Below are 72,089 nucleotides of genomic sequence, written 5' to 3' on the forward strand. Positions count from 1 at the left end.
ACTTGTCATTTAGAAAAACGGTCTGTGGCATCGATATGAGTCAACTTTTATTCTACTGTCACAATGTACCACGAAGTGTGTAAAGGATAACTTGTCGAAGCCGATCTCATCCAAAATAGTTTTGAGACTTGTGGTCGTGACTGCATCACAAGGTAAATGAATGTTGGATTTGTTTCAATCCTGCCCACTGCTGGCAGCACACAATTAATCATCAATTCAGAGGGCAGCTGCATGCAACGCTATTGTAATGACAGTGGTAAATGTGGGTTTACTTTGGATATTTCTATTGGGCTCGTTGGGCACTATCGGTAAATTACACCATGTACACGGGACAATATGTTTAACATTTCCAATACCTCTAAATTACAATTATTTAAACCGCAAACCATCTATAAATTGTAGAATTTCATATACAAATATTGAAAGCATTTAATGAGAACTAAAAGATGTGAAAATATTGTCTCAATTACGTCAGGGAATTTGAAAGGGCCCTAACCAGCCCCGGAGATGGGCTATCCAAAGTCAAACCAATTTTGCCACGGTCGCACATCCGCCGGTTCAAGCTAATTGGCTAAATAACTCTTCCCACCTGCGAACACACGACAACCAGGTCAAACCATACTGTCACCAACTCGTGTTTGAACTCAGTCATGGGCCGCTAGCATTTCTTAATGAACCAAATCCAAAACGAGACCAAATCAGGAAGTGCAGTCCTCCTTTTTAAGTTTCAGTCCTGGGAGTTTTTTGTTGTTGCTTAAACTCCTGTGTAAGGTGTGTGTGTGTGCTGCACAAGTTTTGCGATTTAAAAAAAAAATATATATATATATATATATATATATATATATATATGTTTTGTTTTTTTTAACCTTTATTTTACTAGGCAAGTCAGTTAAGAACAAATTCTTATTTTCAATGACGGCCTGGGAACAGTGGGTTAACTGCCTGTTCAGGGGCAGAACGACAGATTTGTACCTTGTCAGCTCGGGGATTTGAACTTGCAACCTCTCGGTTACTAGTCCAACACTCTTAACCACTAGGCTACACTGCCGGTCAGACCCATATGGATCAGACCGCACCAAACAGGAGAAAACATACCTCACAGGCTCAGTTTCTGAGGAAACTTTTCATTCTGTACAAACAGTCACGCAAATGTTGAACCCAACTGAACGCATCCCAGGAGTCTCTAGGGAGGAGGGATGTATTGGAACAGGGCTGTAGTATTGGCTCAAACTACATACTCATCTCATATGTATATACTGTACTCGATACCATCTACTGTATATGCCTATGCTGCTCTGCACCATCACTCATTCATATCTGTATGTACATATTCTTTATCCCCTTACACTTGTGTGTTTAAGACAGTAGTTTAGGAATTGTTAGTTAGATTACTTGTTGGTTATGACTGCATTGTCGGAACTAGAAGCACAAGCATTTCGCTACACTCGCATTAACATCTGCTAACCATGTGTATGTGACAAATAAAATTTGATTTGAACTACTCAATGCATTTACATTTATTTTGTATTTTATTTTTACCTATTGTTATTTTTTGTCTTCTCCAGAGCTTGCCCTTCTACATATTCTCAGAGTCCTATGGAGGGAAGATGGCTGCCGCGATCTCACTGGAACTCACTAAGGTAGGTACAAATTACATCCCCAATGGCATCCTATTCCCTGTACAGTGTATATGGGCTCTGGTCGAAGGCAGTGCACTGCAAAGGGAGTAGGGGAGCCATTTGGGATGAGAACCTACTGTCTCTGCTGTGGGGAAACCTTTTCCAGTTCTAACACTTGATTATGTAAGTGAATAGGAACCACGCATGGAGAAACTGGTAGCTCAGTTGTACCTGACTCGATAATGGAACAGGGTTTTCAAACTAAAGGCTGATTATTCACTGTCATGTGTTGAGCCATGCATGACACAGAGAGGAACTAATGACTGGTGCTAAGTTGGGGCCTACTTCCTCAAACCTCCACCCACACTGGTCAGCACAGTACCTTGGGTTCCTGTCTGTCTCGGTCTTTCTGGCTGTCTCGGTCTCTCTCAATTCAATATACTTTAATGACATGGGAGGAGTTGTGCCTCTTGGCTAATGATATTCAAGATAATAATTGACTGATTAATTCCTGGAATAATTCATTGATATTATTTCTTTCTACTGTATTATTGACTGTATGTTTGTTTATTCCATGTGTAACTCTGTTGTTGTATGTGTCGAACTGTTTTGCTTTATTTTGGCCAGGTCGCAATTGTAAATGAGAACTTGTTCTCAACTTGCCTACCTGGTTAAAAAAAAGGTGAAATAAATAAAATAAAATTTGGTTATCCTATCCAAATGAATCTGAGGGTCACCATTTAAGGGTTGGATTGAAGACCTTTTGAATAAACTTTATTGGTAGTTATCACTAGCTGGTATACCATTTAATCCTATATCAACAATAGTCTTAATGAACAGTCAATTACTATATTATCATTCTGAAGTCGTCAAGCTCTGAAAACGTCAAGAACCCAATCGCTCACAAATGAACACAATGCCAAAAAGAGTTCAGTTTGAAGGTTTTATTTTCTAGACTAAATGAGGTAGTTAATGGAATAACATAAGCAGGGTAAAACTGAATACAACTCGGTCATTGCGGTGAGAATCTCCACAGGTCAATATAAATGAATTCTGTAGTCAATAGTACATTCACCAGACTGGTAATCAGCAGCTGCTGCCACACTCTGGTTTCCCTTCTGAACTGGCTACGCTGACTTTCTCAGTCCAGGAAATGTAAAGTCTATTAGAGTTGTCTTGGTTATTTCTCTGATTTCCCCCCGGCATGTATTGTGACCTCAGTATATTGGTCTTGAACGAGCAACAGTGGTTTCCACAGGGTCCTCTGGGGGGGTTGATTTGCTTCTCTCTGCATAGGAAAAATCCTCGTCGATCGGTTTTTGGTTTCCAAGGAGATGGGCTCATTCGTTCAAAGGGTGTGGCCTTGCCTCGACGAAACTTGATCTGATGTCTGTTAGCAGATCCTGTAATTTATAGGGATACTCAAGAGGACGGGCTCTAGTAGCCTTGACAACGTGGCACGGGAACGCCCCCGTTGCTTCGGAGAAACCCCGCACATTTTCAAAGTTCATATGAGGATAAGTGTCCAACATATTTTTTTTGTACATAAGTTTCACAATCTCTGCCCTGAAATGCAGAGCTGGTCGGTACCCAGCACTCGTTGTGTAAATGTGTGTACATTCATGCATAATACCCGTTACGTCGCTGTTCTGACGTTGGCGGATCAGAAGAGAAATATCACAATGCTCTGAGTTACATCAACGTGTCCTGAGTCTGTCCGTTTAAAGAATTTGTTCTTAACTGACTTGCCTAGTTAAATAAAGGTTCAAATATAATAATAGTGTTTTAAGAAAACGTGTTTACGTTGTCATTTTGCGCTATTGGCACCATTTTCACTTTGTCACAAAAAAATGGGACAAAAGTCTCTCTCTCTCTTGGTACACCTCTCTTGGCTCTCTCGCCTGGCTGGTGGTTTCCCCAGTAACGCAGGCCGATCACAAGGTGTCCTGCTGACAGACTGTCCTCTGACCTCCTCAGGCCATTCAGTCGTAAAGGTAGAGCAGTTTATTCGTCTTGTGATCGCTTGAAAGGTGCGCCGTCAAATCCAGACCTGTAAATCTTGGGATGTAAGCACTCTGTTCTCCATCAACCCCAACTGAGGGGAGTTCACTTCATAGGCTCTCGGCAAAAGTAAAACCTTTTCTATTGTCAAAGTCAACGTGTAACGATGGTCAAATAAGACCGGAATATACTCGGCTGTTAGTGATGAAGCAATAATAATTATGTTTGGTGGTAATAATATTAACAGCAATTATAATACATAACAAGAATTTTTTGGTACCCGTTGTAAAATGACTGTTAGTAATGACTAGTAATTGTGTTTTTGTCACTCTCACTCACCAAGTGTCTGCTATTCTCACACCTCTCACTCTCTCTCTGTCTCTGTCTCTGTCTCTCTCTCTAGGCCGTAGAAAAAGGAACCCTGAAGTGTAACTTTGCCGGAGTGGCTCTGGGAGACTCTTGGATCTCTCCACTGGGTCAGTATTTACCTCAGAGCACGGAACATCAGAACACCCACTTAGAGCTTCAGAACACCCACTTAGAGCTTCAGAACACCCACTTAGAGCTTCAGAACACCCACTTAGAGCTTCAGAACACCCACTTAGAGCTTCAGAACACCCACTTAGAGCTTCAGAACACCCACTTAGAGCTTCAGAACACTCAATTAGAAGAATGTCAGAACATGACTTTCCCCTTGTGAATATCAGATAATAAAGTCAGACCAGTCTTTACAACACTGTATTGGCCAGAACGGTCTACTCTAACCCTGAAACGCCTGAGATTTACCACTAGTGTCCAGTTCAGGCTCACTAACCACACGTGAATACGCTGCGTTACCAAATACCACACTATTCCCTATATAGTGTACTACTTACGGCAAGAGCCCTACGGGCCCTGGTCAACTGTAGTGGCCTAACAGGAAATGAGGTGTGATTTGGTACTCCGCTGTAGTTCCCTGTGTGGTCATGTGACTGACTGAACAAACGGTTAATCTACTGCTGCAGGTTTCTCCTCTTGTAGAAAACCTTGTCTGGATGGCCCAGTACAGCTTCATGCATGAGGGGGGCGGGTTGTACTGTTCAGGTCAGGGGTCACCAGGCGTGTGTTCATAAGTGCACACCCTTAGCAAACTGTTTTTGCAACGTGAACAAGCATTTCTTATTGGAGAAGTTCAGGTAGGTCCCCTTTCGGTTACAGCCCTGGTTGCGTCTGCGTTGTCCCCCCCGGGCTAGCTAACCAGTGTGTTCCCTACTGACGGTATAATCTGGGGTAGTGTTCAGTATGGCACCACTGTATTGGACGAGTCCAGGTAGTCCCCCCCCCCGTTTCCCATTTTGTTTTTGTCACCTATTCGGTGCCTAATGAACTACACAGCAAAGCAAACTTTCTTCTCCTCTTCATCTGCAGACTCTGTTATGACCTGGGGTCCTTATCTGTACACCACGGTGAGACACACACACACACACACACACATACACACACGCAGCCTAGTAAAATGTGTTTTCCATGTTTTTTTATTTTACAGGCACATTTAGCTTTTGCTGTGTTTTGCATTCTATGCAGTTCTTTCTGCAGACTGGGTTGTTTAAAGTCTGGAGAATACAAAATGCAGCTTGTTTTGGTACCTAGGTATTGTAGTTTCTCTCTTCTTCGACTGTCTCCCCATTGTCCTCCAGTCCCTGCTAGATGACTACGGCCTGCGGGAGGTGAGCAGTGCCGCGGAGGCGGTGAAGCAGGCGGTGGATCAGGGGCAGTACCTGAAGGCCACAGAGCTCTGGTCTGTCACTGAGAGTGTCGTGGAACAGGTCAGTGGTGTGAATCACAGAGTGGTGTGGAACGGGTCAGTGGTGTGTGTTGGTGTGAATCAGTGTGAGTGGAACGGGTCAACGGGTCGGTGGTGGTGTGGTGTGGAACTGACAGGGTCGGTGGTGGTGAGTGTCGTGGAACAGGTCAGTGGTGTGAATCACAGAGTGGTGTGGAACGGGTCAGTGGTGTGTGTTGGTGTGAATCAGTGTCGTGGAACAGGTCAGTGGTGTGAATCACAGTGTTGTGGAACGGGTCAGTGGTGTGTGTTGGTGTGGAACGGGTCGGTGGTGTGGAACGGGTGGTGGTGTGGAACTCCATGGTCATTCAGCTCCGCTCTGATTCCAGAACACAAACGGAGTCAACTTCTACAACATCCTCACCCAGGAACCTGATGAGGAGATGTCCTCCGTGCCTGGAGGAGGATACCTCTGTAAGATGCCTTTTCAGATCCGTCTTAAACGAGAGAATAACAAACAAACAAAAAGGTTTATTTGAACATCCTGGTACATATATGCAGAAACATACATAAAATATGTCATACAATATTTTAAAACACAAGTAAAAACAAGTTTTGATACAAATTATACAGTCTGAAGAGAGTGCAATACATTCCTAAGATTACACCGTCACTTGCTGTTTTTTTAAGTTGGTTTACTTTCTGTGGTCCCGCCCACAGCCCTGCTGATGCGGCACCACATTAGCCCCCTCCACCGCCAATCACTGAGCCAGTTGATGAACGGGCCAATCAGGAAGAAGCTGGAAATCATCCCTCAGAACGTCACCTGGGGAGGTAAGACACTGCTACTGGGTCAAAAAATGGATTCATTTAAAAAAAAAGTGCTTTGTTTTTACTGCAATATTTCACTTTTTTGGCAACTGACCAAATTCACATAGATATCTGTTTTATAAATCTGTCATTCTACTTGAAAGGAAGTCTAAGAAGCGGTAGAGCTATTCTAGGTGTGCTATTTCTATGGGTCACATTCTTAAGTTACATTTTGTGCGTCTTGTACACCAGCTTCAAACAGCTCAAATACAGTATTTTGGGTTATGGAAAGCTATTGCACCGCGCTTTAGATGGTACAATGATTCTCTACACAATGACTGTTTTGTCACAAACTGAAATTAGGCAAAATATTTAAAAAATATATATATTTAAAAAAATAAATGGTTGCATATTGCACTTTTCTTCAGAAATAAATGTGCCCTCCTCTGACATCTCTCATATCTCCCGCTCCACTTCTCAATCTCTCACCCTTCTCGCTCACCTCCTTCTTCCCCCCTCTAGGTCAGGCTGAGGCAGTGTTCAGCAGCATGTCAGGTGACTTCATGAAGCCAGTGGTGGACGTGGTGGATCAGCTGTTGGATGCTGGGGTCAACGTCACCGTCTACAACGGACAGCTGGACCTCATAGTGGACACCATGGGTCAGTGATTCCCCGAGCTAGAGTTGTTTACAGGTCGGAGGCGCACAATCATCATGCAACACTTACATTTTGTAGGGAAATCCGTTGAAGCATAAACAGTGGAGACCGGGGAGATATATTCAGGGCTGGGGAGGTTACTTCCTGAATGTCATCAGTTAGTAGCAGCTGGACGGGGGGCGATGTGGATCGATGTGGATCTGGACGGGGGGGGGCGATGTGGATCTGGACGGGGGGGGGGGGGGGGCGATGTGGATCTGGACGGACGGACCGATGTGGATCTGGACGGACGGACCGATTTGGATCTGGACGGACGGACCGATGTGGATCTGGACGGGGGGGATATTATTTTTCATCAGCAGAAATCAGATTGTGGTCTTCTTAATTAAAGTGGTATTGACAGGATGGACTGGAGCACATTAACACGGAGGAGTTTAGAACGGAGGAGGAGTTTAGAACGGAGGAGGAGTTTAGAACGGAGGAGGAGTTTAGAACGGAGGAGGAGTTTAGAACGGAGGAGGAGTTTAGAACGGAGGAGGAGTTTAGAACGGAGGAGGAGTTTAGAACGGAGGAGGAGTTTAGAACGGAGGAGGAGTTTAGAACTGGAGAGGAGTTTAGAACGGAGGAGGAGTTTAGAACGGAGGAGGAGTTTAGAACGGAGGCTGGGATCACATTTTGTTTACTGGCTGTCCACTGGTCTCCAAAAACAATGATTTGATGTGCAGTTTAGACATCTTCAATTCAACCATTATTGGGTTACAATACACATTTGTGAACAGCCATCCAACAACCACAATCCTTATGGCGCAAATAGCTAAATGAGAGCAGCAGTGTGATTCATCAATGCGCTATGAAGATCTCATAAGTGATATCCGATTGGGGGTCATCATTAGGTTAGTCACCAGTGGTTTCTGATTGTCATCCTTAGGTTAGTCATCATGCAGTGGTTTCTGATTCCAAGCGTTTATTCAAGTTGAATAATCTTTGGGGGTCCGACAGCAGTGGTCGCACCATTGGAAGACATAGTTTGGACTGTAGTTTACAAAAACCCATTCCTGCTCTTTTCTGATTGGGGGCAAATCCATCAAACACATTTGGTCATCACAGTGGTTTCTGATTGGTGGTCATCATTAGGTGAGTCATCATAGTGGTTTCTGATTGGTGGGTCATCATTAGGTTAGTCATCATAGTGGTTTCTGATTGGGGGGTCATCATTAGGTTAGTCATCATTAGGTTAGTCATAGTGGTTTCTGATTGGGGGGGTCATCATTAGGTTAGTCATCATAGTGGTTTCTGATTGGTGGGCATCATTAGGTGTGTCATTGTGGTTTCTGATTGGTGGTCATCATAGTGGTTTCTGATTGGGGGGGTCATCATTAGGTTAGTCATCATAGTGGTTTCTGATTGGTGGTCAGACTGTCTCAGGTGGAACAAACTTGCACCTTCTTTCAATGTTGAAGATTTTTATGCAAACATTATTTCTGAATGTTAAAGTAATCTGAGTGATCTAGTTTTTCAAAAGTATCTGTAGTCATCTGATTATATTTTAGCTGGTAACGGATTAGTTTATTTTTTTATAATCCGTTACTCCCCAACCCTGGCTAAAGTGAGATCAACCATCAATCAATATTACCATTAATTCATTGACTATTGGTCCCTGATAGACTTTAATACATGAGGATTGTTGATTGGATACAGATGATCACTGATTTTGGTCCAATCACAGGTCAGGAGCAATGGGTGAAGCAGCTGAAGTGGATGGGGCTCCAGAGCTTCAGCCAAATGAAATGGACTGCCCTTAATGACCCCGCCTTCCCGGGTGTGACCGGCGCCTTCTACAAGACCTACAAGAACTTCTCCTTCTACTGGATCCTCAAGGCCGGTCACATGGTGAGGACAGAAACATGGGTCCTAATCTCTTCTCTTTTCCACATTATATTTATTAGCTTTTCAATCATCATAGTACAGTAATATTGATCTGTCCTTTTCTTCCAAAGTGCAACCTGGTTTTCCTTTCCTTCATGGATTTGAGACAAAATGACCGGTATATTGTTAAGGGAAACATCCTCTATAGCCCATGCCTACATAAATCCATTGTTTTTACAATGGTGGAGAGTAGTGAATGAGTGTACACTTCAGGAGGGAGAGATTATTGGGACGTGACCCTAGTGTCAGAGTAGGAAGGGGATGCAGAAGATTGATGAACCCCAGTATTCAGTCATTATAGTCTTTCATTGGGAATATCTCAATTGCGTCCTCTCTCCTTCTCAAAGCCTGTTGGAGGGGAGGGGCCTCTGGCTTTCTCATCCAATGGGTTTTGAGAAGGAGACGAGGAGAAAGGTTATGCAATTGAGATCCTCCCTAGTATCCTTTTTTTCTTGCACTCCCATGATTCATTGCTCTCTCTCTCTGTTACCAGATTCCCTCGGACCAGGGACCCATGGCACTACAGATGTTGAAGATGATCACACAGCAGGACTGACACACACACTCTCACTTAATAACACACACACACCGCACACACTAGAGCTGGACGATATGGAGACAAACAAATCCAGATTGTGATATATTTCCATTTTTTTGTTTTATTTGTTCCATTTATTGTTAAATCAGTTATTTTGGGGGGAGGTGTGTTAAAGCCGGACCACATGGACTAAAAGTCCTATCGTGATGAATGTAACTAGTGTTTAATGGTTAGTTACTTTACATTAGCGAAGAGCTAGCTATCGTGATGAATGGAACTACTGTGTTTAATGGTTAGTTACTTTACATTAGCGAAGAGCTTATAAGAGCATCTTCTGTAAGATGAGGGAATAAGAGCGTCTGCTAAATGACACATTATTAAATGTAAATTAGCGGCAGGGCTCTAGACGTGCGTTTCCAGGGCCAGGTAAGACAACTGAGATGGTAGACGACGGTTCAAAAAGTAAGATATTCCCATGCCACATATCCAAGGGAAGGAGTGGTTGATGTGCAACCTGTCAAAAGGATCCACAATGATCACATTTATTTTGGCCTCTTCAGAGAATTGGCTGACATCTCAGTGCATATTGGCCTGTAGGCTACATGATTCACCACCTGAGGAAGGGCGACCTCAAAACACTAAGTTTACTAACCGTAGACATGATATTGTTGCTAGGTAACCATGTAGGCTGATGTCCTACAGGAACTTCCCAGCTCTAGGCCTAGGCTACTTGATGTAGGTCTTATTCACTGCAAATGGCGCGCTCCACGAGAAGGGTGTAATTGCGGCTCGCAATTCTGGGCGTTACTGCATGTGGTCATTCCTTCATCTGCAGGAACCCCTCTTTTTATAGTTCTATTGGTCCATTATTAAGTTAGGATTGTGTTCGGGAGGCGGGGGTGTGCCAGTTCACTAGGGGGGGTGGTAATGAACCATAACCATGCCAACTGCCGATTTAAACCCCACCTTCACCCTGTCGGACATTGCTTTCCCGCAGTTCTGTTAACGACGTCGATTGCAGGTGTTTGGTAGGCGGGAGAGAAGGACACTGTGCTAGCTAGGACTCCGTTACACAAGGTGGGAGGCAGCGGTAACTGGTTGGTTGGTAGTTAGCTAGGACTCCGGTACACAAGGTGGGAGGCAGCGGTAACTGGTTGGTTGGTAGCTAGCTAGGACTCCGTTACATAAGGTGGGAGGCAGCGGTAACACTGGTTGCTAGCTAGCTAGGACTCCGTTACACAAGGCGGGAGGCAGCGGTAACTGGTTGGTTGGTAGCTAGCTAGGACTCCGTTACACAAGGCGGGAGGCAGCGGTAACTGGTTGGTTGGTAGCTAGCTAGGACTCCGGTACACAAGGCGGGAGGCAGCAGTAACTGGTTGGTTGGTAGCTAGCTAGGACTCCTGTACACAAGGCTGGTAACTGGTTGGTTGGTAGCTAGCTAGGACTCCTGTACACAAGGCGGGGGAGGCAGCGGTAACTGGTTGGTTGGTAGCTAGCTAGGACTCCTTACACAAGGGGGAGGAGGCAGCGGTTACACAAGGCGGGACAGCAGTAACTGGTTGGTTGGTAGCTAGCTAGGACTCCTGTTACACAAGGCGGGAGGCAGCGGTAACTGGTTGGTTGGTAGCTAGTTAGGACTCCATTACACAAGGTGGGAGGCAGCGGTAACACTGGTTGCTAGCTAGCTAGGACTCCGTTACACAAGGCGGGAGGCAGCGGTAACTGGTTGGTTGGTAGCTAGGCTAGGACTCCGTTACACAAGGCGGGAGGCAGCAGTAACTGGTTGGTTGCTAGCTAGGACTCCTGTACACAAGGCGGGAGGCAGCGGTAACTGGTTGGTTGGTAGCTAGTTAGGACTCCATTACACAAGGTGGGAGGCAGCGGTAACACTGGTTGCTAGCTAGCTAGGACTCCGTTACACAAGGCGGGAGGCAGCGGTAACTGGTTGGTTGGTAGCTAGCTAGGACTTCGTTACACAAGGCGGGAGGCAGCGGTAACTGGTTGGTAGCTTAGCTAGGACTCCTGTACACAAGGCGGGAGGCAGCGGTAACTGGTTGGTTGGTAGCTAGCTAGGACTCCTGTACACAAGGTGGGAGGCAGCGGTAACACTGGTTGCTAGCTAGCTAGGACAGTTTCGTTCGCCCCAAATCATAATTTTTATTTCCCTTTTGACCAACATTTAAATCTCCTAGAATATCATGTGGTCCTGAAGCATGAAGATCAAGACTAACCTACTTCATGGTGATTTGTTTGACAATCAGATGAAAACCAGTCATGATGTTGTGTTCATGCCACATTAAAAGGTCATACATTTTCACAGTTAAATGACATGTCTTCACACAGAGGTCCCGTGAAGAAAACATAAGTGCCTCCATATGGAAATCAAATGCCAGTTCAACTGATTCATCCTGGTGCCAGCCCTGAGGGACAGGCTGAGTTTCATAGCAGCAAACAACAACAATGCATAGGCTATTACTGTTGACCAGATAATGGTTCTAGAACAATCCACAGGAACATTGTGTAGCAAAATTCCCCCAAAGAATGGTTCTAGAACAATCCACAGGAACGTTGTGTAGCAAAATTCCCCCAAAGAATGGTTCTAGAACAATCCACAGGAACGTTGTGTTGCAAAATTCCCCCAAAGAATGGTTCTAGAACAATCCACAGGAACGTTGTGTAGCAAAATCACCCCAAATGTATGCAAAATGATTTGGTATGAGGAAGGCGGTGTCTGTAATTTTTGGTTTATCGTCCCAGCTCTAGTACTTGCTCACACACACACTCTCTCTCTCTCTCTCTCTCTCTGATGCCAGCTGGAATGGCTCTCCGTCGGATTTAAGGCAATCAGGAAGAATCACCAAATATAACTGACTGCTCAGTCCAGCATCGTAGATAGATTGATCTCCATCTCCTACCATTACTAAAGATCAACTGCTCAGTCCCACATCATCCATACTGTACCATTATCCACCAAAATCTGCTTCCAGACTGGTGCACTATATATAGGGTGCCATTTCAGATTGTGCACTATATATATATATAGGGTGCCATTTCAGATTGTGCACTATATATATATATAGGGTGCCATTTCAGATTGTGCACTATATATATATATATAGGGTGCCATTTCAGATTGTGCACTATATATATATATATAGGGTGTCATTTCAGATTGTGCACTATATATATATATATAGGGTGCCATTTCAGATTGTGCACTATATATATATATATATAGGGTGCCATTTCAGATTGTGCACTATATATATATATATATATAGGGTGCCATTTCAGATTGTGCACTATATATATATATATAGGGTGCCATTTCAGATTGTGCACTATATATATATATAGGGTGCCATTTCAGATTGTGCACTATATATATATAGGGTGCCATTTCAGATTGTGCACTATATATAGGGTGCCATTTCAGCTCGTCTCTTGCAGCAGTAGCTCTGGTCCAGGGTGTTTTTTTTCCCCCCGGCTTCGCTCTTCACTATTGGAAGACAATGGTGAGAGAGCAGCCGAAAGACACCCTGCACCAGAGCTACTACAGGGGATACGGACTGGTACTCAAGATCTGTTGATTTTAACTGATTGATTTTCTTTGTAAATTTGAGCTTAAGAACAATAATAAATAAAAGCTTTTTTTTCTAAATAGTAAGACCTGTTTGAATGCTTTGGTGGAGATTTGTTGACTAAAATATGAAACTAAGTCTTTAATTCTTTCATCCATTTCTAAAATGTCCTCCGTGTTGTTTTGTCAAACAGAACTCTGTCAGACATTCAGTAACCAACATGGAACGCTGTAGTGGAAATGTTATGACTCAAAACAGAATTCAGAATGTTTTTTTAAGAGTGTCTTTATTGATGCTTCAATTCATTTAGCATGTGGTGAATAATCTTCTAGATAAAAGGATGTGTAGCGTGTCGTTTAAACGCTTTACTCCTTAAAAATAAAGGGGTGTGTGTCACTTCCTGTCACGAGGAGACTCTGGTGCATCCTCTGTGGAAATCTGTAATGGGAGGAGCCACCGCCTCCTTCGTTCTCCAATTAACGTATTGACACGCTCCTTGACCACTTGGTTTCTGGGTCACGGAGGAGTTGCAGAGGGGAAGGTCTTTTGCCCAATTGGGGAGTCTCTATGTTTTGCTTGAAGTATCCTTCCCTTGCTCTGCACCCAGAAGACAATGGACTGCGTTCTGGCTTACTCTCACCTGTCCAGTCCTGCTTGCTCTCCGAGGATTCAATCTGGGGCACGTTGTCGAGAGCTCTCAACAATGCACCTTTTTAAAGGCAATGTCCCTGCATCTGCTCAGATTGCATTCACAGTAAAGGGCTGCAGATGTCGGCTCAATCAGGAATTACCTACAGCTTCATGATGAGTTCTGCCCTTAATTGAGTTCCCCTAATTGTTCTGGGAAGATAATTATATATATTATTTTAATGCTTTCTTGACTAGAAAAAAATGGTTAACTCTTATAGGTGACGAGGAGGATCACATCACTACAAACTAGCTTATTGAATCAGGTTATCACTGACTGGCCAGGAGACAGGAAGTGGAGGAGCAAGTCCAGTAGTACATCCCAAATGGCACCCTATTCCCTATATAGTGCACAACATGTTGTCCATGTTGTGCACTATATAGGGAATAGGGTTCCATTTGGGACAGCCACTACGTTGCTACCCTTTCAGTGTCTTATGATTGATCCGTCCTCTCCTCAGTATAACTGAGACTCCTCCTCCCCCATTGGGACTCAGGAACACGGAACCCCTCCCGGGACACAGGTTCCACCACCAGTTCTAGAAGACCTGGGGGTTCTGGAACCGTCAGCTCAGTCACCCGGAATAAGGGGCAGTAGGCTCGGCCAATCAGGACCAGCTTGCCAGATGGGATCCGGGGGTCTGGACCCCTCAGCCGGCGCCAATACACCAGGAAGTGGCGTACGAGTTGGGCAGGGTAGCGCCAGCGCAGGGTGGCGTTGAGATTAAGTTTATTGGCGCTCCTCAGCCACACCACGTCATAGAGACACACACTCTGGACTGGGAGGGGAGGAACAGAGAGGGACTCGGCATCCAGGATCTGGGAGGAGGGAGACAGACAGACATCTGATAAGAAACACACAAATCAATCACTTTTAGAAAAGACTGAACTGTACAAACAGTTACAACATTACTTATACTGAACAAAAATATAAATGCAACAATTAAAGATTATACTGAGTTGAAATAAATCAATTCATTAGGCCCTAATCTATGGATTTCACATGACTGGGAATACAGATATGCATTTGTTGGTCACATACAGTGCCTTGCGAAAGTATTCTGCCCTCTTGAACTTTGCGACCTTTTGCCACATTTCAGGCTTCAAACAAAGATATAAAACTGTAATTTTTTTGTGAAGAATCAACAACAAGTGGGACACAATCATGAAGTGGAACGACATTTATTGGATATTTCAAAAAAAAATTAACAAATCAAAAACTGAAAAATTGGGCGTGCTAAATTATTCAGCCCCCTTAGGTTAATACTTTGTAGCGCCACCTTTTGCTGCGATTACAGCTGTAAGTCGCTTGGGGTATGTCTCTATCAGTTTTGCACATCGAGAGACTGACATTTTTTTCCCATTCCTCCTTGCAAAACAGCTCGAGCTCAGTGAGGTTGGATGGAGAGCATTTGTGAACGGCAGTTTTCAGTTCTTCCCACAGATTCTCGATTGGATTCAGGTCTGGACTTTGACTTGGCCATTCTAACACCTGGATATGTTTATTTTTGAACCATTCCATTGTAGATTTTGCTTTATGTTTTGGATCATTGTCTTGTTGCAAGACAAATCTCCATCCCAGTCTCAGGTCTTTTGCAGACTCCATCAGGTTTTCTTCCAGAATTGTCCTGTATTTGGCTCCATCCATCTTCCCATCAATTTTAACCATCTTCCCTGTCCCTGCTGAATAAAAGCAGTCCCAGACCATGATGCTGCCACCACCATGTTTGACAGTGGGTATGGTATGTTCAGGGTGATGAGCTGTGTTGCTTTTACGCCAAACATAACGTTTTGCATTGTTGCCAAAAAGTTCAATTTTGGTTTCATCTGACCAGAGCACCTTCTTCCACATGTTTGGTGTGTCTCCCAGGTGGCTTGTGGCAAAATTTAAACTACACTTTTTATGGATATCTTTAAGAAATGGCTTTCTTCTTGCCACTCTTCCATAAAGGCCAGATTTGTGCAATATACGACTAATTGTTGTCCTATGGACAGAGTCTCCCACCTCAGCTGTAGATCTCTGCAGTTCATCCAGAGTGATCATGGGCCTCTTGGCTGCATCTCTGATCAGTCTTCTCCTTGTATGAGCTGAAAGTTTAGAGGGACGGCCAGGTCTTGGTAGATTTGCAGTGGTCTGATACTCCTTCCATTTCAATAATATCGCTTGCACAGTGCTCCTTGGGATGTTTAAAGCTTGGGAAATCTTTTTGTATCCAAATCCTGCTTTAAACTTCTTCACAACAGTATTTCGGACCTGCCTGGTGTGTTCCTTGTTCTTCATGATGCTCTCTGCGCTTTTAACGGACCTCTGAGACCATCACAGTGCAGGTGCATTTATACGGAGACTTGATTACACACAGGTGGATTGTATTTATCATCATTAGTCATTTAGGTCAACATTGGATCATTCAGAGATCCTCACTGAACATCTGGAGAGAGTTTGCTGCACTGAAAGTAAAGGGGCTGAATAATTTTGCACGTCTAATTTTTCAGTTTTTGATTTGTTAAAAAAGTTTGAAATATCCAATAAATGTCGTTCCACTTCATGATTGTGTCCCACTTGTTGTTAATTCTTCACAAAAAAATACAGTTTTATATCTTTATGTTTGAAGCCTGAAATGTGGCAAAAGGTCGCAAAGTTCAAGGGGGCCGAATACTTTCGCAAGGCACTGTATATACACTATATATACAAAAATATGTGGATACCCCTTAAAATTAGTGGATTCAGCTATTTCAGCCACACCCGTTGCTGACAGGTGTATAAAATGTAGCACACAGCCAAGCAATCTCCATAGACAAACATTGGCAGTAGAATGGCCCGTACTGAAGAGCTCAGTGACTTTCAACGTGGCACCGTCATAGGATGCCACCTTTCCAACAAGGCAGTCTGCCCTGCTAGAGCTGCCCTGGTCAACTGTGAGTGCTGTTATTGTGAAGTGGAAACCTCTAGGAGCAACAACGGCTCAGCCGCAAAGTGGTAGACCACACAAGCTCACAGAACGGGACCGCCAAGTGCCAAAGCACTTAAAAATCTTATCCTCGGTTGCAACACTCACTACCGAGTTCCAAACTGCCTCTGGAAGCAACGTCAGCACAATAACTTTGTCGGGAGCTTCTTGCAATGGGTTTCCATGGCCGAGCAGCCGCACACAAGCGTCACCTGGAGTGGTGTAAAGCTCGCCGCCATTGGACTCTGGAGCAGTAGACGCGTTTCTTTGGAGTGATGAATTGCGCTTCACCATGGGGCGGCAGGTAGCCTAGTGGTTAGAGGGGCGGCAGGTAGCCTAGTGGTTAGAGGGGCGGCAGGTAGTCTAGTGGTTTAGAGGGGCGGCAGGTAGCCTAGTGGTTAGAGGGGCGGCAGGTAGCCTAGTGGTTAGAGCGTTGGACTTGGACCAAAAGGTTGCAAGATCGAATCCCCGAGCTGACAAGGTAAAAATCTGTCATTCTGCCCCTGAACGAGGCAGTTAACCCGCTGTTCCCTGGTAGGCCGTCATTGAAAATAAGAATGTGTTCTTAACTGACTTGCCTGGTTAAATAAAGATAAAAAAAAGGTTTTAAAAAAATGACCTGGAAGTCTGACGGATGAATCTAGGTTTGGCGGATGCCAGGAGAACGCTACCTGCCCCAATGCATAGTGCCAACTGTAAAGTTTGGTGGAGGAGGAATAATGGTCTGGGGCTGTTTTTCATGGTTCGGGCCCCTTAGTTCCAGTGAAGGGAAATCTTAACAATACAGCATACAATGACGTTCTAGATGATTCTGTGCTTTCAACTTTGTGGCGCCAGTTTTGGGAAGGCCCTTTCCTGTTTCGGCATGACAATGCCGAACTTGACTGGCCTGCACAGATCTCTGACCTCAACCCCATCAAACACCTTTGGGATGAATTGAAACGCTGACTGCGAGCCAGGCCTAATTGCCCAACATCAGAGCCCGGCCTCACTAATGCTCTTGTGGCTGAATGAAAGCAAGTCCCCGCAGCAATGTTCCAACATCTACTGGAAAGCCTTCCCAGAAGAGTGGAGGCTGTTATAGCAGCAATGTTCCAACATCTAATGGAAAGCCTTCCCAGAAGAGTGGAGGCTGTTATAGCAGCAATGTTCCAACATCTAGTGGAAAGCCTTCCCAGAAGAGTGGAGGCTGTTATAACAGCAATGTTCCAACATCTAGTGGAAAGCCTTCCCAGAAGACTGGAGGCTGTTAAAGCAGCAATGTTCCAACATCTAGTGGAAAGCCTTCCCAGAAGAGTGGAGGCTGTTAAAGCAGCAATGTTCCAACATCTAGTGGAAAGCCTTCCCAGAAGAGTGGAGGCTGTTATTGCAGCAAAGGGACCAACTCCATATTAATACCCATGATTTGTTTATGAGGTGTTGGACTAGCAGGTGTCCACATACTGTTGGTCATGTAGAGTATCTCAACAGGCTGTATCATATAATTAGACCACATCAGTGCATTTGTTATGATAATAATCTATATAAAGTCCAGTCATTTGTTACGATAATAATCTATATAAAGTCCAGTCATTTGTTACGATAATAATCTATATAAAGTCCAGTCATTTGTTACGATAATAATCTATATAAAGTCCAGTCATTTGTTAGGATAATAATCTATATAAAGTCCAGTCATTTGTTAGGATAATAATCTATATAAAGTCCAGTCATTTGTTACGATAATAATCTATATAAAGTCCAGTCACTTGTTACGATAATAATCTATATAAAGTCCAGTCATTTGTTACGATAATAATCTATATAAAGTCCAGTCATTTGTTACGATAATAATCTATATAAAGTCCAGTCATTTGTTATGATAATAATCTATATAAAGTCCAGTCATTTGTTACGATAATAATCTATATAAAGTCCAGTCATTTGTTACGATAATAATCTATATAAAGTCCAGTCATTTGTTACGATAATAATCTATATAAAGTCCAGTCATTTGTTACGATAATAATCTATATAAAGTCCAGTCATTTGTTAGGATAATAATCTATATAAAGTCCAGTCATTTGTTAGGATAATAATCTATATAAAGTCCAGTCATTTGTTACGATAATAATCTATATAAAGTCCAGTCACTTGTTACGATAATAATCTATATAAAGTCCAGTCATTTGTTACGATAATAATCTATATAAAGTCCAGTCATTTGTTACGATAATAATCTATATAAAGTCCAGTCATTTGTTATGATAATAATCTATATAAAGTCCAGTCATTTGTTACGATAATAATCTATATAAAGTCCAGTCATTTGTTACGATAATAATCTATATAAAGTCCAGTCATTTGTTACGATAATAATCTATATAAAGTCCAGTCATTTGTTACGATAATAATCTATATAAGGTCCAGTCATTTGTTATGATAATAATGTCCAGTCATTTGTTAGGATAATAATCTATATAAAGTCCAGTCATTTGTTACGATAATAATCTATATAAAGTCCAGTCATTTGTTACGATAATAATCTATATAAGGTCCAGTCATTTGTTATGATAATAATCTATATAAAGTCCAGTCATTTGTTACGATAATAATCTATATAAAGTCCAGTCATTTGTTATGACAATAATGTCCAGTCATTTGTTAGGATAATAATCTATATAAAGTTCAGTCATTTGTTATAATAATAATCTATATAAAGTCCAGTCATTTGTTATGACAATAATGTCCAGTCATTTGTTAGGATAATAATCTATATAAAGTCCAGTCATTTGTTAGGATAATAATCTATATAAGGTCCAGTCATTTGTTACGATAATAATCTATATAAGGTCCAGTCATTTGTTAAATTAGATGCATGTGTGAAAGTGAAACATTAGTTAAAACACTATAAAAGACAGAGATAACGGGAAATCCAATGAGAGGTGGCTGATGTTGCCCTGTTTGAGGATTTACACACGATACAGCAGACTGCTTTTTAGAGGCCGGTGGGACCTCCCCCCCCAGAAAGTACAGACTGGCTCATCAGATATCGTTTCCCAAAACCAACCTTATAGGATTATTGAGGATTGAAGAGCTACTTTAGAAAAGGCAAACACATGCTGTTCCGGTGCACATCCAGGTGCTGTCCACCCTTGGGGGTTTGGCAACGAGCACTTTCACCGGGAACTTGCCGAGCGGCATCTCAAAGCCCTCGATGAGCCGACGTTTCAGATGCAGTCATCAGCTAAACAAACAGGTTGAAGTCAAGAGGGGTTTCTTTTCCATCAGGGTTCCCAAATAATGAACAGAGAACTGGACGGCCCCCACGTCGCCGTTAAAAGCACCACATCCCGAAACGAGTACATCGACTGTATGTGAACAGGAAGTGCTTCCTCTCTTAATGTGCAGGTGAAAAGGTTATGTGAGGATCGAAAGACGCTGCCGAATGTGGTGGCCAGGTGGGAATACGACTCGTTCATTCTGCTCTATGTGGAGGCCAGGTGGGAAAACGACTCGTCCATTCTGCTCTATGTGGAGGCCAGGTGGGAATACGACTCGTTCATTCTGCTCTATGTGGAGGCCAGGTGGGAATACGACTCGTTCATTCTGCTGTATGTGGAGGCCAGGTGAGAATACGACTCGTTCATTCTGCTCTATGTGGAGGCCAGGTGAGAATACGACTCGTTCATTCTGCTGTATGTGGAGGCCAGGTGGGAATACGACTCGTTCATTCTGCTCTATGTGGAGGCCAGGTGGGAATACGACTCGTTCATTCTGCTCTATGTGGTGGCCAGGTGGGAATACGACTCGTTCATTCTGCTGTATGTGGAGGCCAGGTGGGAATACGACTCGTTCATTCTGCTCTATGTGGAGGCCAGGTGGGAATACGACTCGTTCATTCTGCTCTATGTGGAGGCCAGGTGGGAATACGACTCGTTCATTCTGCTCTATGTGGAGGCCAGGTGGGAATACGACTCGTTCATTCTGCTCTATGTGGAGGCCAGGTGGGAATACGACTCGTTCATTCTGCTCTATGTGGAGGCCAGGTGGGAATACGACTCGTTCATTCTGCTCTATGTGGAGGCCAGGTGGGAATACGACTCGTTCATTCTGCTGTATGTGGAGGCCAGGTGGGAATACGACTCGTTCATTCTGCTCTATGTGGAGGCCAGGTGGGAATACGACTCGTTCATTCTGCTCTATGTGGAGGCCAGGTGGGAATACGACTCGTTCATTCTGCAGAACAACAGGTGTCGGCCTACTACGTCTACAGGACAGAGCTGTTGAGGAGATTGTTGCCTAGCTACTCATTTGAATTATATTTGCCATTTGCTAAAGCAACTTGAATTGTCCTAATGGTCCTGTCTTTGTAGCTATCTTGTCATTTGTACAGGTCAAACCACAACTGAGCGAGTCCTATCAAACATTGTGGTTGTACTCAACCTCTGACACGAGGCACCTCTGTTTCAGTCTCTGGCTGTGTCGTTGTATTTCCTGGCACGGCGTTGTGTTATTCCCCACAGGCTTTAAAAGGGATGATTTTGACCATACGGGTGTTTTGAAATGCAAATAGCCAAGGTCATGCATGAGCACTGAGGCAGAGAACAATCGGTATTTATCAACGGTTATATCCTACCGGGGTGCCTATAATGCTCTTCGGATTGTTCTAGAAATCTCACTTTTTTTTCTTTGCGTACGAACATTCTAAATTCCGTATTCTAGAACCGTTTCTACACAACAGTGATAAGTGAGGCCCCAGGCCTAAGAGTCGGGGACAGATAAGAGTCTGGTGACGGGTAATTCTGTGGTGAGGTCTCTCTCTCTCACCATAATCTCTCCGACCCGGCATTTGAAGGGTGTGTCCTTATCTCCTCCATCACGCTGCACGCTGACACACACGTCCCTCAGAGCACAGCCCTGCAGCTCCAACTGGGAACACCTGGCACACACACACACACACACGTTATTACAAACAGTATTACTAGCCTATATCACACACACACACACACACGTCCCTCAGAGCACAGCCCTGCAGCTCCAACTGGGAACACCTGGCACACACACACACACACACACACACATTATTACAAACAGTATTACTAGCCTATATCACACACACACACATCCCTTCGAGCACAGCCCTGCAGCTCCAACTGGGAACACCTGGCACACACACACACACACGTTATTACAAACAGTATTACTAGCCTATATCACACACACACATATCCCTTCGAGCACAGCCCTGCAACACACACACACAGTAGTCTTCTTACCTGACAGTCCATCCATCTGGGTTCCACTGTCCACAGCTCTGAGAAAACTGTCTCATCAACTGGTGGTCCTCTGTTAAAGCAACAGGCTCAATACTGCTGGCTACACACACACACACACACACACACACACACACATCAATAATAATACAACACTTTACAACTCCTGTTGTGAGTGTGATATGACTCACTAGGTACAGTGGGGCAAAAAAGTATTTAGTCAGCCACCAATTGTGCAAGTTCTCCTACTTAAAAAGATGAGAGAGGCCTGTAATTTTCATCATAGGTTCACTTCAACTATAACAGACAAAATGTGGAAAAAAAATCCAGAAAATCACATTGTAGGATTTTTTATTTTTTTTATTTATTTGCTAATTATGGTGGAAAATAAGTATTTGGTCACCTACAAACAAGCAAGATTTCTGGCTCTCACAGACCTGTAACTTCTTCTTTAAGAGGCTCCTCTGTCCTCCACTCGTTACCTGTATTAATGGCACCTGTTTGAACTTGTTATCAGTATAAAAGACACCTGTCCACAACCTCAAACAGTCACACTCCAAACTCCACTACGGCCAAGAACAAAGAGCTGTCAAAGGACACCAGGCTGGGAAGACTGCATCTGCAATAGGTAAGCATCTTGGTTTGAAGAAATCAACTGTGGGAGCAATTATTAGGAAATGGAAGACATACAAGACCACTGATAATCTCCCTCGATCTGGGTCTCCACGCAAGATCTCACCCGGGGGGACCTAGTGAATGACCTGCAGAGAGCTGTGACCAAAGTAACAAAGCCTACCATCAGTAACACACACCACCAGGGACTCAAATCCTACAGTGCCAGACGTGTCCCCCTGCTTAAGCCAGTACATGTCCAGGCCCGTCTGAAGTTTGTCATATGGTCGGATGAAACTAAAATATAACTTTTTGGTAAAAACTCGTTGTGTTTGGAGGACAAAGAATGCTGAGTTGCATCCAAAGAACACCATACCTACTGTGAAGCATGGGGGTGGAAACATCATGCTTTGGGGCTGTTTTTCTGCAAAGGGACCAGGATGACTGATCCGTGTAAAGGAAAGAATGAATGGGGCCATGTATCGTGAGATTGAGTGAAAACCTCCTTCCATCAACAAGGGCATTGAAGATGAAACGTGGCTGGGTCAATGATCATGACAATGATCCCAAACACACCGCCCGGGCAACGAAGGAGTGGCTTCGTAAGAAGCATTTCAAGGTCCTGGAGTGGCCTAGCCAGTCTCCAGATCTCAACCCCATAGAAAATCTTTGGAGGGAGTTGAAAGTCCGTGTTGCCCAGCAACAGCCCCCAAACATCACTGCTCTAGAGGAGATCTGCATGGAGGAATGGGCCAAAATACCAGCAACAGTGTGTGAAAACCTTGTGAAGACTTATAGAAAACGTTTGACCTCTGTCATTGCCAACAAAGGGTATATAACAAAGTATTGAGATAAACTTTTGTTATTGACCAAATACTTATTTTCCACCATAATTTGCAAATAAATTCATTAAAAATCCTACAATGTCATTTTCTGGATTTTTTTTTCTCATTTTATCTGTCATAGTTGAAGTGTACCTGCGATGAAAATTACAGGCCTCTCTCATCTTTTTAAGTGGGAGAACTTGCACAATTGGTGGCTGACTAAATACTTTTTGCCCCACTGTATATCCTGAACTGTGTGTGATATGACTCACTGGGTATATCCTGAACACCTCTGTGTGATATGACTCACTGGGTATATCCTAAACTGTGTGTGATATGACTCACTAGGTATATCCTGAACTGTGTGTGATATGACTCACTAGGTATATCCTGAACACCTCTGTGTGTGATATGACTCACTGGGTATATCCTGAACTGTGTGTGATATGACTCACTAGGTATATCCTGAACACCTCTGTGTGATATGACTCACTAGGTATATCCTGAACACCTCTGTGTGATATGACTCACTAGGTATATCCTAAACTGTGTGTGATATGACTCACTGGGTATATCCTAAACTGTGTGTGATATGACTCACTAGGTATATCCTGAACACCTCTGTGTGATATGACTCACTAGGTATATCCTGAACACCTCTGTGTGATATGACTCACTAGGTATATCCTGAACACCTCTGTGTGATATGACTCACTAGGTATATCCTGAACAGTGTGTGATATGACTCACTAGGTATATCCTGAACTGTGTGTGATATGACTCACTAGGTATATCCTGAACACCTCTGTGTGATATGACTCACTAGGTATATCCTGAACACCTCTGTGTGATATGATTCACTAGGTATATCCTGAACACCTCTGTGTGATATGACTCACTAGGTATATCCTGAACACCTCTGTGTGATATGGCTCACTGGGTATATCCTGAACACCTCTGTGTGATATGACTCACTAGGTATATCCTGAACACCTCTGTGTGATATGACTCACTGGGTATATCCTGAACACCTCTGTGTGATATGACTCACTGGGTATATCCTGAACACCTCTGTGTGATACGACTCACTAGGTATATCCTGAACACCTCTGTGTGATATGGCTCACTGGGTATATCCTGAACTGTGTGTGATATGACTCACTGGGTATATCCTGAACACCTCTGTGTGATATGACTCACTAGGTATATCCTGAACAGTGTGTGATATGACTCACTAGTTATATCCTGAACTGTGTGTGATATGACTCACTAGGTATATCCTGAACACCTCTGTGTGATATGACTCACTAGGTATATCCTGAACTGTGTGTGATATGACTCACTAGGTATATCCTGAACAGTGTGTGATATGACTCACTAGTTATATCCTGAACTCTGTGTGATATGACTCACTGGGTATATCCTGAACACCTCTGTGTGATATGACTCACTAGTTATATCCTGAACTCTGTGTGATATGACTCACTAGGTATATCCTGAACAGTGTGTGATATGACTCACTAGGTATATCCTGAACAGTGTGTGATATGACTCACTAGGTATATCCTGAACACCTCTGTGTGATATGACTCACTGGGTATATCCTGAACACCTCTGTGTGATATGACTCACTGGGTATATCCTGAACACCTCTGTGTGATATGACTCACTGGGTATATCCTGAACACCTCTGTGTGATATGACTCACTAGGTATATACTGAACTGTGTGAGACATGACTCACTAGGTATATCCTAAACTGTGTGTGATATGACTCACTGGGTATATCCTGAACTGTGTGTGATATGACTCACTAGGTATATCCTGAACTGTGTGTGATATGACTCACTAGGTATATCCTGAACACCTCTGTGTGATAGGACTCACTGGGTATATCCTGAACTCTGTGTGATATGACTCACTAGGTATATCCTGAACAGTGTGTGATATGACTCACTAGGTATATCCTGAACTGTGTGTGATATGACTCACTAGGTATATCCTGAACACCTCTGTGTGATAGGACTCACTGGGTATATCCTGAACTCTGTGTGATATGACTCACTAGGTATATCATGAACACCTCTGTGTGATAGGACTCACTAGGTATATCCTGAACTGTGTGTGATATGACTCACTGGGTATATCCTGAACACCTCTGTGTGATATGACTCACTAGGTATATCCTGAACACCTCTGTGTGATATGACTCACTAGGTATATCCTGAACACCTCTGTGTGATATGACTCACTAGGTATATCCTGAACTGTGTGTGATATGACTCACTGGGTATATCCTGAACACCTCTGTGTGTGCAGAGTGCAGCATCAGCAGTCTTTAACTCCAGAGAGACAGTGACCCCAGGAGACGGCTTATAGATCAGAGACACAAAGACCCTGGAGGATAGAGGCACCTGGAGAGAAAAGATCCTGGGAGGGGAGAGAGGGAGAAGAGAGGGAGAAGAGAGGGAGAAGACAGGGAGAAGACAGGGAGAAGAGAGGGAGCGAAGGGAAGGGGAAGAGAGAGGGAGAAGAGAGGGAGCGAAGGGAAGGGGAAGAGAGGGAGAAGAGAGGGAGAAGAGAGGGAGCGATGGGAAGCGGAAGAGAGGGAGAAGAGAAGGAGTGAAGGGAAGGGGAAGAGAGGGAGAAGAGAAGGAGTGAAGGGAAGGGGAAGAGAGGGAGAAGAGAGGGAGCGAAGGGAAGGGGAAGAGAGGGAGAAGAGAGGGAGCGAAGGGAAGGGGAAGAGAGGGAGAAGAGAGGGAGCGAAGGGAAGGGGAAGAGAGGGAGAAGAGAAGGAGTGAAGGGAAGGGGAAGAGAGGGAGAAGAGAAGGAGTGAAGGGAAGGGGAAGAGAGGGAGAAGAGAGGGAGCGAAGGGAAGGGGAAGAGAGGGAGAAGAGAGGGAGCGAAGGGAAGGGGAAGAGAGGGAGAAGAGAGGGAGCGAAGGGAAGGGGAAGAGAGGGAGAAGAGAAGGAGTGAAGGGAAGGGGAAGAGAGGGAGAAGAGAGGGAGTGAAGGGAAGGGGAAGAGAGGGAGAAGAGAGGGAGCGAAGGGAAGGGGAAGAGAGGGAGAAGAGAGGGAGCGAAGGGAAGGGGAAGAGAGGGAGAAGAGAGGGAGCGAAGGGAAGGGGAAGAGAGGGAGAAGAGAGGGAGCGAAGGGAAGGGGAAGAGAGGGAGAAGAGAGGGAGCGAAGGGAAGGGGAAGAGAGGGAGAAGAGAGGGAGCGAAGGGAAGGGGAAGAGAGGGAGGAGAGAGGGAGAAGAGAGGGAGAAGAGAGGGAGAAGAGAGGGAGCGAAGGGAAGGTGAAGAGAGGGAGAAGAGAGGGAGCGAAGGGAAGGGGAAGAGAGGGAGAAGAGAAGGAGTGAAGGGAAGGGGAAGAGAGGGAGAAGAGAGGGAGCGAAGGGAAGGGGAAGAGAGGGAGAAGAGAGGGAGCGAAGGGAAGGGGAAGAGAGGGAGAAGAGAGGGAGCGAAGGGAAGGGGAAGAGAGGGAGAAGAGAGGGAGCGAAGGGAAGGGGAAGAGAGGGAGGAGAGAGGGAGAAGAGAGGGAGAAGAGAGGGAGAAGAGAGGGAGCGAAGGGAAGGTGAAGAGAGAGGGAGAAGAGAGGGAGCGAAGGGAGGGAGAAGAGAGGGAGCGATGGGAAGAGAGAGGGAGCGAGGAGAAGAGAGAGGGAGCGAGGGGAAGAGAGAGGGAGCGAGGGGAAGAGAGAGGGAGCGAGGGGAAGAGAGACGGAGCGAGGGGAAGAGAGACGGAGCGAGGGGAAGAGAGACGGAGCGAGGGGAAGAGAGACGGAGCGAGGGGAAGAGAGACGGAGCGAGGGGAAGAGAGACGGAGCGAGGGGAAGAGAGGGAGCGAGGGGAAGAGAGAGGGAGCGAGGGGAAGAGAGAGGGAGCGAGGGGAAGAGAGAGGGAGCGAGGGGAAGAGAGAGGGAGCGAGGGGAAGAGAGAGGGAGCGAGGGGAAGAGAGAGGGAGCGAGAGGAAGAGAGAGGGAGAAGAGAGGGAGTGAAGGGAAGGGGAAGAGAGGGAGAAGAGAGGGAGCGAAGGGAAGGTGAAGAGAGAGGGAGAAGAGAGGGAGCGAAGGGAAGGGGAAGAGAGGGAGAAGAGAGGGAGAAGAGAGGGAGCGATGGGAAGAGAGAGGGAGCGAGGAGAAGAGAGAGGGAGCGAGGGGAAGAGAGAGGGAGCGAGGGGAAGAGAGAGGGAGCGAGGGGAAGAGAGACGGAGCGAGGGGAAGAGAGACGGAGCGAGGGGAAGAGAGACGGAGCGAGGGGAAGAGAGACGGAGCGAGGGGAAGAGAGGGAGCGAGGGGAAGAGAGAGGGAGCGAGGGGAAGAGAGAGGGAGCGAGGGGAAGAGAGAGGGAGCGAGGGGAAGAGAGAGGGAGCGAGAGGAAGAGAGAGGGAGCGAAGGGAAGAGAGAGGGAGCGAGGGGAAGAGAGGGAGCGAGGGGAAGAGAGAGGGAGCGAGGGGAAGAGAGAGGGAGCGAGAGGAAGAGAGAGGGAGCGAGAGGAAGAGAGACGGAGCGAGGGGAAGAGAGACGGAGCGAGCGGAAGAGAGACGGAGCGAGGGGAAGAGAGAGAGGCCATAGCATTTGAATCGTTAAAGCTGTAAGAGGAATATACAAGCCCTCATGAACACACACTCCCCTACACACTCCCCTACACACTCCCCTACACACTCCCCCACACACTCCCCCACACACTCCCCCACACACTCCCCCACACACTCCCCCACACACTCCCCCACACACTCCCCCACACACTCCCCCACACACTCCCCCACCTGGCGCAGACTTTAGACAGCATGGAGGGTAGGACGCCCTCTACGAGCAGAGAGCTGCCCCCGCTCCAGGCATCTTCAGGGCAGCCCTGGGTCCTCAGCCAGCCCTCCCCCTCGAGGGTCTCTTTGTAGTATAGGGGTTGCAGCTCCTGGGCATCCAGGTTGAACCAGCTACGATCCACCTCACGCTACACAGCCCAGCAGACACACACAGGACAGGTCAGAGGGTACCTCCAGGACACGAATAGGACAGAATCCCATCCAATGATACATATTCCAAAGAAGACCCAGATCCTTGTTGTTACTCGTCGTGTGACAGTCATGGAATTTTTGGACACCGATAATTGGGCAGCCAAACGACCGCATTCTCCGTCATAACCACTGAGCACATTTTCTCCCTTCCTCCTCTCCTAACTGCATGTGCTGCCATAGAAATACAATGAATAGAACAGGCGTCCCCATTCAAGTCAATTATGGCACAATGGGTGGACTGGCAGCCATTGCGAGTGTACCCCACAAGAGCAAAGCAGGAAGTGTACCCATCAATATGTGCTGTGATTTGTTGATACAACTCAACTGACAAATACATTGTACTGCATGAGCCACATCAGTTAACATCATTTGAATGAAAATTCTACATTATCATGGAAAGTATTGCACCACAATACCCAGGCAGCCATGGTGGGGGCAATTTTATGAATATTCTAGACATAGAACCCGTCCTCTGATTGGTTGACTCACTCACCTGTCCCCTCCAGTAGAGGCTGGTCCCAGCACCCTGGCAGAAGGAGGAGACGAAAGGGAGGGGCGACGAGGGCCGGTGGACATACAGGAAGTCAGACAGAAGAGACCAGAACCTGCACACAGGAAACAGGATGTGACATTGTAGGATATGACATAGGAGGGTCAATTTCGACTGTGGCTATGCTATGTGTGGTATGAGTGAGCGCTTTTATAAGAGAAAATATAGTCTATTTTATTTGTTTATTCAACAGGGTCTAGGGACCATGTATAACAAACATGGCATCAGATGTTAGCGTCAGATGTTAGCGTCAGATGTTAGCGTCAGATGTTAGCATCAGATGTTAGCGCCAGATGTTAGCGCCAAATGTTAGCGCCAAATGTTAGCGCCAAATGTTAGCGCCAAATGTTAGCGCCAAATGTTAGCGCCACATGCCTTGTACTCATCTACAGTCCTTAGATAGACAGCATCACTTCATATTTCCCAGAGGCATTTAAGGTGTGGCGTTCGATAAAACAACCCACTACACTAGAGAAAATCCCAAAAACAACCACAGCGCTACACTAGACAAAATCCCCAAAACAACCACAGCGCTACACTAGACAAAATCCCCAAAACAACCACAGCGCTACACTAGACAAAATCCCCAAAACAACCACAGCGCTACACTAGACAAAAACCCCAAAACAACCACAACGCTACACTAGACAAAATCCCCCAAACAACCACAGCGCTCCATTAGACAAAATCCCCCAAAACAACCACAGCGCTACACTAGACAAAATCCCCAAAACAACCACAGCGCTACACTAGACAAAATCCCCCAAAACAACCACAGCGCTACACTAGACAAAATCCCCAAAACAACCACAGCGCTACACTAGACAAAATCCCCAAAACAACCACAGCGCTACACTAGACAAAATCCCCAAAACAACCACAGCGCTCCACTAGACAAAATCCCCAAAACAACCACAGCGCTACACTCGACAAAATCCCCAAAACAACCACAGCGCTACACTAGACAAAATCCCCAAAACATCCAGAAACAACCACAGCGCTACACTAGACAAAATCCCCAAAACAACCACAGCGCTACACTAGACAAAATCCCCAAAACAACCACAGCGCTACACTAGACAAAATCCCCAAAACAACCACAGCGCTACACTAGACAAAATCCCCAAAACAACCACAGCGCTACACTAGACAAAATCCCCCAAACAACCACAGCGCTACACTAGACAAAATCCCCAAAACAACCACAGCGCTACACTAGACAAAATCCCCAAAACAACCACAGTGCTACACTAGACAAAATCCCCAAAACAACCACAGTGCTACACTAGACAAAATCCCCAAAACAACCAAAAACAACCACAGCGCTACACTAGACAAAATCCCCCAAAACAACCAAAAACAACCACAGCGCTACACTAGACAAAATCCCCAAAACAACCACAGCGCTACACTAGACAAAATCCCCAAAACAACCACAGCGCTACACTAGACAAAATCCCCCAAAACAACCACAACGCTACACTAGACAAAATCCCCCAAACAACCACAGCGCTCCATTAGACAAAATCCCCCAAAACAACCACAGCGCTACACTAGACAAAATCCCCAAAACAACCACAGCGCTACACTAGACAAAATCCCCCAAAACAACCACAGCGCTACACTAGACAAAATCCCCAAAACAACCACAGCGCTACACTAGACAAAATCCCCAAAACAACCACAGCGCTACACTAGACAAAATCCCCAAAACAACCACAGCGCTACACTAGACAAAATCCCCAAAACAACCACAGCGCTCCACTAGACAAAATCCCCAAAACAACCACAGCGCTACACTAGACAAAATCCCCAAAACAACCACAGCGCTACACTAGACAAAATCCCCAAAACATCCAGAAACAACCACAGCGCTACACTAGACAAAATCCCCAAAACAACCACAGCGCTACACTAGACAAAATCCCCAAAACAACCACAGCGCTCCACTAGACAAAATCCCCAAAACAACCACAGCGCTACACTCGACAAAATCCCCAAAACAACCACAGCGCTACACTAGACAAAATCCCCAAAACATCCAGAAACAACCACAGCGCTACACTAGACAAAATCCCCAAAACAACCACAGCGCTACACTAGACAAAATCCCCAAAACAACCACAGCGCTACACTCGACAAAATCCCCAAAACAACCACAGCGCTACACTAGACAAAATCCCCAAAACAACCACAGCGCTACACTAGACAAAATCCCCCAAACAACCACAGCGCTACACTAGACAAAATCCCCAAAACATCCACAGCGCTACACTAGACAAAATCCCCAAAACAACCACAGTGCTACACTAGACAAAATCCCCAAAACAACCACAGTGCTACACTAGACAAAATCCCCAAAACAACCAAAAACAACCACAGCGCTACACTAGACAAAATCCCCCAAAACAACCAAAAACAACCACAGCGCTACACTAGACAAAATCCCCAAAACAACCACAGCGCTACACTAGACAAAATCCCCAAAACAACCACAGCGCTACACTAGACAAAATCCCCCAAAACAACCACAACGCTACACTAGACAAAATCCCCCAAACAACCACAGCGCTCCATTAGACAAAATCCCAAAAACAACCACAGCGCTACACTAGACAAAATCCCCAAAACAACCACAGCGCTACACTAGACAAAATCCCCCAAAACAACCACAGCGCTACACTAGACAAAATCCCCAAAACAACCACAGCGCTACACTAGACAAAATCCCCAAAACAACCACAGCGCTACACTAGACAAAATCCCCAAAACAACCACAGCGCTACACTAGACAAAATCCCCAAAACAACCACAGCGCTACACTAGACAAAATCCCCAAAACAACCACAGCGCTACACTAGACAAAATCCCCAAAACAACCACAGCGCTCCACTAGACAAAATCCCCAAAACAACCACAGCGCTACACTCGACAAAATCCCCAAAACAACCACAGCGCTACACTAGACAAAATCCCCAAAACAAGCACAGCGCTACACTAGACAAAATCCCCAAAACAACCACAGCGCTACACTAGACAAAATCCCCAAAACAACCACAGCGCTACACTAGACAAAATCCCCAAAACAACCAAAAACAACCACAGCGCTACACTAGACAAAATCCCCAAAACAACCACAGTGCTACACTAGACAAAATCCCCAAAACAACCAAAAACAACCACAGCGCTACACTAGACAAAATCCCCCAAAACAACCAAAAACAACCACAGCGCTACACTAGACAAAATCCCACAAAACAACCACAGCGCTACACTAGACAAAATCCCCAAAACAACCACAGCGCTACACTAGACAAAATCCCCAAAACAACCACAGCGCTACACTAGACAAAATCCCCCAAACAACCACAGCGCTACACTAGACAAAATCCCCAAAACAACCACAGCGCTACACTAGACAAAATCCCCAAAACTACCAAAAACAACCACAGCGCTACACTAGACAAAATCCCCAAAACAACCAAAAACAACCACAGCGCTACACTAGACAAAATCCCCAAAACAACCACAGCGCTACACTAGACAAAATCCCCCAAAACAACCACAGCGCTACATTAGACAAAATCCCCAAAACAACCACAGCGCTACACTAGACAAAATCCCCAAAACAACCCACTACATTAGACAAAATCCCCAAAACAACCCACTACATTAGACAAAATCCCCAAAACAACCACAGCGCTACACTAGACAAAATCCCCCAAAACAACCACAGCGCTACACTAGACAAAATCCCCAAAACAACCACAGCGCTACACTAGACAAAATCCCCAAAACAACCACAGCGCTACACTCGACAAAATCCCCAAAAACAACCACAGCGCTACACTAGACAAAATCCCCCAAAACAACCACAGCGCTCCACTAGACAAAATCCCCAAAACAACCACAGCGCTACACTAGACAAAATCCCCAAAACAACCACAGCGCTACACTAGACAAAATCCCCCAAAACAACCACAGCGCTCCACTAGACAAAATCCCCCAAAACAACCACAGCGCTACACTAGACAAAATCCCCCAAAACAACCACAGCGCTACACTAGACAAAATCCCCCAAACAACCACAGCGCTACACTAGACAAAATCCCCCAAAACAACCAAAAACAACCACAGCGCTACACTAGACAAATCCCCCAAAACAACCACAGCGCTACACTAGACAAAATCCCCAAAACAACCACAGCGCTACACTAGACAAAATCCCCAAAACAACCACAGCGCTACACTAGACAAAATCCCCCAAAACAACCACAGCGCTCCACTAGACAAAATCCCCCAAAACAACCACAGCGCTACACTAGACAAAATCCCCAAAACAACCACAGCGCTACACTAGACAAAATCCCCCAAACAACCACAGCGCTACACTAGACAAAATCCCCCAAAACAACCACAGCGCTCCACTAGACAAAATCCCCAAAACAACCACAGCGCTACACTAGACAAAATCCCCCAAAACAACCACAGCGCTACACTAGACAAAATCCCCCAAACAACCACACCGCTACACTAGACAAAATCCCCAAAACATTAGACAGTAAAAGGAGCAGAAGTTCATCTCACTTGTCCTGCTCCTTCCTGAAGTCGGTCTTGTCTGGGATGGACTCGTACACCCAGCCTGGAGCAAAGATGGCCGTAGAGAAGTCATGTTTACGAATCATCTCCAGAGCCTGGGGAGGGAGGGAGGGACTGATGTTTATATCTTGTTACGAGCACACGCCACTTTATGATCACACACACACACACTACCATAATAAACTCCACTTCTTTAAGAAGACACACACATACACGTACCTGTCACTAAAGCACTGACACACACACCCCCCCACCCTTCTCCCACCATCTCCCTACCCCCTTCCCCCTCCTACCCACACACCCCACCCTTCTCCCACCATCTCCCTACCCCCTCTCCCTCCTACCCACACACCCCACCCTTCTCCCACCATCTCCCTACCCCCCCCCCTCCTACCCACACACCCCACCCTTCCCCTCCTACCCTCCTACCCACACACCCCACCCTTCTCCCACCATCTCCCTCCTACCCTCCCCCTCCGACCCGACCCGACCCCAATTCCCCAAACTAACCTTATTAGTCTCCAGCTTCCCCCCCACCACCTCTCCCCTGGCGAACACGTCCACCCCAACAAAGATGTCCGCCAGCCGGCCCTGAGCAGCTGAGTAGGCCTTCATTCCCTCCAGGTTCTGCTCTGTCCAGTTATAGTTGGTGAAGATACCATCACACGCTGAGAAAAACACTCTGAGAGAAGGGGGGAGTGGGGAGAGAGAGGTGAAGGGGGAGTGGGGGAGAGAGAGAGGTGAAGTGGGGAGAGACAGGTGAAGGGGGGAGTGGAGAGAGAGAGGTGAAGGGGGTGGAGAGAGAGAGGTGAAGGGGGAGTGGAGAGAGAGAGGTGAAGGGGGGGAGTGGAGAGAGATAGGTGAAGGGGGGAGTGGAGAGAGAGAGAGGTGAAGGGGGAGTGGGAGAGAGAGAGGTGAAGGGGGGGAGTGGAGAGAGAGAGAGGTGAAGGGGGGGAGTGGAGAGAGAGAGAGAGGTGAAGTGGGGGAGTGGAGAGAGAGAGAGAGGTGAAGTGGGGAGTGGAGAGAGAGAGAGAGGTGAAGTGGGGAGTGGAGAGAGAGAGAGGTGAAGTGGGGAGTGGAGAGAGAGAGAGAGAGGTGAAGTGGGGAGTGGAGAGAGAGAGAGAGGTGAAGTGGGGAGTGGAGAGAGAGAGAGGTGAAGTGGGGAGTGGAGAGAGGGAGAGAGGTGAAGTGGGGAGTGGAGAGAGAGAGAGAGGTGAAGTGGGGAGTGGAGAGAGAGAGAGGTGAAGTGGGGAGTGGAGAGAGAGAGAGAGGTGAAGTGGGGAGTGGGGAGTGGAGAGGTGAAGTGGGGAGAGTGGAGAGAGAGAGAGAGGCGAAGGGGGAGAGTGGAGAGAGAGAGGTGAAGGGGGGAGAGTGGGAGAGAGAGAGGCGAAGGGGGGAGAGTGGAGAGAGAGAGAGAGGCGAAGGGGGAGAGTGGAGAGAGAGAGAGGTGAAGGGGGGAGAGTGGAGAGAGAGAGAGAGGCGAAGGGGGAGAGTGGAGAGAGAGAGGTGAAGGGGGAGAGAAAGGTGAAGGGGGAGTGGAGAGAGATAGGTGAAGGGGGAGTGGAGAGAGAGAGAGAGAGAGGTGAAGTGGGGAGTGGAGAGAGAGAGGTGAAGGGGGGGGAGTGGAGAGAGAGAGGTGAAGGGGGAGTGGGAGAGAGAGGTGAAGGGGGAGTGGAGAGAGAGGTGAAGGGGGAGTGGAGAGAGAGGTGAAGGGGGGAGTGGAGAGAGAGGTGAAGGGGGAGTGGAGAGAGAGAGGTGAAGGGGGAGTGGAGAGAGAGAGGTGAAGGGGGAGTGGAGAGAGAGAGGTGAAGGGGGGGAGTGGAGAGAGAGAGAGAGGTGAAGTGGGGAGTGGAGAGAGATAGGTGAATGGGGGGAGTGGAGAGAGAGGTGAAGGGGGAGAGAAGGTGAAGGGGGAGTGGAGAGAGAGAGATGTGAAGGGGGAGTGGGAGAGAGAGGTGAAGGGGAGTGGAGAGAGAGAGGTGAAGGGGGAGTGAGAGAGAGGTGAAGGGGGGGAGTGGAGAGAGAGAGGTGAAGGGGGGAGTGGAGTGAGAGAGAGAGGTGAAGGGGGAGTGGAGAGAGAGGTGAAGGGGGAGGGGGAGAGAGAGAGAGGTGAAGGGGGAGTGGGAGAGAGAGGTGAAGGGGGGAGTGGAGAGAGAGAGGTGAAGGGGAGTGGAGAGAGATAGGTGAAGGGGGAGTGGAGAGAGAGAGAGGTGAAGGGGGAGTGGAGAGAGAGAGGTGAAGGGGGGGAGTGGAGAGAGAGAGGTGAAGGGGGAGTGGAGAGAGAGAGGTGAAGGGGGGGAGTGGAGAGAGATAGGTGAGGGGGGAGTGGAGAGAGAGAGGTGAAGGGGGAGTGGAGAGAGAGAGAGGTGAAGGGGGAGTGGAGAGAGAGAGGTGAAGGGGGAGTGGAGAGAGAGAGGTGAAGGGGGAGTGGAGAGAGAGAGGTGAAGTGGGGAGTGGAGAGAGAGAGAGAGGTGAAGTGGGGAGTGGAGAGAGAGAGAGAGGTGAAGGGGGGGAGTGGAGAGAGAGAGGTGAGAGGGGTGAAGGGGGAGTGGAGAGAGAGAGGTGAAGGGGGAGTGGAGAGAGAGAGAGAGGTGAAGGGGGAGTGGAGAGAGAGGTGAAGGGGGAGGGAGAGAGAGAGAGGTGAAGGGGGGAGTGGAGAGAGAGAGAGGTGAAGGGGGGAGTGGAGAGAGAGAGGTGAAGGGGGGAGTGGAGAGAGAGAGAGGTGAAGGGGGGAGTGGAGAGAGAGAGAGAGAGAGAGAGAGGTGAAGGGGGGAGTGGAGAGAGATAGGTGAAGGGGGGAGTGGAGAGAGAGAGGTGAAGGGGGGAGTGGAGAGAGAGAGGTGAAGGGGGGAGTGGAGAGAGAGAGAGAGAGGTGAAGGGGGGAGTGGAGAGAGAGAGGTGAAGGGGGAGTGGAGAGAGAGAGGTGTAAAAGATCTCCTTATCTTCCCTATCCACATTTTCCACTCCCTCCCCCCTCCCTCACCTCCTCTCCCCTGTCCACCTACCTGTTGGATGGGTTGAGTTCATTCTGCCATTTGAGCTGTCCGTTCTCCAGAACAGAGTCATACCACAGCACCATACTACCAGGGACTCTCTCGTGCATCTGGTCCGTCAGATAACGTAGAAACAGAGGAGTGTTCTTCACAGCAGTCTCCTAATGACACGAGAGGAGACGGAGGGCAGGGAACATACGCGTTATCAATCATCAACGTGTTTCCCAAATGGCCCCCTCTGTCCCCTAGTTCACTACTAGTCCACTTGACGTTCTGGGTTCAGCACAGTAATACAGGTGAGTATACTGTATGACAGTAGATAACAGGGAGGCTGTAGACCTAAAGGAAACTAGTTGACGTTCTGGGTTCAGCACAGTAATACAGGTGAGTATACTGTAGGACAGCAGATAACAGGGAGGCTGTAGACCTAAAGGAAACTAGTTGACGTTCTGGGTTCAGCACAGTAATACAGGTGAGTATACTGTATGACAGTAGATAACAGGGAGGCTGTAGACCTAAAGGAAACTAGTTGACGTTCTGGGTTCAGCACAGTAATACAGGTGAGTATACTGTATGACAGTAGATAACAGGGAGGCTGTAGACCTAAAGGAGACTTGTCATTGTTGACGTTCTGTTTCTACCATACTGCTTTAACCTGTACACTCCTTTCAGAAGGAAACAAGTGTCTACAGGTGAAGAGGTGTACAGACTGGCTATGTCCCCAATGGCACCGGATTCACTATATAGGGCACTACTTATAGGGAATAGAGGGGGAATATAGTGCACTAGTTATAGTAATAGGGAATAGAGGGGGAATATAGTGCACTAGTTATAGGGAATAGAGGGGGAATATAGCACACTACCTATAGGGAATAGAGGGGGAATATAGCACACTACCTATAGGGAATAGAGGGGGTATATAGTGCCCTAGTTATAGTAATATGGAATAGAGGGGGAATATAGTGCACTACTTATAGGGAATAGAGGGGGAATATAGTGCACTAGTTATTGGAAATAGAGGGGGAATATAGCACACTACCTATAGGGAATAGAGAAGTAGCTCACTACTTATAGGGAATAGAGGGGGAATATAGTGCACTACTTATAGGGAATAGAGGGGGAATATAGCACACTACCTATAGGGAATAGAGTGGGAATATAGTGCACTAGTTAGGGAATAGAAGGGGAATATAGTGCACTAGTTATAGGGAATAGAGGGGGAATATAGTGCACTAGTTAGGGAATAGAAGGGGAATATAGTGCACTAGTTATAGGGAATAGAGGGGGAATATAGTGCACTAGTTATAGGAAATAGAGGGGGAATATAGTGCACTAGTTATAGGGAATAGAGGGGGAATATAGTGGGAATAGAGTGCCATTTTTCAACGCACCCACAACATAATGAAAACCAACATCTCTATAGCACAGCAATAGACAAGATTTTAGTACAGAATAACAAACTGTTAAAAGTTATAAAACTCACACCGAGAGGGTTCTCGATGTTGATCAGCCAACCATCGAAGCCGTAACAGTGGGCTATCTGAACCAGCCTATCAGCTACGGCCCTGTAAGACTCCTCCTCTTTCAGGAAGACCTCGCACATCTTCCCCCCGTCCGTCCACTCAGTGATGAAGGTGCCTGGAGAACAAGCCAATCACAGCCGTCGATCAGTCACTGTGGAACTCAAACAGACCAATCAGCAGTGTGACTGAGGCAGTCAGATCAGCACCTATATTCTCAACGTGAGCCCTATCAGTACTGAAGAAGGCAAATGTTCCAACCGTTTCAGATATGAATCCAACACTTGATATAGAAGGCTTGTGTTCTCTCTCATGTACATTGTGTAAACTATTAGAATTTCATCTGTTAGGTTCAACCCCCTTATCTCACTGTATATGACCTGAGTGAGACAGTCATTCCGACACACACACACACATTCACTCCGATACACACACACAGTCACTCCAACACACAGTCACTCCGACACACACACACACACAGTCACGTACACAGTGAGACAGTCACTCCGACACACACACACACACACACAGTCACTCCGACACACACACAGTCATGTACACAGTGAAACAGTCACTCCGACACACACACACACACACAGACAGTCACTCCGACACACACACACACACACAGTCACGTACACAGTGAGACAGTCACTCTGACACACACACACACACACAGTCACTCCGACACACACACACACACAGTGAGACATGTGAAAACCACAGCCTAAAACCTGAAGGTCAAAAACAAGAGGTTTTAAAAGTGAAACTAAACCTCTCGACTGGCTGAGAAAGTAGAGCAGCGTCTCTCCAACACAGTAGGAGTGTAGACAACACTTCCTCTGAGTGGTAGACAACACTTCCTCTGAGTGGTAGACAACACTTCCTCTGAGTGGTAGACAACACTTCCTCTGAGTGGTAGACAACACTTCCTCTGAGTGGTAGACAACACTTCCTCTGAGTGGTAGACAACACTTCCTCTGAGTGGTAGACAACACTTCCTCTGAGTGGTAGACAACACTTCCTCTGAGTGGTAGACAACACTTCCTCTGAGTGGTAGACAACACTACCTCTGAGTGGTATACAACACTACCTCTGAGTGGTAGACAACACTACCTCTGAGTGGTAGACAACACTACCTCTGAGTGGTAGACAACACTACCTCTGAGTGGTAGACAACACTACCTCTGACTGGTAGACAACACTTCCTCTGAGTGGTAGACAACACTACCTCTGAGTGGTAGACAACACTTCCTCTGAGTGGTAGACAACACTTCCTCTGAGTGGTAGACAACACTTCCTCTGAGTGGTAGACAACACTTCCTCTGAGTGGTAGACAACACTTCCTCTGAGTGGTAGACAACACTTCCTCTGAGTGGTAGACAACACTTCCTCTGAGTGGTAGACAACACTTCCTCTGAGTGGTAGACAACACTTCCTCTGAGTGGTAGACAACACTTCCTCTGAGTGGTAGACAACACTACCTCTGAGTGGTAGACAACACTACCTCTGAGTGGTAGACAACACTTCCTCTGAGTGGTAGACAACACTTCCTCTGAGTGGAAGACAACACTTCCTCTGAGTGAAGGCAGAGAACAGACTGGTGGAAACCAGTAGTGTACAATAATGTACGACATACTGTAACACTGTACCACTTTCAGACTGCTGGGCCGCCAGAATGAACCAAACCGTGATGACTTGAATATTTTGACATTTCAGCATGCATCACGACACATTACCAGGCCCACTTAGAGCCTACAGCTGGGGTTCGGCTCAGTTCGGCTCGGTGAAAAGATATATAACTACAAGGGTATTATTGAATCCCAATAATCTCTGCTTTCTCCCAAAGTGTGCACTTATTCACTTTCCTTCATGGATTTGACAGGAAATCACTGTTGTAAAAACAAATCCCTCTGTACCCCCATCTCTATACCAATCCAATATTTTCCCATTCGTAGGGAGCAGTGAACAAGTACACACTTGTTCAGGAGGAAAGAGAGATTATTGGGACGTGGCCCCGTTGAGTCTCACCCAGGACGATGACTCCGTGTCTGTGAGCAGCGTTGGTCCAGACGGCAGGGGGGATGGTCACCGTGTTGTGGCTGAAGTAGTTAAACACGTCGATGTACTGCCAGTGGTAGAACACATAGGGAGCATCCGACTCTGCTCCCTGCAGAAACCTGAGGGGAGAGGTCAGGGGTCAAAGGTGAGAGGGAATTTAGTCGTACCACTGAGCAAAACACTTTTACTCCAAAAGGGACTTCTAACACAATGAGCACGTTGTTATGTGAGAATTTAGTAATAGCCAATCGTAGAAGAGTCATGAGTGTGCAAACAAAGTCTACTTGTGGCAGTTCATTGTTCACAGGTGAGAGTTCAGAGGTGAGAGGTCAACCTACCTGTCATCCAGGTATCCGCCCATCATGTCGTGACTCACCAGAGTCCGGTGCGGCGTGCTGGCCAGAGAAGGCTCCCGATTGGCCAGGGGCACCGTCGCCACGTTGAAGGGGTTGGCCTCGCTGCGTTTCCACGACAACAGCTCCTCCAGGGACTGAAGGCCGGAGCCGATTGGCTCGGTGGTGTCCGGGTCATAATGCTTAGCTGTAAAGGGAAAGGCACAGATTGGTTCGTTCTTTGTGCTTGTGGTAACATTTGAGTTTTCACTGAATACGAGTGACTACTGTGTCTTCAGGTCGGCCTGGCGACCAAACAACTGGGTGAGCAGAACGAACAGGGCCAGTATCACTATAACCTGAGTGTGACAGCTATATCATCATTCCACTGTCCTGTCATTTCCTAAGGATGAAAACCTTCTGAAACTCAGAGGCTCTGTACTGTTAGACAGTCTATACTCTGTACTGTTAGACAGTCTATACTCTGTACTGTTAGACAGTCTATACTCTGTACTGTTAGACAGTCTATATTATGTACTGTTAGACAGTCTATACTCTGTACTGTTAGACAGTCTGTACTCTGTACTGTTAGACAGTCTATACTCTGTACTGTTAGACAGTCTATACTCTGTACTGTTAGACAGTCTATACTCTGTACTGTTAGACAGTCTATACTCTGTACTGTTAGACAGTCTATATTATGTACTGTTAGACAGTCTATACTCTGTACTGTTAGACAGTCTATACTCTGTACTGTTAGACAGTCTATACTCTGTACTGGTATACAGTCTATACTCTGTACTGGTATACAGTCTATACTCTGTACTGTTAGACAGTCTATACTCTGTACTGTTAGACAGTCTATACTCTGTACTGGTATACAGTCTATACTCTGTACTGGTATACAGTCTATACTCTGTACTGGTATACAGTCTATACTCTGTACTGTTAGACAGTCTACACTCTGTACTGTTAGACAGTCTATACTCTGTACTGTTAGACAGTCTATACTCTGTACTGGTATACAGTCTATACTCTGTACTGTTAGACAGTCTATACTCTGTACTGTTAGACAGTCTATACTCTGTACTGGTATACAGTCTATACTCTGTACTGGTATACAGTCTATACTCTGTACTGGTATACAGTCTATACTCTGTACTGGTATACAGTCTATACTCTGTACTGTTAGACAGTCTATACTCTGTACTGGTATACAGTCTATACTCTGTACTGGTATACAGTCTATACTTTGTACTGGTATACAGTCTATACTCTGTACTGGTATACAGTCTATACTCTGTACTGTTAGACAGTCTATACTCTGTACTGTTAGACAGTCTACACTCTGTACTGTTAGACAGTCTACACTCTGTACTGTTAGACAGTCTATACTCTGTACTGGTATACAGTCTATACTCTGTACTGGTATACAGTCTATACTCTGTACTGTTAGACAGTCTATACTCTGTACTGTTAGACAGTCTATATTATGTACTGTTATACAGTCTATACTCTGTACTGTTAGACAGTCTACACTCTGTACTGTTAGACAGTCTATACTCTGTACTGGTATACAGTCTATACTCTGTACTGTTAGACAGTCTATACTCTGTACTGTTAGACAGTCTATACTCTGTACTGGTATACAGTCTATACTCTGTACTGTTAGACAGTCTATACTCTGTACTGTTAGACAGTCTATACTCTGTACTGTTAGACAGTCTATACTCTGTACTGTTAGACAGTCTATACTCTGTACTGGTATACAGTCTATACTCTGTACTGTTAGACAGTCTATACTCTGTACTGGTATACAGTCTATACTCTGTACTGTTAGACAGTCTATACTCTGTACTGTTAGACAGTCTATACTCTGTACTGTTAGACAGTCTATACTTTGTACTGTTAGACAGTCTATACTCTGTACTGGTATACAGTCTATACTCTGTACTGTTAGACAGTCTATACTCTGTTAGACAGTCTATACTCTGTTAGACAGTCTATACTCTGTACTGTTAGACAGTCTATACTCTGTACTGTTAGACAGTCTATACTCTGTACTGTTAGACAGTCTATACTCTGTACTGGTATACAGTCTATACTCTGTACTGGTATACAGTCTATACTCTGTACTGGTATACAGTCTATACTCTGTACTGGTATACAGTCTATACTCTATACTGGTATACAGTCTATATTATGTACTGTTAGACAGTCTATACTCTGTACTGTTATACAGTCTATACTCTGTATACAGTCTATATTATGTACTGTTATACAGTCTATATTATGTACTGTTAGACAGTCTATACTCTGTATACAGTCTATACTCTGTACTGTTAGACAGTCTATACTCTGTACTGGTATACAGTCTATACTCTGTACTGGTATACAGTCTATATTCTGTACTGTTAGACAGTCTGCACTCTATACTGCTATACAGTCTATATTATGTACTCTTAGACAGTCTATACTCTGTACTGTTAGACAGTCTATATTATGTACTGTTATACAGTCTATATTATGTACTGTTAGACAGTCTATACTCTGTATACAGTCTATACTCTGTACTGGTATACAGTCTATACTCTGTACTGGTATACAGTCTATACTCTGTACTGGTATACAGTCTATATTATGTACTGTTAGACAGTCTATACTCTGTATTGTTAGACAGTCTATACTCTGTATACAGTCTATATTATGTACTGTTATACAGTCTATATTATGTACTGTTAGACAGTCTATATTATGTACTGTTAGACAGGCTATACTCTGTATACAGTCTATACTCTGTACTGGTACACAGTCTATACTCTGTACTGGTATACAGTCTATACTCTGTACTGTTAGACAGTCTATACTCTGTACTGTTAGACAGTCTATACTCTGTACTGTTAGACAGTCTATACTCTGTACTGTTAGACAGTCTGTACTCTGTACTGTTAGACAGTCTATACTCTGTACTGTTATACAGTCTATACTCTGTACTGTTATACAGTCTATACTCTGTACTGTTATACAGTCTATACTCTGTACTGTTAGACAGTCTGTACTCTGTACTGTTAGACAGTCTATACTCTGTACTGTTAGACAGTCTATACTCTGTACTGTTAGACAGTCTATACTCTGTTAGACAGTCTATACTCTGTACTGTTAGACAGTCTATACTCTGTACTGTTAGACAGTCTGTACTCTGTACTGTTAGACAGTCTATACTCTGTACTGTTAGACAGTCTATACTCTGTACTGTTAGACAGTCTATACTCTGTACTGTTAGACAGTCTATACTCTGTACTGTTAGACAGTCTATACTCTGTACTGGTAGACAGTCTATACTCTGTACTGGTAGACAGTCTATACTCTGTACTGTTAGACAGTCTATACTCTGTACTGTTAGACAGTCTATACTCTGTACTGTTATACAGTCTATACTCTGTACTGTTATACAGTCTATACTCTGTTAGACAGTCTATATTCTGTACTGTTATACAGTCTATACTCTGTTATACAGTCTATACTCTGTTAGACAGTCTATACTCTGTACTGTTATACAGTCTATATTATGTAATGTTAGACAGTCTATACTCTGTACTGTTATACAGTCTATACTCTGTACCAACCTGGCAGAGATGAGGCTCCATACTTGATGACTTCATGAACACTTCTCAACTCAACTGGCTCATCCAAGCAAGACTCCAAACTGGTGAAATATGAATGACAATACATTTAGAATGTACAGTACAGTACCATAGAGTACAGTACCATACAGTCCAGTACCATACAGTCCAGTACCATAGAGTACAGTACCATACAGTACAGTACCATACAGTACAGTACAGTACCATACAGTACGGCTTCGATGGTTGGCTGATCAACATCGAGAACCCTCTCGGTGTGAGTTTTATAACTTTTAACAGTTAACTTTTAACAGTTTGTTATTCTGTACTAATTGCTATTCTTGTCTATTGCTGTGCTATAGAGATGTTGGTTTTCATTATGTTGTGGGTGCGTTGAAAAATGGCACTCTATTCCCCCTCTATTCCCTATAACTAGTGCACTATATTCCCCCTCTATTCCCTATAAGTAGTGAGCTACAACTCTATTCCCTATAGGTAGTGTGCTATATTCCCCCTCTATTTCCAATAACTAGTGCACTATATTCCCCCTCTATTCCCTATAAGTAGTGCACTATATTCCCCCTCTATTCCCTATTACTATAACTAGTGCACTATATTCCCCCTCTATTCCCTATAACTAGTGCACTATATTCCCCCTCTATTCCCTATTACTATAACTAGTGCACTATATTCCCCCTCTATTTCCTATAACTAGTGCACTATATTCCCCCTCTATTCCCTATAAGTAGTGAGCTACTTCTCTATTCCCTATAGGTAGTGTGCTATATTCCCCCTCTATTTCCTATAGGTAGTGTGCTATATTCCCCCTCTATTCCCTATAGGTAGTGTGCTATATTCCCCCTCTATTCCCTATTACTATAACTAGTGCACTATATTCCCCCTCTATTCCCTATAGGTAGTGTGCTATATTCCCCCTCTATTCCCTATAAGTAGTGCCCTATATAGTGAATCCGGTGCCATTGGGGACACAGCCAGTCTGTACACCTCTTCCAGTACCATACAGTCCAGTACCATAGAGTCCAGTACCATACAGTACAGTAACATAGAGTACAGTACCATACAGTACAGTACCATATAGTACAGTACAGTAGCATACAGTCCAGTACCATACAGTACAGTAACATAGAGTACAGTACAGTACCATACAGTACAGTAACATAGAGTACAGTCCAGTACCATAGAGTACAGTACAGTACCATACAGTACAGTACCATATAGTACAGTACAGTACCATATAGTACAGTACAGTACAGTACCATAGAGTACAGTACCATAGAGTACAGTACAGTACCATATAGTACAGCACAGTACAGTACCATAGAGTACAGTACCATAGAGTACAGTACAGTACCATAGAGTACAGTACCATAGAGTACAGTACAGTACCATATAGTACAGTACCATACAGCACAGTACAGTACCATAGAGTACAGTACCATAGAGTACAGTCCAGTACCATACAGTACCATAGAGTACAGTACCATAGAGTACAGTACAGTACCATAGAGTACAGTACAGTACCATATAGTACAGTACCATAGAGTACAGTACAGTACCATATAGTACAGTACCATACAGCACAGTACAGTACCATAGAGTACAGTACCATAGAGTACAGTACCATAGAGTACAGTACAGTACCATACAGTACAGTACCATACAGTACAGTAACATAGAGTACAGTACAGTACCATACAGTACAGTAACATAGAGTACAGTCCAGTACCATAGAGTACAGTACAGTACCATACAGTACAGTACCATATAGTACAGTACAGTACCATATAGTACAGTACAGTACAGTACCATAGAGTACAGTACCATAGAGTACAGTACAGTACCATATAGTACAGCACAGTACAGTACCATAGAGTACAGTACCATAGAGTACAGTACAGTACCATAGAGTACAGTACCATAGAGTACAGTACAGTACCATATAGTACAGTACCATACAGCACAGTACAGTACCATAGAGTACAGTACCATAGAGTACAGTCCAGTACCATACAGTACCATAGAGTACAGTACCATAGAGTACAGTACAGTACCATAGAGTACAGTACAGTACCATACAGTACAGTACCATAGAGTACAGTACAGTACCATATAGTACAGTACCATACAGCACAGTACAGTACCATAGAGTACAGTACCATAGAGTACAGTACAGTACCATACAGTACAGTACCATATAGTACAGTATCATATAGTACAGTACCATAGAGTACAGTACAGTACCATACAGTACAGTACCATAGAGTACAGTACCATATAGTACAGTACCATAGAGTACATTAAAGTACCATACAGTACAGTACCATACAGTACAGTACCATAGAGTACAGTACAGTACCATAGAGTACAGTACCATATAGTACAGTACCATAGAGTACAGTACAGTACCTTAGAGTACAGTACCATAGAGTACAGTACCATAGAGTACAGTACCATATAGTACAGTACCATAGAGTACAGTAAAGTACCATACAGTACAGTACCATATAGTACAGTACCATAGAGTACAGTACCATAGAGTATAGTGCCATAGAGTATAGTACCATAGAGTATAGTACCATAGAGTACAGTACAGTACCATAGAGTATAGTACCATAGAGTATAGTACCATAGAGTACAGTACAGTACCATAGAGTACAGTACCATATAGTACAGTACCATACAGTACAGTACCATAGAATATAGTACAGTACCATATAGTATAGTACCAGAGAGTACAGTACAGTACCATTGAGTACAGTACCATAGAGTACAGTACATTACCATAGAGTATAGTACAGTACCATAGAGTACAGTATAGTACAGTACCATAGAGTACAGTACAGTACCATAGAGTATAGTACCATAGAGTACAGTACCATAGAGTACAGTACAGTACCATAGAGTACAGTATAGTACAGTACCATAGAGTACAGTACAGTACCATAGAGTATAGTACCATAGAGTATAGTACCATAGAGTACAGTACAGTACCATAGAGTACAGTACCATAGAGTACCAGTAGAGTACAGTACCATAGAGTACAGTACAGTACCATAGAGTATAGTACCATAGAGTAAAGTACCATAGAGTAAAGTACCATACAGTACAGTACCATAGAGTACAGTACAGTACCATAGAGTACAGTACAGTACCATAGAGTACAGTACAGTACCATACAGTACAGTACAGTACCATAGAGTACAGTACCATAGAGTACAGTACCATAGAGTACAGTACAGTACCATAGAGTACAGTACAGTACCATACAGTACAGTACCATACAGTACAGTACGACACAGAGACCATGTGTGAAGCCAAGCATAGATTTAAAATTCAGTACTGTATTCCTTTCAACCATTGTATTTATCATTGCATGTGATTGATTAAATCATTATGTTTATTCTAGCTGCTGTAAAATGTGGGTTGCGTGCTCTGTGAACTTAAAACAACTCGACTTATCAGCGGCCCAGAGGGAGGCCGACACAACCTACGAAGTGGCAGCTGTCAAAAAAAAAAAGTTACCCGGTGGTTTCCGTTTTTGACAACTTGCTCCCAATCTGATCCTCTCCGTCGTCTTCTGTCTTTCTCCTCCGCAAAGACCCATCCTCCAGATGCTCAGTAGTCAATGCACCGTCCATGGTGAGAAATATGAGTTAGAAGTCTATGACTGAACGGAAGACACATAAACATGCATCAACGGCAGAATGTTGCATTGCTCATGTTCGGGACAGAGCGCGAAAGAAACATTTCCTTGTTTCCTGCGATTGGCTGCAGTTGTGATGATGTTCAAAGCGTGTGCTTCGGCCAACGAATGACAGCTGAGATGAGGCGATCACGTGGAAGGTGTTTTTTGACAGCGACTGCCGTTCGTCGTGTTGTTGGACAGAAAACCCGGCATGGAGTTTTGGCTTTGGTGGATTTTTGAGGTCATACCGGCCACTAGATGGCGATAGAAAACCCCTTGTCATACAGACATGCCAGTCATTCAAAAGGTCACGGGAACACAACGAATAAAACATTAAGAACAACTTCCTAATATTGAGTTGCACCCCCCCCTTCTGCCATTAGAGCAGCCTCAATTTGTTGGGGCATGGACTCTACAAGGTGTCGAAAGCTGGCCCATGTTGACTCCAATGCTTCCCACAGTTGTGTCAAGTTGGCTGGATGTCCTTTGGGGTGGTGGACCATTCATGTCATAGAAAGAGCAGGTGTTCATAATGTTTTGTCCACTATAATTAGATATAATTACAGTGGGATTATTGTGTCCAAAAATCATAATTGCTGGACCAGCCAATAGAGTGACCTACCCAGCAAACACACCAACGTTGTTTGGATGTTGACTGCACATTGTGGGCCTCACAATAACCCTCATCATCATCACTAGTGGTTGCCTGTGAAATTAAAGGTGATCTCTTGGATGTTCTAGCTGGGGGAGTGTAGGCTACTAACTATTTAAAAACGTTTAATTAACCAGCTTTAATTTAGGACAGATTTTTTTTTATAAAAAAAAATGTATTTAACTTGGGAAGTCAGTTAAGAACAAATTCTTATTTACAATGACAGCCTAGGAACAGTGGGTTAACTGCCTTGTTCAGTGCCAGAACAACAGATTTTTACCTTGTCGGCTCGGGGATTCAATCTAGCAACCTTTCGGTTACTGGCCCAACGCTCTAACCACTAGGCTCCCTGCTGGTTACTGGCCCAACTCTCTAACCACTAGGCTACCTGCTGGTTACTGGCCCAACGCTCTAACCACTAGGCTACCTGCTGGTTACTGGCCCAACGCTCTAACCACTAGGCTACCTGCTGGTTACTGGCCCAACGCTCTAACCACTAGGCTACCTGCTGTTTACTGGCCCAACTCTCTAACCACTAGGCTACCTGCTGGTTACTGGCCCAACGCTCTAACCACTAGGCTCCCTGCTGGTTACTGGCCCAACTCTCTAACCACTAGGCTACCTGCTGGTTACTGGCCCAACGCTCTAACCACTAGGCTACCTGCTGGTTACTGGCCCAACGCTCTAACCACTAGGCTACCTGCTGGTTACTGGCCCAACGCTCTAACCACTAGGCTACCTGCTGGTTACTGGCCCAACGCTCTAACCACTAGGCTACCTGCTGTTTACTGGCCCAACGCTCTAACCACTAGGCTAGCTGCTGGTTACTGGCCCAACGCTCTAACCACTAGGCTCCCTGCTGGTTACTGGCCCAACTCTCTAACCACTAGGCTACCTGCTGGTTACTGGCCCAACGCTCTAACCACTAGGCTAGCTGCTGGTTACTGGCCCAACGCTCTAACCACTAGGCTACCTGCTGTTTACTGGCCCAACGCTCTAACCACTAGGCTAGCTGCTGGTTATTGGCCCAATGCTCTAACCACTAGGCTACCTGCTGGTTACTCGCCCAATGCTCTAACCACTAGGCTACCTGCTGGTTACTGTCCCAACGCTCTAACCACTAGGCTAGCTGCTGGTTACTGGCCCAACGCTCTAACCACTAGGCTAGCTGCTGGTTACTGGCCCAACGCTCTAACCACTAGGCTAGCTGCTGGTTACTGGCCCAACGCTCTAACCACTAGGCTACCTGCTGGTTACTGGCCCAACGCTCTAACCACTAGGCTACCTGCTGGTTACTGGCCCAACGCTCTAACCACTAGGCTACCTGCTGGTTACTGGGCCAACGCTCTAACCACTAGGCTACCTGCTGGTTACTCGCCCAACGCTCTAACCACTAGGCTACCTGCTGGTTACTGGCCCAACGCTCTAACCACTAGGCTACCTGCTGGTTACTGGCCCAACGCTCTAACCACTAGGCTAGCTGCTGGTTACTGGCCCAACGCTCTAACCACTAGGCTAGCTGCTGGTTACTGGCCCAACGCTCTAACCACTAGGCTACCTGCTGGTTACTGGCCCAATGCTCTAACCACTAGGCTACCTGCTGGTTACTGGCCCAACGCTCTAACCACTAGGCTAGCTGCTGGTTACTGGCCCAACGCTAACCACTAGGCTACCTGCTGGTTACTGGCCCAATGCTCTAACCACTAGGCTACCTGCTGGTTACTGGCCCAATGCTCTAACCACTAGGCTACCTGCTGGTTACTGGCCCAATGCTCTAACCACTAGGCTAGCTTCCACCCCAGATGCTCTAATTAGATTAGATTAGAGGGTTTATCAGTCACATGTGCAGGGTTGACCATGTAATTACAGGGTACAGTGACAATCATAAGCTCTGAGGTCCAACAATACAGGGCTAAGTGAAATAATGTCTCATGGTTCCATTAGGTGGTCATATTAGTTTGAAGACCATCTCAGGATGTCTCAGGGTTCCATAGGGTGTTCATATTGGGGCGGCAGGGTAGCCTAGTGGTTAGAGCGTTGGACTAGTAACCGGAAGGTTGCGAGTTCAAACCCCCGAGCTGACAAGGTACAAATCTGTCGTTCTGCCCCTGAACAGGCAGTTAACCCACTGTTCCGAGAGCCACGTACAGTTAGTGTATTCAACGTACAACAGCCAGGTGAGACAACCACATATCACAGCCGTGGCAAGTACATTTTTCCTCAGTAAAGTAGCTATCAGCTAAGTCAGAGCTAGTAAGAGGGGGAAGAAAGGCTTTTTTAATAAAATCATTTTTTTGGAGGGGGGTTGGGGTGAGGAGAGGCTGCGAGTCGGGGTGCTGTGGGATTATTTAAGATACTCTTTGAAGAGGTAGGGTTTCAGATGTTTTCAGAAGATGGGCAGGTCTATTCACCATAGAACCCAGCCCCAGCATGCATTTGGACTGTCAGGTATAGACACCGGAATTAACTATGAAGGATGCAGGAATGTATGGGGACTCGGGATGAGTCCCAAATGGCACCCTATTCCCGTATTCAATGTACAACCCTGCATGGTCTAAAGGGCCCTACATGGTCTAAAGGGCCCTACATGGTCTAAAGGGCCCTACATGGTCTAAAGGGCCCTACGTGGTCTAAAGGGCCCTACATGGTCTAAAGGGTCTAAAGGGCCCTACATGGTCTAAAGGGCCCTACATGGTCTAAAGGGCCCTACGTGGTCTAAAGGGCCCTCCCTACATGGTCTAAAGGGCCCTATATGGTCTAAAGGACCCTCCCTACATGGTCTAAAGGGCCCTACATGGTCTAAAGGGCCCTCCCTACATAGTCTAAAGGGCCCTACATGGTCTAAAGGGCCCAACGTGGTCTAAAGGGCCCTACATGGTCTAAAGGACCCTACATGGTCTAAAGGGCCCTATATGGTCTGTGGGGAGATATACATTTGAATAGTCTGTGACCAAAATGGCACACTATTCCCTACATAGTGCATTACTTTTGAGAGAGAGAGAGAGAGAGTCTAAGAGAGCCCTGAGAGTCTAAAGAGCCCTACATGGAAAGAGAGATATACAGAAGAGAGAGAAAATGGAGAGAGAGAGAGAGAGAGAGAGAGAGAGAGAGAGAGAGAGAGAGAGAGAGAGAGAGAGAGAGAGAGAGAGAGAGAGAGAGAGAGTGAGAGAGAGAGAGAGACAGAGAGACAGAGAGAGAGAGAGTGTAACTACTGTGTAACTACTGTGTAACTACTGTCTCCTTGTACAGTGTGAGTTGGATATGTTGTTACAATGTATCTCCCTCTGATCTCCTCTGCAACTACCTGCAGCAACAGGGTTTGAACGTTTACTTCAAAATGTTGCTTGACTGGTGGTAAAGCTATTAGCTGGCCAAAATGAGGCTGCATGAAAAGTACAATACTGTTAATATAACCGGTTTTATAACAGGTTTTCAGTGAATTTATGTTCATGAAGCTCATCTGCATGTCCTGCGGTGCAGAAAAATTCTCATCGACAAAAGAGTGATCAAATTAAGATCCTACATTTCTACCTGGCAGTGTGTTTGGTTCTGCCAGTACTTTGAGAGGGTTTACAAGGGAGTGTGTATTGTTTTGGTTTACAAGGGAGTGCGTATTGTTTTGGTTTACAAGGGAGTATTGTTTTGGTTTACAAGGGAGTGCGTATTGTTTTGGTTAACAAGGGAGTGCGTATTGTTTTGGTTTACAAGGGAGTATTGTTTTGGTTTACAAGGGAGTATTGTTTTGGTTAACAAGGGAGTGCGTATTGTTTTGGTTTACAAGGGAGTATTGTTTTGGTTTACAAGGGAGTATTGTTTTGGTTTACAAGGGAGTGCGTATTGTTTTGGTTTACAAGGGAGTGCATATTGTTTTGGTTTACAAGGGAGTATTGTTTTGGTTTACAAGGGAGTGCGTATTGTTTTGGTTTACAAGGGAGTGCATATTGTTTTGGTTTACAAGGGAGTGCGTATTGTTTTGGTTTACAAGGGAGTGCATATTGTTTTGGTTTACAAGTGCGTATTGTTTTGGTTTACAAGGGAGTGCGTATTGTTTTAGTTTACAAGGGAGTGCGTATTGTTTTGGTACAGCGTGCTAATAGACTTCCAGCGCATTGGATTCAACGTGACTGACGGAGTACTGTATGTATGTAATGTCTCTGTGTCAAGCCAAGCCGAGGAGCCATGTGATAGAAGGCTTTGGCCGTGAGATACCCGTGGAATTAGAATACTTACAGCAGTGGCCTCAGGCATTGGTTACCTTATAGCCAATCAGCATGTACGATCAGAGAGTATCAGTGCGTGTGGTGTAACCAAGGTGATCGAATTTCATGCTGACCCCCTTCTTGAAACACACCATCCAGGGCCAGGAACAATGGCCAATATGCACATGCACACACACACACACTGTTACCAAGGCCCATCTGTATATGTAATGTCAACGGTACTGTAGTTGGTGTTGAGCTTGTTGTTGACTTGTCCATTTACCCTGAAGCTCTAAAACAACCTGTTGGTTGATTGCTCGACACGACATTTACAAACCTCCACATTAGTTTTGCATGAACAGGGTGTGCAAAGTAAGCACAACTAAGATGATCTAGGTTTTAGGACCAACAAGTCAATTGAATGGACGTTGTATGATTTGAATGGACATTGCTAAGATTTGAGGAAAAAGAAAGGAACAGAGAGAGTAGCTTTAAATTCATGCCTTTGGGCAGGACTGGCATATCATCTCGTTCAATGTCGTTATGTCCTATACTGCAACGTGTCTTAGTTCCCGACAGCTTGTAAAACCTTGCAGAAGGTAACATGTTCAATGTGCAAATCAGAACACGACCTTACAAAAAAAAATGTCTTCTTCTAAATGTGTGGCTCAGAGAGCAGAGGACAAAAGGAGAGGTCTGTCACGCCCTGGTCTAAGTATTTTGTGTTGTCTTCATGTATTTGGTCAGGCCAGGGTGTGGCATGGGTTTTTGTATGTGGTGTGTTTTTGTATTGTTTTTTTTAACATGTATTGGGATGGTAGCTTAGTGGGGTGTTCTAGGTGAATCTATGGCTGTCTGAAGTGGTTCTCAATCAGAGGCAGGTGTTTATCGTTGTCTCTGATTGGGAACCATATTTAGGCAGCCATATTCTTTGAGTGTTTCGTGGGTGATTGTCCTTATTGTCCTTATGTCAGGTTCCTGTTCGGTGTTAGTTTACACCAGTATAGGCTGTTTTTGGTTTTCTTGTTACGTTTGTTGTATTTTGATTCGTGTTTACTTTTGTTTATTAAACATGGATCGCAATCTACACGCCGCATTTTGGTCCGTCTCTCCTTCGCACATAGAAAACCGTAACAAGGTCTGAATCCACAGCGCATGAAACTGAGTCTACACACTGGGGACCAGTTTAGCATATTCATTCAGTTCAGTCATTACTTTATTACTCTTTAGGCCATCCAGTAGAATCCAAATTAATTAGTCCAACGGTATCTATGGTGATTATTTTAGTAAGTGTTTCTTCCTTCAGACAAAAGAAAACATACTTCTGGATTAAATCGTTATTACAATGAATCCCAACTAAATTAATCCATATTGCTTTGTTCTCTAAATGCAGTAGACAATACAGTGGGGCAAAAAAAGTATTTAGTCAGCCACCAATTGTGCAAGTTCTCCCACTTAAAAAGACGAGAGGCCTGTAATTTTCATCATAGGTACACTTCAACTATGACAGATAAAATTAGATTTTTTTTCTCCAGAATATCACATTGTAAGATTTTTAATTAATTTATTTGCAAATTATGTTGGAAAATAAGTATTTGGTCAATAACAAAAGTTTATCTCAATACTTTGTTATATACCCTTTGTTGGCAATGACAGAGGTCAAATGTTTTCTGTAAGTCTTCACAAGGTTTTCACACACTGTTGCTGGTATTTTGGCCCATTCCTCCATGCAGATCTCCTCTAGAGCAGTGATGTTTTGGGGCTGTTGATGGGCAACACGGACTTTCAACTCCCTCCAAAGATTTTCTATGGGGTTGAGATCTGGAGACTGGCTAGGCCACTCCTGGACCTTGAAATGCTTCTTACGAAGCCACTCCTTCGTTGCCCAGGCGGTGTGTTTGGGATCATTGTCATGCTGAAAGACCCAGCCACGTTTCATCTTCAATGCCCTTGCTGATGGAAGGAGGGTTTCACTCAAAATCTCACGATACATGGCCCCATTCATTCTTTCCTTCACACGGATCAGTCGTCCTGGTCCCTTTGCAGAAAAACAGCCCCAAAGCATGATGTTTCCACCCCCATGCTTCACAGTAGGTATATGACTTTCTCCCAATCTTTCTCCCTTGACTTTCTCCCAATCTTCTTCTGGATTATCCAAATGCTCTCCAGCAAACTTCAGATGGGCCTGGACATGTACTGGCTTAAGTTGGGGGACACGTCTGGCACTGCAGGATTTGAGTCCCTGGCGGCATAGTGTGTTACTGATGGTAGGCTTTGTTACAATGGCCCCAGCTCTCTGCAAGTCATTCGCTAGGTCCCCCCATGTGGTTCTGGGATTTTTGCTCACCGTTCTTGTGATCATTTTGACCCCATGGGGTGAGATTTGTTTCTGGTGTCCTTTGACAGCTCTTTGGTCTTGGCCATAGTGGAGTTTGGAGTGTGACTGTTTGAGGTTGTGGACAGGTGTCTTTTATACTGATAACAAGTTCAAACAGGTGCCATTAATACAGGTAATGAGTGGAGGACAGAGGAGCTTCTTAAAGAAGAAGTTACAGGTCTGTGAGAGCCAGAAATCTTTCTTGTTTGTAAATAATTTCATTAAAAATCCTACAATGTGATTTTCTGATTTTGTCTGTTATTGTTGAAGTGTACCTACGATGAAAATGACAGGCCTTTCTCATCTTTTTAAGTGGGAGAACTTGCACAATTGGTGGCTGACTAAATACTATTTTGCCCCACCCTATATATCCTTTAGCCATGTGGTCTATGTAACCACCTTCTATATCAACTCTGATTGGTCTGTGAATGCAGGAAATAATCATGACGTAACCACCTTCTATATCAACTCTGATTGGTCTGTTGGATACAGGAAATAATCATGAAGTGGGGATAATTTTTATGACATCACTACTGTGAATGGACTATAAGAAAATCCTCTAAAACAATGTGTCCAGCCTTCTGCTCCGTGTGTGTGTGTGTGTGTGTGTGTGTGTGTGTGTGTGTGTGTGTGTGTGTGTGTGTGTGTGTGTGTGTGTGTGTGTGTGTGTGTGTGTGCGTGCGTGTGTGTGTGTTCACAATACATGTGCACACTTTCATTTTAATTAGGGCATTTTAATTTAATCATGGTGGTAATATCAAAGCTCTGTACTAAACCCATTGTGTGTGTTGGCAGAGCCAGATTAAACAGACAGCAGCTGTACTCTCTGGGGATTATATCCTACTGTGTTCCAAATGGCATCCTATTCCCTGTATAGTGCACTACTTATGACCAGGGCCCATAGGGGCCTCTGTGCTCAGGTCAAATTTAGTGCACTATACAGGGAATAGGGTGCCATTTGGGACACAGACATATATCTGCTGGAGCAGAATGGATCCGGATGATCACTCTAAATTCACTTAGAGGGAAGGGAAAGCCGGGCCGGGAAGCACAGAGGAAACACAGTATCACATGCTGCCAGCCGTGGCAATAGAACTGGAAGTGATTCCTATTGAAGTCATTCCTATTGAAGTCATTCCTATTGAAGTCATTCCTATTGAAGTCATTCCTATTGAAGTCAATCCAATTGAAGTCCCCTGACAGGCTTCAATAGGACGACAGGCAGGCAACACACACACTTTCACACGTGATACGTTGATCAGCTAAGGTGTGGTAGGTAGATCAGCTAAGGTGTGGTACGTTGTTCAGCTAAGGTGTGGTAGGTAGATCAGCTAAGGTGTGGTACGTTGATCAGCTAAGGTGTGATAGGTAGATCAGCTAAGGTGTGGTACGTTGTTCAGCTAAGGTGTGGTAGGTAGATCAGCTAAGGTGTGGTAGGTAGATCAGCTAAGGTGTGGTAGGAAGATCAGCTAAGGTGTGGTACGTTTATCAGCTAAGGTGTGGTAGGTAGATCAGCTAAGGTGTGGTAGGTAGATCAGCTAAGGTGTGGTAGGTAGATCAGCTAAAGTGTGGTAGGTAGATCAGCTAAGGTGTGGTAGGTAGATCAGCTAAGGTGTGGTAGGTATCTGAAGAGTTTCACAGACAATGTGCCACATATAGATGTCATATTAACCTGGGTTTTACGTAACAGGCCAAGTCAGCCAGTTTGAATACTTATAACACATCCTTTCCTTGAAGCAATCTCTGATCTGACATGGATGGATGGACGCAAGTTATGTTGACAAACGTCTCTCCCAGAATCACAGGAGAGAACCACTGGAGAGAATCACAGGAGAGAACCACAGGAGAGAACCACTGGAGAATCACAGGAGAGAACCACTGGAGAGAACCACTTGAGAGAACCACTGGAGAGAACCACTGGAGAGAACCACGGGAGAGAACCACGGGAGAGAACCACGGGAGAGAACCACGGGAGAGAACCACGGGAGAGAACCACGGGAGAGAACCACGGGAGAGAACCACGGGAGAGAACCACTGGAGAGAACCACAGGAGAGAACCACTGGGTGAGAACCACTGGGTGAGAGTCACTGGAGAGCATCACTGAGGACAGGGGAGAATGACCATCTACTTCCAGGCATGATTTGTCCTATTTGAATAGACCTGTTTTCTCCCCCCTGATTTGCTTTGGGGTCTGTGTTATTAAAGAATAACATCAACTGCCAACACCAGGATGACTCATAACAGCCCAGTCCTCATGCCTGGCTGGTTGTGTGAAGCCTCCCTCGCTCACTGACTGAGACATTTGAATCTCCTCAGTTACATCTGTCCCAAATGACACCCTAGTCCCAATCCCTATACACTACCCGTATGAGCTCTGGTCAAAACCAGTGTAAAAAAGTGTACTGCATATAGAATAGGGTGCCATTTGGGACTCTGACAGTTTGATTGAGCGGTTGATTTACCCAGCATGCCCTGGTCTTTTAAAGTGTTGGAGCTTGGAAGGGCGAGCTGAGTCATTGCTCCGGCGACGTCACGGCTACGTCATGACAACATGTCCTGACACATACTTCCTACACCAGATGGACGGACAGATTCAAGTCTTATCACAGTACGGATGGATGACTGTGAACTGTTACTTGAATAAAATAGACGTCATGATAGGACAGTAGTAGGGGAGATAAGTGGGGCTGTTTTCGGACACTCCCATACCTCCTCCTCCTTTCCTCATTCCTTTTTACACCTCTCGATGGCCCTTCCTAGAAGCCATGATTGTAAAAAGTCAATCATTGGATAACTGGAGAGATAAGTGGAGTTTGTGCCTCTTGGTTTCCACCCAGTTATGTCAGAACTGACAGAGGGCATTGATCATGTGTGTAATGAGAGGTCCCATGGGGGGGGGGGGTTCTCTGGCACTATCTGAGAGGCTGTGAAATGAGACTATTAACTTGTTGGTTGTATTCCTGAGCTGGCAAAGCAGGGTGGAAAAGTATATTGACAGAGAGGGCTGAGAGATGTTACTAAGAACTAGGAGCAGCAGGGAAACTTCTGTGTAAATATTTAGTATAGTTTGTACTTTTCCGTTGGTGGGGTGAGGGCAGATGAGGGCATATAAAATAAAATAAAAATGTTATTTGTCAAATGCTTAATAAACAACAGGTGTAGACTAACAGTGAAACATTTCGTATTGGGTCCTTCCCAACAACGCAGAGAGACAAATAGAGAATTAATAACACAAGGAATGAATACACAATGAGTAATGATAACTTGGTTATATACACAGGGTACCAGTACCAAGCCGTAGATATCGACCAAGAGGTAGATATGTACATATAGGTAGGGATGAAGTGACTAGACAACAGGACAGATAATAAACAGTAGCAGCAGCGTATGTGATGAGTACAAGGTAATTGAGGTAGATATGTACATATAGGTAGGGATGAAGTGACTAGACAACAGGACAGATAATAAACAGTAGCAGCAGCGTATGTGATGAGTACGAGGTAATTGAGGTAGATATGTACATATAGGTAGGGATGAAGTGACTAGACAACAGGATAGATAATAAACAGTAGCAGCAGCGTATGTGATGAGTACGAGGTAATTGAGGTAGATATGTACATATAGGTAGGGATGAAGTGACTAGACAACAGGATAGATAATAAACAGTAGCAGCAGCGTATGTGATGAGTACGAGGTAATTGAGGTAGATATGTACATATAGGTAGGGATGAAATGACTAGACAACAGGACAGATAATAAACAGTAGCAGCAGCGTATGTGATGAGTACAAGGTAATTGGGGCGGCAGGGTAGCCTAGTGGTTAGAGCGTTGGACTAGTAACCGCAAGGTTGCAAGTTCAAATCCCTGAGCTGACAAGGTACAAATTTGTCGTTCTGCCCCTGAACAGGCAGTTAACCCACCTCCTAGGCTGTCATTGAAAATAAGAATGTGTTCTTAACTGACTTGCCTAGTTAAATAAAGGTTAAAAAAACAAACAAACTTTTTTACATATAGGTAGGGATGAAGTGACTAGGCAACAGCATATGTGATGAGTACAAGGTAATTGAGGTAGATATGTACATATAGGTAGGGATGAAGTGACTAGGCAACAGGATAGATAATAAACAGTAGCAGCAGCGTATGTGATGAGTACGAGGTAATTGAGGTAGATATGTACATATAGGTAGGGATGAAGTGACTAGGCAACAGGATAGATAATAAACAGTAGCAGCAGTGTATGTGATGAGTACGAGGTAATTGAGGTAGATATGTACATATAGGTAGGGATGAAGTGACTAGACAACAGGATAGATAATAAACAGTAGCAGCAGCGTATGTGATGAGTACGAGGTAATTGAGGTAGATATGTACATATAGGTAGGGATGAGGTGACTAGGCAACAGCGTATGTGATGAGTACGAGGTAATTGAGGTAGATATGTACATATAGGTAGGGATGAAGTGACTAGGCAACAGCGTATGTGATGAGTACGAGGTAATTGAGGTAGATATGTACATATAGGTAGGGATGAGGTGACTAGGCAACAGCGTATGTGATGAGTACAAGGTAATTGAGGTAGATATGTACATATAGGTAGGGATGAGGTGACTAGGCAACAGCGTATGTGATGAGTACAAGGTAATTGAGGTAGATATGTACATATAGGTAGGGATGAGGTGACTAGACAACAGCGTATGTGATGAGTACGAGGTAATTGAGGTAGATATGTACATATAGGTAGGGATGAAGTGACTAGACAACAGCGTATGTGATGAGTACGAGGTAATTGAGGTAGATATGTACATATAGGTAGGGATGAAGTGACTAGACAACAGCGTATGTGATGAGTACGAGGTAATTGAGGTAGATATGTACATATAGGTAGGGATGAAGTAACTAGGCAACAGCGTATGTGATGAGTACGAGGTAATTGAGGTAGATATGTACATATAGGTAGGGATGAAGTAACTAGGCAACAGCGTATGTGATGAGTACGAGGTAATTGAGGTAGATATGTACATATAGGTAGGGATGAAGTAACTAGGCAACAGCGTATGTGATGAGTACGAGGTAATTGAGGTAGATATGTACATATAGGTAGGGATGAAATAACTAGGCAACAGCGTATGTGATGAGTACGAGGTAATTGAGGTAGATATGTACATATAGGTAGGGATGAAGTAACTAGGCAACAGCGTATGTGATGAGTACGAGGTAATTGAGGTAGATATGTACATATAGGTAGGGATGAAGTAACTAGGCAACAGCGTATGTGATGAGTACGAGGTAATTGAGGAAGATATGTACATATAGGTAGGGATGAAGTAACTAGGCAACAGCGTATGTGATGAGTACGAGGTAATTGAGGTAGATATGTACATATAGGTAGGGATGAAGTAACTAGGCAACAGCGTATGTGATGAGTACGAGGTAATTGAGGTAGATATGTACATATAGGTAGGGATGAAGTAACTAGGCAACAGCGTATGTGATGAGTCAAAATAGTCGCTGTAAAAAGGGTCAATGCAGATTTTGTTTTTCATTTAACTGGGCAAGTCAGTTAATAACACATTTTTCTTTACAACGACTGCCTAGATTTGCAGTGGAAGAATGTGCAAGGTAGAAATGCACACGTAGCTTAAATGACAGTGGATGTGGGTTCACTCTGAGAACAATGTGTTTCCTTTGTAATTTTGTTGTTGTGTGTGTTTCTTATTTTGTAACACTTCTCTTGAACCAGGAAGTGTTGCTGTGTGGAACAGGCTGACAGGATGTTGTTATTCAAGTGATGCTGTAGTGTTTTTATGCCTTTCCTGTTTTAACCAGATACACAGGCTGGGGTTTACACACAGTGGCTGCGTCCCAAATGGCACCACATTCCATGTAGTACATTACTTTTGACCTAAAGTAGTGCACTATTTAGACTATGATAGGGTTCCTTTAGGGTTACACAAACAGGGAATCCGGTTTCACCTGGTTTTACAGGCCATCTCTCCATTTCCTTGTCATCCCATGCCTAAAGACACACCCAGACTACCTGATTGATCAACATGTCCTTTTTAATGTTTACAAAGAGGGTGAGATTGAGATTTTATGTTTTAAATTATATATTTGTCTTATTTCTTATGTAGGCCTACTATTACACAATGTTGATTAATTCAATACATTAAAAAATAACTGTAGATTGATGTGTGTCTCAATATACTGTGCAATAATTTCATCTCAACATAAAAGTTTGTTGTAGAGGTTATTAAAAACGACAAAACACACTGTGAACATGACAGTTAGATAATACTCATGCTAGCTTTTACATGTCATACTGGACAAAGGAAATTGATTCAACCCTGGCTTTGTTGTTATTGTGTCAATGCAAGCCCTTCCCAGCCCCAGCTCCCCTCCCCCATGCCAGATATTTGCCATGGCCAGCCGTTGCTAAGGGAAGTGACGACACCGACGTACAACAGATTGCTGAACGACGAGAAGTCGCATATTAACTATGTGGAAAAAGCCAGACGCAGAGACAGTGGTGAAAGAGCATAGCAAAAAAATACAAGGGCAACGTCTTCAAAATCCATCTTCATCTTCGGGAAAAGAAATTCGGGATGATATTGAAAATAGCAAGAGCATAAACTACACACGTTAACCTTCAAAACAAACCCAGTATTATGATTTTATGACATTAGGATTGTTTTAAAAAGAGAGGTGAAAGATAGTTTGTTGGATTGTAGCTAGGGACAGTGTTACTATATCCGGATAGATAGACTACGGGAAGCAGAAAGAAGAGAGAGAAAAATAAACCGTTTCTGGAAATAATTTTGCCGTAAAAAAATATATTTGGACTAAAACTTTCTTGGACTTTTGCCCGAAACATTTTTTTTGTGGATTTTGAGCTAGCTTGCTAGCTATAAATTGTCAATCATGGAATTGAGAGTGGGAAACCGATACAGACTGGGCAGAAAAATTGGAAGTGGTTCGTTTGGAGATATTTATTTGGGTAAGTTTCTAATATAAAACATTTAATAGTATTTATTTTCCTCATCTGTTACTTTAGCTTTATAGCAAGCTTACATGGCATTTGCTAGCTGGCTAATAACTCCAACGGTAGACTCGATCCAACGTCAGCTGTTCCGTTTTCACCAGCTGATTCTAGCAAACGTTGGAACAAATTGTCCGGTTTGAATGTAACTTATCAATGCGCATAAATATTTTTTTGTCAGAGTATATCTGTGAGATACTACACACGTCAATTGTTATTGTTGGTGATATAAACCACCTTCATTTGGGTGATCATAACCACTATCTAAGCCAGCTGGAAAGGTTTTAAGTCCAATGTTGTCGACCTTTTGTCAAGCTACAGAGACATAACGTTTGGTTGTGCAGAAGTCAACCAGGAAGCGGTCTGTCTGTAACGATAAGCTAAGTACCAAAGCTGAATATAGTGTCTCTAAATGTCCAATTTGACTGATAACTCACGATCTGCCAGAGGTAATGTCTGACTTGACATATCTTGTATTGACTGATCTCTCAACATGTTCACCACCGGTATTATAATCTAACTGTGTGTAATGCATTTCAGTTGTTATCGGTCCCTCTTGAAAACGTTAACGCGATGGAACTGCGCAGAACACTATTTTCACTGGAGTGTTGTTATACCAGCTATCTACTCCAATCCCTATTGACTATCGTCGCTACTAGTTGTCAGATTGGACATGTTATGACATGTTCTGGTGGTTTGTATGTAGTGTCTGGATGAAAGTGCTGCTGCTCATCCCTTTCGACTCTCAGCTGAGATCAAACTGGCCTCAGTTCTAGGTGGATAGGGGCCGAACAAGTTGATAAGACATTAGCAAATAAAATGCATGGACATTACAAACTGTCCGTGGCCTAACCTAGATAACATGATGGATGGTATTTTGCCTGTTTTTCATTTATTTTCCTTCATTCAGCTTCAGCTGATTCATTGGGGGTGAGAGAGAGCAAGGTCATGTTTGTGACACAGAAACTGATGCAGGCCTGTGTGTGTGTATGTGTGTGTCCAACTTCCATCAGGGTAGGTTATGATGAGGGCTCATACCCTCACTTACCTCATTTGTTTTACTTGCAAACAACAACTGGGCTAGACCTAGTTGGATCACTTGTTACTCTGGTTTTAACAACACCGCAAACCAAACTAGATTAAAAAGGACAACATTAACATGTAAAATAATAGACATTTTCTTTTGCAAAGCGTTTTGTTACAGTGTGCACTACGGAATATGCCTCCTAGCCATGTCTTATTGCGCTGAAAGGACTGGATAATTAGCTATATATTAAGGACTCCACCACCTTGCCCACTGGCAGGCTTCAGGGCCTATCCAATTCTTTCTGCCCCAGGCCACATGAAGCACTAATGTGTAGGAGTCGATTTGGAATCAGCCAGCAGCGTAGGAGGCTAGGGGTCAGCCGGCAGCGTAGGAGGCTAGGGGTCAGCCGGCAGCATAGGAGGCTAGGGGTCATGCGGCAGCGAAGGAGGCTAGGGGTCAGCCGGCAGCGTAGGAGGCTAGGGGTCAGCCGGCAGTGTAGGAGGCTAGGGGTCAGCCGGCAGCGTAGGAGGCTAGGGGTCAGCCGGCAGCGTAGGAGGCTAGGGGTCCATTTCGAAATCTGTCTGTAGTTTGTCATGATTGACCGCTGATCTTGCCCCTTATTGTCCTGGGACCAGGGTTGGAGGAGCAGGGACTCTATTGTCCTGGAACCAGGGTTGGAGGAGCAGGGGCTCTATTGTCCTGGAACCAGGGTTGGAGGAGCAGGGGCTCTATTGTCCTGGAACCAGGGTTGGAGGAGCAGGGACTCTATTGTCCTGGGACCAGGGTTGGAGGATCAGGGGCTCTATTGTCCTGGGACCAAGGTTGGAGGAGCAGGGGCTCTATTGTCCTGGAACCAGGGTTGGAGGAGCAGGGGCTCTATTGTCCTGGAACTAGTGTTGGAGGAGCAGGGGCTCTATTGTCCTGGAACCAGTGTTGGAGGAGCAGGGACTGTATTGTCCTGGAACCAGGGTTGGATGAGCAGGGGCTCTATTGTCCTGGGACCAGGGTTGGAGGAGCAGGGGCTCTATTGTCCTGGAACCATGGTTGGAGGAGCAGGGGCTCTATTGTCCTGGTGTTGTCCTAGACTAGTGCACTGGTGGTCTTTGTCTGGTGTGGTACTCTCAGTCTCTGGTGGGGTGTTGGGCTGGGTGTGAATATATACAGACCAACACTGTCTTTGAGACAAACTAGACTTGCTGCGGTATGAGTTGTCTACTAATGCTTTCCCTCTGTGTTCAGGTTGGAGTCGGAACAGAACAGTGTCTGGTCTCCCGAGTGGTGCAGTGGTCTAAGGCATTGCATCGCTGTGCTAGCTGTGCCGCTAGAGATTCTGGGTTCGAGTCCAGGCTCTGTCGCACTCGGCCGCAACCGGGAAACCCATGGGGCGGCGCGCAATTGACCCAGCGTCGTCCGGGTTTGGGGAAGGTTTGGCCGGCAGGGATGTTCTTGTTGCATCGTGCTCTAGCGACTCCTGTGGCGGGCAGGGAGCATGACAGCTGACACGGTCGCCAGGTGTACGGTGTTTCCTCCGACACGTTGGTGCGACTGGCTTCCGGGTTAAGTGGGCATTCTGTCAAGAAGCAGTGTGGCTTGGTTGGGTTGTGTTTCGGAGGACACACGGCTCTCGACCTTCGCCTCTCCCGAGTCCGTACGGGAGTTGCAGCGATGGGACAAGACTGTAACTACCAATTGGATACAATGAAATTGGGGAGAAAAAGGGGTTAAAAAAAAGAACAGTGGCTGTGTTCAGGTTTGGGGTTGTGTTCGTTCGGGCACAAAGCAAGCATTTGTTATTGGACAGCTACAGATAGAACCTCCTAGTTTCGCCTAATTTTGTAACGCTTCGTCCTTCGTGCCAACTGAACAAGACCCAGGTTGTGTTGTTCTGCTGGAGACTCTGACTGTTGTCTCCAGTGTGTCCGTCAGGACTGCTGGTGTCTTGTGTAGGTCACCACCATTACCTAGTTATATAATATGACCGTAATGTGCTCTGTTGCCGAGCGACGCAGAACAATGATAACACTGGTGTGTTGGTGTCAGTGACTGTGTCCTGACACGGGGTGCTTCCCAAATCCACGTTTCACACTATTCCCTATATTGTCCACTACTTTTGACCACAGCTCTATGGGCCCTGTTCAAAAGTAGTGCACTATATAGGGAATATAGTTAAATTTGGGACGTGACCTGTCTCACATTGATGAGAGGAAGCCATTCTAGACTATAGAGAAACACCCCTGGTCTTCAATAAGGGCGTAGGCAGCCTGGCAGCTCACACACACAGAAGTGATGTTCAACTTGTGGCGACGTGAGCAATCTCTTTATTGCATGTTTGTACAGTACATCCCCGTTGGTAGATTAGCTGCTCTCACAGCAACAGCTGTACCTGTGGAGAAGCCAGCCTACATGCTGCTTACAATGTGTTGCTGTCAGATGTGTTTTCTTGGTGGAGGTCTGAATTTCACTCCCTCTTGTGTAGCGTTGTAAAATTCAGGTAATTTCCCCTAAATTGCCTTCTTCCATCATCGGCTTCCAGGAATCTTCCAACGAGATGCAGAACGCTTGACCTGAGTTCTGGCGTTCTCAGCCTTCGCCCGAGTTCTGGCGTTCTCAGCCTTCGCCCGAGTTCTGGCGTTCTCAGCCTTCGCCCGAGTTCTGGCGTTCTCAGCCTTCGCCCGAGTTCTGGCGTTCTCAGCCTTCGCCCGAGTTCTGGCGTTCTCAGCCTTCGCCCGAGTTCTGGCGTTCTCAGCCTTCGCCCGAGTTCTGGCGTTCTCAGCCTTCGCCCGAGTTCTGGCGTTCTCAGCCTTCGCCCGAGTTCTGGCGTTCTCAGCCTTCGCCCGAGTTCTGGCGTTCTCAGCCTTCGCCCGAGTTCTGGCGTTCTCAGCCTTCGCCCGAGTTCTGGCGTTCTCAGCCTTCGCCCGAGTTCTGGCGTTCTCAGCCTTCGCCCGAGTTCTGACGTTCTCAGCCTTCGCCCGAGTTCTGACGTTCTCAGCCTTCGCCCGAGTTCTGACGTTCTCAGCCTTCGCCCCAGTTCTGACGTTCTCAGCCTTCGCCCCAGTTCTGACGTTCTCAGCCTTCGCCCCAGTTCTGACGTTCTCAGCCTTCGCCCCAGTTCTGGCGCTCTCAGCCTTGGCCCGAGCTCTGGCGTTCTCAGCCTTCGCCCGAGTTCTGGCGTTCTCAGCCTTCGCCCGAGTTCTGGCGTTCTCAGCCTTCGCCCGAGTTCTGGCGTTCTCAGCCTTCGCCCGAGTTCTGGCGTTCTCAGCCTTGGCCCGAGTTCTGGCGCTCTCAGCCTTGGCCCGAGTTCTGGCGCTCTCAGCCTTGGCCCGAGCTCTGGCGTTCTCAGCCTTCGCCCGAGCTCTGGCGCTCTCAGCCTTCGCCCGAGCTCTGGCGCTCTCAGCCTTCGGCCCGAGTTCTGGCGCTCTCAGCCTTCGCCCGAGTTCCCGAGTTCTGGCGTTCTCAGCCTTCGCCCGAGCTCTGGCTCTCAGCCTCGCCCGAGTTCTTTCTCAGCCTTGGCCCGAAGTTCTCAGCCTTCGCCCGAGTTCTGGCGTTCTCAGCCTTCGCCCGAGTTCTGGCGTTCTCAGCCTTGGCCCGAGCTCTGGCGTTCTCAGCCTTGGCCCGAGTTCTGGCGCTAGTTGGCCCGACTCTTCCTTCAGCCTAGTTGGCGTTCTCAGCCTTGGTCAGAATGGAAGACCTGTCCCTTAGTTCTCATTCACACACAACATTCTGGCTTTTCCTTGTGAGAACTGTCAGTGTGTGCGTGAGAACTGGCGTTCTCAGCCTTGTGTGTCTCAGCCGCCCGAGAACTGTGTGTGTGCGTGAGAACTGTGTGTCAGTGCGTGAGAACTCTGTCGTGCGTGAGAAAGTGTCTGTGCGCGTGAGAACGTGTGCGTGAGAACTGTTGTCTCAGTGCCCCAGTGTTGTGTGCGTGAGTTCTGCCCTCTCAGCCTTGCCCGTGAGCTCTCAATTCTGAACTTGAAGGAAAGAAATCTGTGTTGTGTGCGTGAGATCTGACCCTTTAGCGTGAGATCTGTGTCCGTGAGATCTGTTCACACACAACATTCCTTTTCCCTGTGAGAACTGTGTGTGTGCGTGAGAACTGTGTGTGTGTGTGCGTGCGAACTGTGTGTGTGCGTGCGAACTGTGTGTGTGTGAACTGTGTGTGTGTGCGTGCGAACTGTGAGTGTGTGTGTGTGCGTGCGAACTGTGTGTGTGTGAGAGCTGTGTGTGTGCGTGAGAGCTGTGTGTGTGCGTGCGAACTGGGTGTGTGCGTGCGAACTGGGTGTGTGCGTGAGAACTGTGTGTGCGTCTCTTTGTGTCTTGCACGTTGTAACAGACCACTCCACCAAAGCCCCAGTTGTGAGATGTATGTGATCTAATGATGTCGCAGGGTGCGTACCAAACGGGCCCCCTATTCCCTATGTAGCACACTACTATTGACCAGGGCCTACATAGGGAATAGGGTGCCATTTGCGGACACGGAGAAGGGCAGAACAGAGATGTCCTTGGAGCCAGAGAGTTATTGTTACAGCCAGCTGCTCTTAATGCCCTGTTCAGACACAACTACCTGATCCGTTGGCTGAGTGCCAAATGGCCCCCTGTATGGTCATAAGCAGTGCACTATTTAGGGGAAAGGGTGCCATTTGGCACTAAGCTAATAAGTATCCTGTTGAATGCTTGTTTTCTCTCCTACAACCCCTGTAGCTGTTTGCTTTCATGTGTAGATAGAAGATGGATGGAAGGCCACTCTGGTTCACTCTGGTTCACTTCATACAATGGTGTAATCATGTTCTATCCCCTGTGTGTGTGTGTGAGTGTGTATGTCTCTGACTGTGTGTATGTGTTGAGGTAATCATGGTTTTGAACACAGCTGTAATCTCTTAAGGGTCTCGGTAGCTGTGTGTGTGTGTTGAGGTAATCATGGTTTTGAACACAGCTGGAATCTCTTAAGGGTCTCGGTAGCGTGTTGTGTTCTGTTCTGTGTTCCTGGTCCTGTAAAGACCTGGTGTGTGTGTGTGTGTTGTCATAGGCAACGAGACGTGAGGATGAGGTCAGTGCTTGGCCTGTGATTGGAGAACTGGGATGTCATTCAACAGGGTGACACTTTCTCAATGTGCATCCCAAAGGACACCCTATTCCCTATTTAGTGCACTACTTTTAATGGCCCTGGTCAAAAGTAGTGCACACTTAACATTACAGCTGTGCAGAAATTTAATATACTGGTCAACCCCCCCCCCCCCCAAAATGCATTTGATACTATTTTGAGTCCTCTCTGTATGTGTTGTGGGAAGCTGTCCAGGAAGTGTAGTAAGACAAGCTTGAACGTATGTTCTCCGTGATGATCCCATTGGTTTACACTAGGTGGAGGCTGTACCACTGAACCAGGTTGTAACTGGATTAGATGAGGGCTGGCGAAAACCAGCCAGTGAATTAGAACCAACTAGGTTGCTTATTGACAAGCAGTTTGTGTTATTTGTTCTGGGCTGGCTGGCCTTTTGGTATAGCCTCCGGAGTGGCGCAGTGGTCTAACACACTGCATCTCAGTACCAAGAGGCATCACTGCAGTACCTGGTTTGAATCCAGGCTGCATCACATCCGGCTGTGATTGGGATTCCCATAGGGCGGCGCACAATTGACCCAGTGTCGTCTGGGTTTGGCCGGGGTAGGCTGTCATAAAATAAGAATTTGTTCTTAACTGACTTGCCTAGTTAGATGATCAATGCCTTTATTTTATTTATCTGTTTTAGGTTATGTAAAATGTATTATAAAAAATGATATCACCTTTCTCCTGAGAAACAATAATAAGTGTTATGGGTCATGAATAAGACCAGGAGTTGTTGGTTTTGTGACAGGTTTACTTGAAAATGTCTGATGTAATATTTGTCTGTGTCAGGATGTTGTTCCAGCCCTAGTGTTGGCTGTAGAGCCCAGTCTATCTGCATGTGTTTGGCTTTGGCTAGTGGCAACCAATCAACTCAGCTAAGACACCAACCAACCAATAGAGCAGAGAACTCAGCTGGAACACCAACCAACCAATAGAGAGCAGAGAACTCAGCTGGGACACCAACCAACCAATAGAGAGCCAAGAACTCACATGGAACACCAACCAACCAATAGAGAGCAGAGAACTCAGCTGGGACACCAACCAACCAATAGAGAGCAGAGAACTCAGCAGGGACACCAACCAACCAATAGAGAGCAGAGCACTGGTGTTCCAGCTGAGTGTTTACAAACTCCTGACAGAAATTCTAACAGTCATCCATCACTCTCTCCCCCCAGTCCCTCCACTACTAACATAATGTGTTGTTAAGTGATCTTTAAAACGCTGTTGCAACATTACCTGGCATCGCTCCAACTCCTAAATCTACACAGTGACTAAACTGTGTTACACAAACTCACACGGTGTGTTCATCTACTTAAAGGACTTGTATAAAGTTGTCCGAGCTCTAAACACCCGGAGAAGCTGACCTGTTGTGCCCCTACTTTGAAAACTGGGAATGTGTTTGTGTGCAAGCATTGAGGCTGGTGGGTGTTTTGCACTCGAGTTCTGGTCTCTTAAGGTTTTACACCAGGTCTGGGATCTGTGTTGGTACATAGCTGTGGTGTGTTTCAGCAGGTGTACTGTACATGCCAGTGTTATGTTCTGGGGCTTGGGCTGATCAATAGCACATGCTTGTCCCCAGCCCCCCACCTCCAAGTTCTGTGCAGTGGAACAACACGGCCCTGCTCTGTAAAACCTGCCAAGAAAGAGATGAGCTCACAGTCTCTGTTTTTCTGACCAGACCAGAGGTCTATAATCACCACCAGGTGGTATATCTCCTCCAGACTAGAGGTCTATAACCACCACCAGGTGGTATATCTCCTCCAGACCAGACCAGAGGTCTATAACCACCACCAGGTGGTATATCTCCTCCAGACCAGAGGTCTATAATCACCACCAGGTGGTATATCTCCTCCAGACTAGAGGTCTATAACCACCACCAGGTGGTATATCTCCTCCAGACCAGACCAGAGGTCTATAATCACCACCAGGTGGTATATCTCCTCTGACCAGAGGTCTATAATCACCACCAGGTGGTATATCTCCTCCAGACCAGACCAGAGGTCTATAATCACCACCAGGTGGTATATCTCCTCCAGACCAGAGGTCTATAATCACCACCAGGTGGTATATCTCCTCCAGACCAGAGGTCTATAATCACCACCAGGTGGTATATCTCCTCCAGACCAGAGGTCTATAATCACCACCAGGTGGTATATCTCCTCCAGACCAGAGGTCTATAATCACCACCAGGTGGTATATCTCCTCCAGACCAGAGAGGTCTATAATCACCACCAGGTGGTATATCTCCTCCAGACCAGAGGTCTATAATCACCACCAGGTGGTATATCTCCTCCAGACCAGAGGTCTATAATCACCACCAGGTGGTATATCTCCTCCAGACCAGAGGTCTATAATCACCACCAGGTGGTATATCTCCTCCAGACCAGACCAGAGGTCTATAATCACCACCAGGTGGTATATCTCCTCCAGACCAGAGGTCTATAATCACCACCAGGTGGTATATCTCCTCCAGACCAGACCAGAGGTCTATAATCACCACCAGGTGGTATATCTCCTCCAGACCAGACCAGATGTCTATAATCACCACCAGGTGGTATATCTCCTCCAGACCAGACCAGAGGTCTATAATCACCACCAGGTGGTATATCTCCTCCTGACCAGACCAGAGGTCTATAATCACCACCAGGTGGTATATCTCCTCCAGACCAGACCAGAGGTCTATAATCACCACCAGGTGGTATATCTCCTCATGACCAGACCAGAGGTCTATAATCACCACAGGTGGTATATCTCCTCCAGACCAGACCAGAGGTCTATAATCACCAGGTGGTATATCTCCTCCAGACCAGAGGTCTATAATCACCACCAGGTGGTATATCTCCTCCAGACCAGACCAGAGGTCTATAATCACCACCAGGTGGTATATCTCCTCCAGACCAGACCAGAGGTCTATAATCACCACTGGGTGGTATATCTCCTCCAGACCAGACCAGAGGTCTATAATCACCACCAGGTGGTATATCTCCTCCAGACCAGACCAGAGGTCTATAATCACCACCAGGTGGTATATCTCCTCCAGACCAGAGGTCTATAATCACCACCAGGTGGTATATCTCCTCCAGACCAGAGGTCTATAATCACCACCAGGTGGTATATCTCCTCCAGACCAGACCAGAGGTCTATAATCACCACCAGGTGGTATATCTCCTCATGACCAGACCAGAGGTCTATAATCACCACAGGTGGTATATCTCCTCCAGACCAGAGGTCTATAATCACCACCAGGTGGTATATCTCCTCCAGACCAGAGGTCTATAATCACCACCAGGTGGTATATCTCCTCCAGACCAGACCAGAGGTCTATAATCACCACCAGGTGGTATATCTCCTGACCAGACCAGAGGTCTATAATCACCACTGGGTGGTATATCTCCTCCAGACCAGACCAGAGGTCTATAATCACCACCAGGTGGTATATCTCCTCCAGACCAGACCAGAGGTCTATAATCACCACCAGGTGGTATATCTCCTCCAGACCAGACCAGAGGTCTATAATCACCACCAGGTGGTATCTCCTCCAGACCAGACCAGAGGTCTATAATCACCACCAGGTGGTATATCTCCTCCAGACCAGAGGTCTATAATCACCACCAGGTGGTATATCTCCTCCAGACCAGAGGTCTATAATCACCACCAGGTGGTATATCTCCTCCAGACCAGAGGTCTATAATCACCACCAGGTGGTATATCTCCTCCAGACCAGAGGTCTATAATCACCACCAGGTGGTATATCTCCTCCAGACCAGACCAGAGGTCTATAATCACCACCAGGTGGTATATCTCCTCCAGACCAGACCAGAGGTCTATAATCACCACCAGGTGGTATATCTCCTCCTGACCAGAGGTCTATAATCACCACCAGGTGGTATATCTCCTCAGACCAGACCAGAGGTCTATAATCACCACCAGGTGGTATATCTCCTCAGACCAGACCAGAGGTCTATAATCACCACCAGGTGGTATATCTCCTCCAGACCAGACCAGAGGTCTATAATCACCACCAGGTGGTATATCTCCTCCAGACCAGACCAGAGGTCTATAATCACCACCAGGTGGTAT

At 45.6% G+C, this 72,089-nt stretch overlaps 2 protein-coding genes across 5 annotated transcripts; one reads left to right on the forward strand and one right to left on the reverse strand.

The window, feature by feature from the left end:
* Positions 1–1,565: 1,565 nt before the first annotated feature.
* On the forward strand, positions 1,566–10,432 carry scpep1 (serine carboxypeptidase 1; the record flags this gene model as incomplete). Its single annotated transcript, XM_064960480.1, has 9 exons — positions 1,566–1,640; positions 4,024–4,096; positions 5,028–5,065; positions 5,297–5,425; positions 5,772–5,856; positions 6,103–6,216; positions 6,715–6,852; positions 8,576–8,739; positions 9,269–10,432. Coding segments are annotated over 9 exons (879 nt in total), but the record flags the coding sequence as incomplete, so codon positions are not given.
* A 2,735-nt stretch (positions 10,433–13,167) lies between these two features.
* On the reverse strand, positions 13,168–47,687 carry engase (endo-beta-N-acetylglucosaminidase). Of its 4 annotated transcripts, none has more exons than XM_064960476.1 (14): positions 47,457–47,686; positions 43,917–43,996; positions 40,297–40,498; positions 39,929–40,077; positions 37,861–38,015; positions 36,390–36,538; positions 33,895–34,066; positions 33,373–33,479; positions 28,729–28,840; positions 27,987–28,171; positions 25,507–25,649; positions 21,788–21,887; positions 21,339–21,450; positions 13,168–14,400 (listed from the first exon to the last, which is right to left on the reverse strand). In XM_064960476.1, the coding sequence occupies exons 1-14, from the start codon at positions 47,570–47,572 to the stop codon at positions 14,017–14,019; spliced, it is 2,166 nt and encodes a 721-aa protein (XP_064816548.1). In that variant the 5' UTR covers positions 47,573–47,686; the 3' UTR covers positions 13,168–14,016. The 4 variants fall into 4 exon arrangements, with proteins under 4 accessions (XP_064816548.1, XP_064816549.1, XP_064816550.1 ...); XM_064960477.1 differs by having other exon boundaries at positions 14,199–14,426; positions 47,457–47,687; XM_064960478.1 differs by lacking the exons at positions 13,168–14,400; positions 21,339–21,450 and adding an exon at positions 21,461–21,562 and having other exon boundaries at positions 47,457–47,687.
* Between the last annotated feature and the right edge of the window lie 24,402 nt (positions 47,688–72,089).

Source organism: Oncorhynchus masou, unplaced genomic scaffold, assembly GCF_036934945.1.
Source record: "Oncorhynchus masou masou isolate Uvic2021 unplaced genomic scaffold, UVic_Omas_1.1 unplaced_scaffold_2202, whole genome shotgun sequence".
NCBI lineage: Eukaryota > Metazoa > Chordata > Actinopteri > Salmoniformes > Salmonidae > Oncorhynchus > Oncorhynchus masou.

Bases quoted from the DNA above. Each gene is read 5' to 3' on its own strand.
- engase (XM_064960476.1), bottom strand. From the start codon at position 47,572: ATGGACGGTGCATTGACTACTGAGCATCTGGAGGATGGGTCTTTGCGG. The intron at 40,078-40,296 runs GTAGGTTGACCT...CTCTCCCCTCAG, and splicing joins GGCGGATACCTGGATGACAG to GTTTCTGCAGGGAGCAGAGT. The intron at 21,888-25,506 runs GTGAGTCATATC...GTGTGTGTGTAG, and splicing joins AGGTGTTCAGGATATACCCA to CCAGCAGTATTGAGCCTGTT.